Source organism: Momordica charantia, assembly GCF_013281855.1.
Source record: "Momordica charantia cultivar OHB3-1 chromosome 9 unlocalized genomic scaffold, Mcharantia_2.0 BLBB01000009.1, whole genome shotgun sequence".
NCBI lineage: Eukaryota > Viridiplantae > Streptophyta > Magnoliopsida > Cucurbitales > Cucurbitaceae > Momordica > Momordica charantia.
In genome coordinates, this window is record NW_028275167.1 from 22,891,023 (window position 1) to 22,963,111 (window position 72,089).

General features: G+C 36.6%; 2 protein-coding genes, 1 non-coding gene and 1 pseudogene across 6 annotated transcripts; 1 reads left to right on the top strand and 3 right to left on the bottom strand.

The window, feature by feature from the left end:
- Positions 1-22,308: 22,308 nt before the first annotated feature.
- Positions 22,309-29,074, bottom strand: LOC111022497 (phosphoglucomutase, putative / glucose phosphomutase). Of its 4 annotated transcripts, XM_022299662.2 has the most exons (6): positions 28,443-29,066; positions 27,107-27,370; positions 25,616-26,332; positions 24,634-24,746; positions 23,325-23,465; positions 22,309-22,524 (listed from the first exon to the last, which is right to left on the bottom strand). In XM_022299662.2, exons 1-6 carry the CDS (start codon positions 28,977-28,979, stop codon positions 22,443-22,445), a joined length of 1,854 nt encoding a protein of 617 aa, XP_022155354.1. In that variant the 5' UTR covers positions 28,980-29,066; the 3' UTR covers positions 22,309-22,442. The 4 variants fall into 4 exon arrangements, with proteins under 4 accessions (XP_022155354.1, XP_087974090.1, XP_087974092.1 ...); XM_088117964.1 differs by lacking the exon at positions 22,309-22,524 and having other exon boundaries at positions 23,331-23,478; positions 28,443-29,071; XM_088117966.1 differs by lacking the exons at positions 22,309-22,524; positions 24,634-24,746 and having other exon boundaries at positions 23,331-23,465; positions 28,443-29,073.
- Positions 29,075-44,702: 15,628 nt separating this feature from the next.
- On the top strand, positions 44,703-44,809 carry LOC148209222 (small nucleolar RNA R71). The gene has a single exon (XR_015787489.1). It is a non-coding gene; the product is annotated as a small nucleolar RNA R71 (small nucleolar RNA).
- Positions 44,810-46,535: 1,726 nt separating this feature from the next.
- Positions 46,536-47,450, bottom strand: LOC148209223 (uncharacterized; annotated as a pseudogene).
- Positions 47,451-66,851: 19,401 nt separating this feature from the next.
- LOC111022498 (protein C2-DOMAIN ABA-RELATED 10) lies at positions 66,852-68,665 on the bottom strand. The gene is made up of 3 exons (XM_022299663.2): positions 68,408-68,665; positions 67,624-67,719; positions 66,852-67,489 (listed from the first exon to the last, which is right to left on the bottom strand). Exons 1-3 carry the CDS (start codon positions 68,522-68,524, stop codon positions 67,181-67,183), a joined length of 522 nt encoding a protein of 173 aa, XP_022155355.1. The 5' UTR covers positions 68,525-68,665; the 3' UTR covers positions 66,852-67,180.
- Between the last annotated feature and the right edge of the window lie 3,424 nt (positions 68,666-72,089).

The following is a 72,089-nucleotide window of genomic DNA, read 5'->3' on the forward strand; positions in this document are numbered from 1 at the left end:
GCTATCTGTTTGGAAAAAAGGGATGGAGTCTATTCGGTCTTGAGAAAATGGAGTTCTTTGTATCACGAGATGTTAAGTTCTATGAGAATATATTTTCTTTCTTGACTACTCAGAATTCTAGTCTTGAGCCTACTATGGAAAGTGTCGATTTCTCTTCACAAGTATTTCTTAAGGATGTGAGATTTGATGAGATAATGTGTGAAGAGGGCATTGATCATTTACCAGCCTTGTCCCTGTCTCCATCTCTTGAGCCGCCGCTCTCATCATATTAGGCTCAGTTACCTGCCATAGACACTTCTTCACGACTTGATGATGGGATTTGTGAGGAACATGTTGACGAAAGGGTTGGAAAGGAGCAACTGGGGCGTAGATGTCGAACGAAGGTACCATCTGTTAAGTTACATGATTATGTGATACATACGGTTACTACGAAAAGTCCATCTCTTTCCTCATATGATCAACGCCGTCGTCCTTCCTCAGGTACTCCTTTTCCTATACCACATTATTTTAGTTGTGATAAATTTACTGCACCACACCGAAATTTTCTTGCAGCTATAACTACAGGCGTTGAACTATAATACTTTTAGTTGTGAGGAACAGGCGTTACAAAATTAAATACAATTTTGATGGCAACATTGAGCACTTGAAAGCCCGACTCGTTGTTCTTGGCAATCATTAAGTTGACGGAATTGACTACAATGAAACTTTTGCTTCATTAGCAAAAATGGAGACAGTTCGAACTTTTCTTGCGGTTACAACATCGAAAAATTGGGAGTTGCATCAGATGGATGTACATAATGCCTTTCTTCATGGTGATTTGGATGAGGAGGTCTATATGAAACTTCCTCCAGGCTTTACATCCAGTAACTCCTTTATGGTTTGTCGACTACGAATGTTGCTATATGGTTTACGTTAGGCTCCTCGATGTTGGTTTACCAAGCTTGCGATAGCTTTAAAGGGGTATGGTTTTCTTCAGTCTTATTCTAATTATTCTTTATTCACTTACACTAAAGGGTTAGTTCAACTCAATGTTTTAGTGTATGTCGATGATTAGATAACTCTAGCAATGATTTTGTTGCGATAACGCGGTTTAAGGCATATTTGTGCCAATGTTTCATATGAAGGATCTGGTGTACTTAAATATTTCCTTGGTTTTGAGGTGGCTAGAAATAATTCAGGTCTATATTTGTGCCAACGAAAGTATGCTCTTGATATCATCTCAGAGATTGGTTTATTGGGCTCCAAACCAGTTTCATTTCCTCTCGAACATAATCATCAGTTGGCACGTGCCATGAGTTCTTCTCTTTTAGATCTGAAGTCCTACCAACGCTTAGTTGGGCGGTTTATCTATTTGGCTGTCACTCGTCCTGATTTAGTTTACTCAGTTCATATTTTATCTCAGTTTATGCAGGAATTGAGACGGGAACATTGGGATGCAGTGTTACGTTATTTAAAGAAATCTCTTGGCTAAGGAATTTTGTTGCGTTCCGACAGTGATCTATTTTTGACAGGCTAGTGTGATTCGATTGGATAGCTTGTCCTCTTACCCGACGATCTCTCACTGGATGGTTTGTTTTTTCGTGAAACTCGCCCATTTCATGGAAGACTAAGAAACAACATACAGTCGGTCGCTCTTCCGTTGAGGCAGAATATCGTTTCATAGCTTCTATTACATGTGAACTTGGTTGAAGGGTCTACTTCTGAGTTTGAATGTTCATCATCCAAAAGAAATATCTATTTTCTACAATATGTCTACATTACACATAGCACAGAATCCAGTTTTCCATGAACGCACCAAACATATTGAAGTTGACTGTCACTTTGTTCAAGTGCTATCAAGGAAGGCCTAATTGCACTATCTTATGTTCCCACATCGGTACAATTGCAGATATTTTACTAAGGTGCTGGGAAAGAAACAATTTGATCTTCTTCTTGGCAAGTTGGGCATGTACGACTTGCATGCTCCAACTTGAGGGGGGCTGATACGATTTTATATTGCACATTATTGTGCTTTATTGTTTTTCCTTCTTTAGTTTTGTTTCCTTGTTTAGTTTAGTCAATACATGTATCATTTTTGCTTCAATGAAAAACCTAGGGAAAATTATTCCCAAATTGTCAAACCCACAAACTTTTGAATGATGATGACATATGCTTTGAGATAAGCTTAGGTTGATACTGATATTTATTAGATATTTATTAGACAACTGTTTAAACTTCAAGTACCTATCTAATACCACATGAAAGGTTTTGAGACTTTTTAAACATTTTCTTCAAAGTTTTGAGACTTATTAAACAATCCAAAAAGTGAAAGGACTAATAACTTGTAATGTAATTTACAAAACTTTAATTAATAATTAAAAAAAATTGGTTTGATTTGGGTTGAACCAACTCCTTGTTTTCTTCAACCCGCATATCAAAAAAAATTTGTTTCGGCAAAAAATGACCAAATTGAATAAAAATTCAATTAATTTCTATGAACATTTCCACGTATCTTAAGATTGGATATAGGCATGAGAATTATATTATATAGTAAAAATAAATATAGATGAAATATAGCTTACTTTGAATATAACCTAACTGGTTAAGACACGTATTTTTGATCAAAAAGTCGTGTGTTCAAAATGGTGATCAAGCACATTGAAACTAGAATGATAAACAACTTCAACTCAAAGCACACTTCCATCAAAACAAATAGCACGTTTACAGCCCAGAAAACAAGTCTTAACATCTCCCTCTTACACAAGTCGGTAGCTATGCAAAGCCATAAGGAGAGTTAAGTAAAATGTAAGAATGAAAATAATACAAAGATGAGAAAATGAAGAAAAAGGAGCTGAAGATCAGTTCCAAACTACCACTGAAGAGTCTTCTTCTACTCTTTGCTTGCTTTGCAGTTTTACGAGAGAGTTCTTTAGAGTAAAAGTGGACTTCTTCCAAGAATGAGTGGAGGGGAATGTTTCTTGAGGTGTGTGTCCTTGGAGGCTTCTCCTCTTGGTTGTATTTATACCCCCTTCAGATACTAGGGCAACAACGCGGACCTTGAGGAACTCAGCTCTCACTTTTGGGTAAAACCTTCAATTACTTTGGTAAATCCCGTTGTGCAGTCCATTTATTGTCAGCTTGTCGTTTTCTGCTGCTCTCTGAATCTGGATTTTATGCTGCAGCATCATCAAAGCTGCAGCAAAATGCACCAAAATTAGTTCCATTGTAATTGACAATACTACTATGTAGAGAGCTGGTGCTTATGATCTTTTTAACACAAAAACAGTGAATAGGGATGCAAGTGATGCTATCTTTAGCTAATTTATACCAACATTATACCCAAATAAGTCTCTATTTGGAGAGTTATCAGAGATACTTTTATTCTTTCATACAAAAAGTGCTTGAGATGTATTCCTTTTCACCTTGGAATGCTCCAGTTCCATCGATGTTTCAAATGCAACATAACCAAGCAATGAGAAGTAACTTTCCCATAGCTCACAAATATCAATTTTCTTGTATATATTATGGTGATAACCATCCATTTGATTATTGTCCATCTAATCCTAATTCTAGTTATTTTGTAGGTCGACAACAGAATCATTGAAATTCAAGCCCTTATCCGAACACTTTCAACCAAGGTTGGAGAGATCATTCAAATTTCTCGTGGGGAGGATAATATAATGAAAGTTATTCTAACCCTGCCCAGCAATACAAGTAAACATTTCCACCAGAGTTCCCAACACAACCCCAGCAAGACTACGATCAACAATGGATACTAGAACAAGTGCAAACGTTGCAAAGTTGCAACTTTGAAGAGATGATGGAATTTATGGCAAGAAATGATGCAACAATATGCAACCTGCAGATCCGTTTGGGGCAATTGGCTGATTAGTGGAGGAACATTACATCAGAACCAGTGCCTACCAACGCGGAACCCCCAATGCGAGAAGAAGAGTAAAGTGAGACAGCAAACCTATGGGGCGAGCTAGTTTTTGAAGAACCTGAGCTCCAAGTGGGAAATGATGATCCAAAAATCTTTGATATGACCAACGAGATAGAGAAAGAGAAAGAAGTTGAACCAGAGCAGCCGGTTGAGATAATTGAACAAAAAGGTGAATATGAGGTAGCAATAGGCCCAAACTCAATGCTCGTAACTTTTGAAGCACTCTCTCCATTCCCTCAACAAAATTTGAAGAATAAGCACGACCATACATAAGGGGGAGTTGAACATTCATCTTCAGGATGAAGAAAAGGGATTAGAAAACAAAGAGAATAAGATAAGTTCAAATGATGAGATTGTAGTAGGGTAACCATACCACTTGCAGCTATGGGATCACTCTCTCACTTCCCTCAAAATTCTTTTCACGACAACTCACTTATAGATATGGGACCACTTTATCCTTTCCCTCGTTGATTTCTCAAAACATACAAAATGGGGAATTCACCATACATCTTAAGGATGAAGAAAATAAAGAAATACAAGAGGATGAGACATAGGCAAATGAAGGATTTTATGTTGAAACCAAAGTCTCAATTCCCACAAGCAATTGTAGAAGAATATCAAACCTACCCCTCGAGCTGAACCACGAAGCATATTGGGCTTTAAAGAGGAGAAACTATGACATGGTTGTAGCCGAAGGAAGATTTAATGAGCTCGAAAAAATGAATTGAAAGTCTGAAGCCTCCAAAAGTTCTTCAAAGTTAAATCTATAGGAAGGAAGTTTTAGTTTACTGCTTATTTCAATTTCAGTCTTTTATTTTTCTGAAGTTTTTAGTACGTGTATTTTCATAATGCAGGATGAATTTTTCAAGAAAACCATAAAGAAAGGCACAAGTGCAAGGAGAGCTGCCTAACACCTTGGCTGGATTCTCTGGCAAAATGTTCAATTATAGATCTATTATAGGTGATAAATCAATTTGATCCACCAAGAGAGTTTAAGAGTACTGAAAACCAAGCATTTTACCATGGTTTAGTGGGAAGAAATCATTTGAGTAGCGGTCTTAAAAGCATATAAGATTGTCAGGAGAATACCAAGACCAAATACCACCTTATAGCCGGAATTTGAGCCTGCACCATAAGGGAGTTTTCTTATCCTTATTTCTACTTTTCTGTTGTTTGAGTGTGTAGACACCGTATTTGGTCCGGTTTATTTTATTTTTATTTTTATTTTTGTTATTATTTAATTAAGTTTGATTTAATTGTTTGGTTAAAAATAAGATAAGATTTTTAATGTAATTTGTTTTGGTTAAAAAAATAATATTAGTTTTAAGGTAAAGTTTTAATTAAATTAATTTTTTTTTTAAAAAGTAGAACAAATTTTTGTTTTAAAGAATTTGATTTATAATTGAAATAAAATAAAAAATTTAATTAAGTTAAATTTTAAAAACGATTTTAAATAAAATTTATTATTATTATTTTAATTAAGATTTTATTTTAGTTTTAAGGAAAAGTTTTTTTTTTTTTTTTGTTTCTTCTTGGTCAAAGACCTCTGTGGTGTCACACTCTCCCTCTTCTCCTCCCTCCTTTTTCTCTACTCTCTTATGACCGTCCCTCCTACCATTACTTGGAGTGATTATTTAAGAGAGGGCAAGCACATCAAGGAAGGGGGGACAGAGAAGAAAAGAATCTCATTCACTTTTTTCTTCTTCTTCACCACTTCATTCTCTCATTCTTCATCACCATCACCTCCTTTATTTTTATTTTGTTTTTCTTTTACCACCACCATCTTCTCTTCTTCTTCACTCACACTAGCGACCCTCAGCATTCTCTACGACTCCAGATCCGACGATCCACAACTCCGGTGACGAATACTACACGACCCCCGGTGTTAAAAGGATTCCGGTGGGTTTTATTTTGAAACGAAAAGGAAGAAAGTTCGTTGGCAAAGTTATGAGAGAGATGGATCTGGAGTCGTAGAGAATGCTGGGGGTCGCTAGTGTGAGTGAAGAAGAAGAGAAGATGGGAAATCATTGGACAATCATTAGTTATGATTTGAAAATCGATTTGAGTTTTGAATGTTTTCTTTATTGTGTAAAAAGAAACCAATGTTTTTTTTTTTTGAAAAATCAATATTAACGTTTTTATTTGAGATAAATAAAAAATGTTTTAAAAGTAAAGTTTTATTTTTAAGTTCTAAACATTTTAAAATAATTAAAATAAACCTAAGTTTTTTTTTTTAAAAAAAAGAGAATCTTTTCAATCAAATGTTAAATAAATTTTAAGAAAAGTAGATAAAAGATTTAAAAATGGATCTCGAATATTTATTTTTAGTGTGATAGATTTGACAAACAAGTTTTTGAAAAAAAAAATGAATAAGATCTCATTTTTAAATAGTTTGTTTTAAATAAGGTTTGTTTTACACAAATTTCAAATCTAAAACAAAATAAAAGTTTTTTTTTTAAACAAAGTTTCAAAATAAAATATTCTAATTTTAAAATGGAAACTTAGTTTACATCTAAGATGGTTGGCATAGTGGTAAGATGTTTGGTTTTTAATGTACATGACCCAAGTTTGAGTGTTTGAATGTCTCATTTAATCATTGTTTTTACTAAATAATTATTTTAAATAAAAGATTTCGTTTAGAGTTTCTTTTTAAAAAAAAATTCAAAAAATACAAAATTTGTATTTTAAAAAGGAACATAACTTATATCTCAAAGTGGTGGCATATTGGTGAAACGTTTGAGTGTTAATATTCATATCGCAAGTTCAAGTTTCAATGTTCCTTAAAATTAAAATTACTTTTTATTTATTATTTTTTTGCTAAATAATTATTTCAAAAACTCTAATGACGGGAATTGGAACCTTCCAGTATTCTCGAGGTGCTTAATTTTTCTAATGGCCTTCGTGCCACTCATGCCTATTAATTCATATATTATTACAAAGTGTGAATTAATATAACGTGAGACATTTCAATCAAAATAAAAAAATATTTTCTTTTGAACCAAATGATATAATAGGATAATTCTTGACAAAATATGATACCGTTTTGGAACAGGTGTCGTAGGGTGCTAACACTTTCCTTACGCATAGTCGTCTCTCGAACCAAAAAATCTATTTTCACAGACCAAGTTTTAAAATAGGTGACTAATAACACCTCGTAGATGATTGGTGGCGACTCCAAACCTTAATCTCGAAAGAGATCCTTTAGGAGATGACATCGGCCGCTCTGTGTCGCGATGACGTTGCGACAGCTTGACAACTCCATTGGGGACCTTTAGAGAGTCAAGCCATTATTTTTGTCATTTATTATCCTATTATATTTCTTTTTTTTCTTTCTTGTTCGCTTTGTTTTTTTTTTATGTTGTATTATTAATTAATTTGATTTGGCATCACATGTATCTCGCACAAATACACAAGTCTCCTACCCGGGCTTTCCCTTTAAGATTAGATCGGAGACTGAGTAGTGTGACCTTCGTGGAATTTCGGTTCCCATGCAGGCGCATGAAATTCTCCACTCAAGTTTACCTTACTACGTAGGCGTATGAAAGATTTTGGGGCCGTTTTCCTCTAAGTTGCGTAGGCATTAACTTTACACTCATTTTAGCATCAGATTTCTGCTATTTATTTATTTGTTTGTTTAGTTTGTTTCCGTTGGTGTTAATAAAGTGATTTGTTTAAAAGAGTCTCATGCATTTACATAAGTTACTCATTTCTCACTTAATAATCGTTATTTTTTTACAGCAATGAAAAAAAGAGTTTCGCAACTTTCCCTTTTCCTTTAAATTTATTTTCTGCCAATTTTACCAAAATTGACCTAAGTCTTAAATCATTAACATTGATAGTAAATTAAAACATGAGTTCCAGTAAGGCTCCTACCCAAGAGTGGAGAGAGCAAGACCAAGAAATTGTTCGTCAATGGTCAGAGAACATGCAACATACTCATGGTAACGCATTATCACAGAATATCACCATGTCATTTCAAAATGTAACGTTTCCAGAAAATCAGTTGGATATCTTGAAATGTTTATGAGAAGGTTTAAGTCTAAATAGAAAGACCCAGTTCATAAAAAAATATGGCCACATAGCGCAGCTCCTGTACGTGCCAGTCAACTTCTCAGTGTTGAGAGCACTAGTTTGACATTGGGATCCGACCTAAAGATGCTTTACTTTTATCTCAATGGATATAACCCCAACTATCGTGGAATACCACACTCTCTTACAAATACCACTGCAAGAGAAAATTGAGGTTTATTCCTATGATGGTGGGTTTACGTTGAAAAGGGCAGTATCGTTGCTTGTAGGGAATATATCTGCTGGTGAGATTGAAAAACATGTGAAAATGAAGGGAGAAAACACATGCTTGCCGATAGAATATATCTTGAGTCTTCAGCAGAGATTCGTTAATGAAGAAAGGGAGCTATCGCTATTAGCTCTGTGCTTATTCAACTTGGTTTTATTGCCTAAAGTTAGTGGGTACATTGAAGAGTGGGTGGTCAAGCTATTTGTCAAGGTAGAGATGGGGGTTAATCTCGTAATATCCATCCTTGCAGAAACCTTCCGAGCACTAAATTTTTGCAGATCGAGAGGAGTAGGGAAACTTATAGGTTGTGCTCAGTTGCTATACATTTGGATCCTGAGCCATATAAATTATCCACCAGAGTTCAAGTGTCCTCATATCAAATTTTCAAGATCGTGGAGTAGATTACAAAATCCCATCCTTGAATTCAACCAAGGGGATTGGGGTCAAATCCACCCAGGGAAGGAAGAGTGGGGAATTTTCTTTGCAGGACTAAGACCAGAAGATGTGGAGTGGTAAATTTCACAGTCTACCGTTATTGGGTCCATAGGTATGTGTATCTTATGCCCCATTAATGGTACTGCGCCAAATATGGGTACGTCAGTTTATCCCAGCCACACATGACTTAAGAAACTCTGAATTTGCCTATGATGTTAGGTTTTGCAAAAACAAAATTTAGGAGGTCGTAAAGGCGTGGAAGACGATTGTCAGAATCCAAAGTGGTAATTACCACGATAATATATTTGAAGGATACAAACCATGGCATTCGAATAGAGGAAAAACTATGGTTCTCCTACCAACCGACAAGGGCAAAGGGAAGCTAGAGGTTTCCACTAGGAGAATTCTTTCTGAAATGAGCCCAAATCAATCCACTCAGCGGAAGGTTCGCAGGATAAAATACGAGCTACGAGAAGGGAACCCCACATTAGCTTAATAAAGACTACAATTAGGTTCAGTCAAAATCTACCTCGAAGCATTAAGCTGGAATTACAACAAGAAAGAAGGGAGGTCGGTTACCAAGGGAAAGAAAACAGATCACTAGAAGTAGGGTTTGGGATCCTAACAGAATAATGTACGAGGAGAGCTCACAGGCAGCCTTGAAGGCGCGAGACAATCAAATATCACAACAAATGTCTTCTCTACGAACATAAATCATGTCCCTTCGTGAAAAAGTCATTGTGTTGGAGGAGAAAGAAGTATAGTTAGCTCAGTATGCTCAAGAAAATCAAAGATTAAAGGAGACTGTTGAGGCGCTTTCACACCGTCTCGACAAAACCCAGAATGCTGCTGATGGATTAATGCATGATTATCCCCATATCAAGGAATAATACAACCAAGTGGGGTATGAATTAGATGATGTGAGATGCGATAACACATTGTTGCGTCATAATTCAGAACATGTGCTCACCCAAGTCAGACAGACGACCCGTAGGGCAAATGGTCTGCCATTGCCCCTACACAGCCGAATGGCAAAAGCACACTCAAGTTCTTGGGCAAACTTCGGCGAGATCTAGAGCATTGGGGACAGTTTTATTGACACTCTGCTTTAATGTACTTTCAATTTTATGATTTAAGCATTAGGGTTCAAATTTGGCATAATTGTTGTTTTCTTGTAATCTTCATTTATTTATTTACCCAATTTATAATAAAGCCACAAACTTATTTATTTATGGTTTTCTTTTTGTTTCTTTTTGTCTTCTATTTTTCTAAAAACAAAGGGATTGTTCAAGATAGCTCGCTCACCGGCACCACATCGCACTTACCGTACCAGACACAGGGCAAGATTAATGATGGAAGATCAAAAAGCTGAGCAGGAGAAAACAAGGAAAGATATTGAGGAGTTGCGCAAAAAGTTAGATGCTATCGTCCTTGCGTTGGAAAAAGGAAAAGCGACTGCAGATCCTGCTACATCTAGCAACCTTGTCCATGAGCTGTAAGAAACTCCGCCTTATCCATTTGGGTACGATCCACCTCTTAGGCCAATGGCAGAGGGTTTCATGCCACAATATACAACGTACAACCCTCTATATGACGTCTCGGTTGGTTAGTATCTGCATCCCTTTGTTAAGGGAGCTTAGCAAATCCCAACCAACATCATTTTTCGAGAGCCCGAGCAAATGATGTCACCCCCTACAGTCCTTAATCTAGGTGGTCTCCCAGCCAAGACAGATCCAGTCGGGCAAAGTGCCCCCAGTAACGAGAAGTTCAAAGTTCTGGAGGAAAGATTAAGAGTAGTAGAGGAGACAGACGTTTTTCGCAACATCGATGCCTCACAATTTTGCTTGGTGTCTGGATTAGTCATCCCTCCAAAATTCAAAGTGCTAGAGTTTGAGAAGTACGATGATCCAAAATGACAAATTGTTGATACACTGCTTTCAAGATAGTTTATCTTGTCCGGCCTTTCAAGATAGCTCTCATGTTGGCTCGTGGAAGAATCTGGTCGACTCCTTCCTAAAACAATATAAGCATAACATAGACATGACTCAAGATCGCTTAGATTTACAGAGGATGGAGAAGAAGAGTACAAAGAGCTTTAAAGAGTATGCTCAAAAGTGGAGGGACACAACAGCTCAAGTCCAACCACTTTTAACGGATAAGGAGCTATCTGCCATGTTCATCAATAGCTTAAAACATCCTTTCTATGATCGGATGATAGGAAACGCTTCCACAAATTTCTCTGATATTATGACCATCGGAGAAAGGATCAAATACGAGGTTAAACATGGGCGCATAACCAGTACTGTCGAGGAGTCATTAGCCGCAAAGAAGGCAAGTCATTTCAAGAAGAAGGAATGTGAGGTGCAAATGGTGGGAGCAAACCGACACTCTTGGAAACAACAACCGTACGGTCGGACACCCGATACACTCCGTATTATTACCCAACGCCATACGAGTATAATCAACCATTTGTGAATAATGCAACTTCACATTACTCCCCTATGCATCTCAAAATTTTCGACCCTCGGCCAGTCAAAATTTCCAACGTAGGGATCAGCATCAGAATACATTCTATACTCAAGGGCAACAAACTAATATAGGGGCACGTAAACAGACCTAGTTTGACCCAATCCCCATGACATATACTGAGCGTCTGCCTCAGTTATTTCAGAATAATCAGCTGGCACTTGTACCTGTAGATCCGATCTAGCCTCCATATCCAAGATGATATGATGCAAATGCTCGTTGTGACTATCACGCAGGAGCCATAGGGCATTCAACATAGAACTGCACTGCATTGAAATACAGAGTTCAAGCTTTGATCAAGGCAAGTTGGTTGACCTTTAAAAAGGAAAATTGGCCTGATGTAAGTAAGAATCCGCTGCTGAATCATCAGAATGTTCAAATAAATGCAATCGAATGCCAAGGGATTGAGTCGATGAGTAAGGTTGCCGATATTACAACCCCTATAGAGGAGCTATTTGAAATTCTCTTGGGCGGTGGATATGTATCAGTGGAGTACCTATGCCAAAACCTCGAGTATAAAGGTTATGATGAAAGTCTTACTTGACCGTTCCACGCTGGGGCGACATGATACCCTCTATAGCAATGCAACCATTTTCAAAAGAGAGTTCAAGAGTTGTTAGACTCAAAAGTCCTTACTGTTACAAAATCTCGCATTTAAAAAGGGATAAATGTCGTGGAGGATATCTTGGTTGCTGAGTGCTCAACTGATTCTCTTAAGCCAAAACCTCTCACCATCTTTTACAGTGAAAAGTCAAATGCACCCAGCTGTAGTTGGAAACCAATCACTATCACGGTCCCAACTCCTTTTGAGTATAAAAGTTCCAAAACAGTGCCTTGGAGACATGAGTGCAAGGTAACTGTAGGGCAAGAGGTATTTGTCTCCTTCACTCCCAGTTGACAATATCACTGGAGTAGGAGGTTAAACACGAACTGGGAGATGTTATACACCGGATAGCTTGCTAAAGCACGTGAATGAGCCCGCTAGTGAAAAGAACAAAGAGAAAGCAAGTGAGAAGAAGAAGGAGAAGAAGGTAGAGGAAGATAAGAAAGGGAAGGCCAAACTCAACGAGGATATTTATGATGAACTGGTGGAGGCAATTGTTGTAAAGGATGCAAGTCCTAAACAACCTGTGTCCAAGGAAGAGACTCAAGAGTTTCTAAAGCTAGTAAAGCAAAGTGAATACAAAGTTATTGGACAATTAGGTCGCACACCCGCAAAGATCTCTATATTATCTTTACTATTATCCTCATAAGCGCATCAGAATACACTGTTGGAGGACTTGAAGCAGGCTTTCGTTACACAAGACATCACAGTGGATAATTTGAGCAACGTTGTGGGGAATATAACGACATCTAGCTCCATCACTTTTAGAGATGAGGAGATACCACCAGAGGGTAGAGGACATACCAAAGCTCTCCACATCTCAGTTAAGTGTAAAAACTTCCTAATAGCAAAAGTCCTTGTGGACAATGGATCTTCTTTAAACATAATGCCAAGATCCATGCTGGAAAAGTTACCGGTTGATATGTCTCATATGAGACCTAGTACTATGATAGTAAGAGCTTTCGATGGAGCTCGCAGCGTTGTTGTTGGGGATATTGAGATCCTGTCAAGATAGGTCCTGACACCTTTGATATAACATTTCAGGTTATGGACATTGCATCAGCCTATAGTTTTTTGTTGGGGCGACCTTGGATACATTCGGTAGGGGCAATTCCGTCTACTCTACATTAGAAAATTAAATTTGCGGTTGACCAAAAGTTGGTAATCATATTGGGACAAAGAGACATTCTAGTCTCAAGGCTTGCTTCGATGTCATACATTGAAGCAGCAGAATAAGCTTTTGAGTCTTCATTCCAATCATTCGAGATTGCAAATGCTACAACTTTACATGGGAAGTTTGGAAGACCTAAGACACGACTTTTAGGGGCCGCCTTTAAAGGAGATAATGAGAGTTTAGACAAGCTGCTGAGGATGGCTAAGAATACAAAGAAGTTCGGGTTGGGGTATAAACCAAGTAGAGGCGACATCATTAGAGTGTGGAGTCTTGAGAAAACAAAACGGCTCTCAAGATTTGAGAATAGGGAGCATGATTACCCAATGAGGACTGTTCCACCTCTCAGCCAATCTTTCAGAAGTGCCGGCATAATCCATCAAGAGTACGATGAGAGTTCTGCAGTGGCAGCAGTGACAGAAGAAAGAGAGCAAGTCGGACCTTTTATCTTCCCATGCCTAGACGGTTTTGAGCTGAGCAATTGGAGAATGTTAGAGCTACCGTATTTTATAAATAATAAGTCAAAGTAACTTTTTCCCTCTCATTTTCTTAATTAATAAATTAATTTTCTGTTCCCCTATGTATTCTATCCAGACGTATCATTTGTCTATAATTCTGCCACATCAATAAAGTTTAAATTCATTCACTTTGTTTCTTTCATTTGTTATTTCTCTGGGCCAATTTATTCATTTGTTTTCTTTTCCTTTATTTTCTCCCATATTATATCTGAAGCAGTAATATTGAGATTGAATGTGATAATGATTCGAAATACAAGCTTGATACACCTATATACAACGTCGAGTCTAGTGAGGAAATGGACGATGAGCACTCTGCTGAGTTATTAAAAATGTTAGAAAAAGAAGAAAAGATGTTGGGACCCCATGAGGAATTAACCGAGACAGTTAACTTGGGATCACAAGCCGAGGCCAAAGAGGTTAAAATAGACATTAGTATGTCTTCAGAGAGTCGCAGAAAGTTGACAGAGTTACTTTATGAATATGCTGATGTTTTTGCTTGGTCCTATCAAGATATGCCTGGTTTAGATACAGACATTGTAGTGCACAAATTGCCAATCAACCTAGAGTTCAAGCCGATAAGGCAGAAGTTACGAAAAATGAGGCCAGATATGTTAATCAAGATAAAGGATGAAGTAAGGAAGCAAATTGATGCAGAGTTCCTTACGGTATATAATTACCCTGAGTGGGTGGCAAACATTGTCCCTGTACCAAAGAAAAATGGACAAGTAAGAATGGTGTGGATTATAGAGACTTGAATCGTTCAAGTCCAAAAGACAACTTCCGGCTTCTTCATATCAATGTGTTGGTTGATAATACTGCTGGGTTCTCAACCTTATCTTTTATGGATGAGTTCTCAGGCTACAATCAGATCAAGATGGCACCTGAAGATCGCGAAAAAATCACATTCATTACGTTATGGGGAACTTTTTGCTGCAAAGTTATGCCATTTGGGCTAAAAAATGTTGGGTCAACCTACCAGCGTGCCATGGTTACTCTTTTTCATAACTTGATGCACAAAGAAATTGAAGTTTACGTGGATGATATGATTGTCAAGTCAAAACAGGGCGAGGAGCACACAACTATTTTAAGGAAGCTGTTTGATCGATTGAGGAAGTTCAAATTGAAACTCAATCCCAACAAATGCATATTTGGGGCAACCACTGGAAAACTCTTCGGTGTTGTAGTAAGCCAAGAAGGCATTAAAGTTGGTCCGGATAAAGTCAAAGCAATCTTAGATATGCCACCTCTACGGACGCAGAAAGAAGTCAGAGGATTTATAGGACGACTCAATTACATCGCAAGGTTCATATCTCACTTAACAGCAACTTGCGAACCCATCTTCAAATTGCTCTGCAAGAACAACGATGGGATATGGAGTGAAGATTGTCAAGTAGCATTTGATAAGATTAAACAGTATTTGCAAGACCCTCCAGTTATTGTGCCACCAACTCCAGGACGGCCCCTTATTTTATATCTCACAGTGACTTAAAACTCAATGGGATGTATACTGGGGTAGCATGATGATTCAGGCAGGAAAGAATAGACCATATATTATTTAAGTAAGAAGTTCACCGATTGCGAGACTAAATAATCTCAAGTAGAAAAAAACTTATTGTGCTCTAGCTTGGGCTGCCCGACGTCTAAGACAATACATGTTTTATTATACCACATGACTCATTTCAAAGATGGACCCTATAAAGTACATTTTTGAAAAGTCGTCTCTCTCGGGTCGAATTGCAAGGTGGCAGGTTCTCTTGTCCGAATATGATATTGTCTATGTGACTCAAAAAACCATTAAGGGGGTGCTTTGGCCGACTACCTAGCTCAACAACCTATAAATGACTACGTATCGGTGAAGTTCGACTTTCCAAATGAGTATATCTCCACCATAACCGCAAGTGAGGAAAGTTTAGTCCCACAAACTTGGACCATGATGTTTGATGGTGCCTCTAACGAGTTAGGTCATGGGATATGGGCTATTTTGATATCACCCAAAGGGGAGCTATACGCTCTTATCGCCAGATTATGTTTTGACTGCACACATAATATGGCCGAGTACGAAGCATGCTCGATGGGCGTCCAAGCTGCTATTGATATGAAGGTTAAGAAACTTAAAGTTTTTGGGGATTCTATGCTAGTAATTCATCAACTAAGAGGAGAATGGGAAACAAGAAACGCTAAGTTGTTGCCTTACAAACAACTCATAACACAATTGTCAAAAGAATTTGATGAAATCTCATTTGATTATTTGCCAAGAGAAAATAATCAAGTAGTAGATGCATTGGCCACATTAGCAGTGATGTTCAATTTAGAACTCAATGAGGATGTCCGTCCAATTAAAGTTGGGAGGAGAAATGTCCCAGCTTCTTGTATGAGCATTGAGGAAGAACCCGACGGTAACCCCTGGTTTCATGACATCAAGCAGTATATCAAGAGTAAAGAATATCCACCAAATGCTTCAGAAAATGATAAGCGTACCCTCCACAAGTTGGCAACAAAGTTTTTCTTAAACGGAGAGATACTGTACAAGAGAAACCATGACATGGTTCTCCTAAGCTGCGTCGAAGAAAGAGAGGCCAATAGGATTATGGAGGAAATTCATGAAGGAATTTGTGGCACTCATGCAAATAGGCACATGATTGCTAGAAAAATTTTAAAAGCTGGCTATTACTGGCTGACTATAGAGGCATATTGTATTAAATATGCAAGAAAATGTCACAAATGTCAAAATTTACTCGAACAAGACTCATGCTTCTGCTTCTCATTTGCATACTTTGACAGCCCCTTAGCCTTTCTCTATATGGGGCATGGATGTGATAGGACCTATCGAATCTAAAGCATCAAATTGGCACCGATTCATTTTGGTAGCCATAGATTATTTTACAAAGTGGGTAAAAGCAACTTCTTACCGAAATGTGACAAAAAGAGTTGTATTCAAATTCATCAAGAAAGAAATTATTTTTCATTATGGTCTTCCTGAAAGCATAATTTCCGATAATGCAAGGAATTTGAACAACAAATTGATGAGTGAGCTCTGTGAGCAGTTTAAGATCAAGCATCTCAACTCAACCCCTTATCGACCTAAGATGAATGGTGTAGTAGAAGCCGCTAACAAAAACATAAAAAGAATAATTGAAAAGATGACTGTAACTTACAGAGACTGGCATGAAATGCTTCCGTTTGCCTTACATGGTTACCATACGTCAGTCCGTACTTCAACTGGGGCAACGCCATTTTCATTAGTTTATGGTATGGAAGCTGTTCTCCCTGTTGAAGTAGAAATTCATCATTGACAGTTATCATGGAAGCTAAGTTACAAGAGGCTGAGTGGGTCCAAAGGCGTTATGAGCAGCTAAATTTTGTAGAAGAAAAGAGGTTGACGGTATTATGCAGAGGACGACTTTATCAAAGAAGAATGATGAAAGCCTATGACAAGAAGGTGCGGCCAATAAGGTTTAGAGAGGGAGATTTAGTTCTAAAAATAATTCTCCAATTACAGAAAGATCATCGAGGCAAGGACCATTTGTGGTGAAAAAGGCTTTCTCTAGAGGAGCACTAGTTCTGGCTAACATGGATGACAGTGAGTTTTTAAATCCAGTCAAATCAGATCATGTTCGAAAGTATTATGCATAATTTCTCGTGTATCTCAAAAATATCACATTGATCTCAGTATTTCACTTGAAAGGCATTTTGTGTATTCACTTTCTATTATAGCCTGCAAATTTGAACAACATTTCTGAGATATGTGTCCTTTGTCATAATTGAAAATCTCATTTATAAATTCTGTTCTCTATTCGTCTCTTTATTTATGAATGACGGTAGTGGCTTACATTCATGTTCTCCAAGGTCACTTGTTGCTTGAAATCAAATGTAAGGGCACCAAAAGCCTAAAAATAGGGACATTTGTTATGTGGAATATTGGGGCAAATATGTCATTACAAAGTTATCAAGGGCAAAGTCGTCATCCCATTTGTTCTGGCTATTCTCGATCCAGTTAAAAGGATTTTTAAAGGAAAACGAAATGCGACGATCGGGCTATCTGAATAATCCCAAGTTTTCTAAAAGCAAGTGATTTCACTCTATTTTGGCATCCAAGAAAAATTTTCCGGTTATCATCATGCGTCAAACACACATTTCATGCATCGTTTCATGCATCATTTCATGCATTTTCCTTGAAGAAGTCTCCAAAAAGCCCTACGGTAGAGAATTTCATGACGGTTCGTTCTTGCTCAAGCAGACTTGTTTAGTTTTGTTGGTTAAATCGAACCCAATCAAAAATCGTAGTCAAAGCCTGTGTCAAGCCAGGTCTGTTGCCTTTTAATTTTCCGTTGGTTAAATCAAACCCGATCAAAGATCGTGGTCGAAAACTGTGTCAAGCCAGATCCGTTGCCTTTTAGTTTTCTGTTGGTTAAATCAAACCCGATCAAAGATCGTGGTCGAAGCCTGTGTCAAGCCAGGTTCATTGCTTTTTAGTTTTTCGTTGGTTAAATCGAACCCAATCAAAGATCATGGTCAAAGCCTGTGTCAAGCCAGGTCCGTCACATTTTTGTTTTCCGTTGGTTAGATCGAACCCGATAAAAGATCGTGGTCGAAGCTTGTGTCAAGCCAGGTCCGTTGCCTTTCAGTTTTCTGTTGGTTAAATCGAACCTGATAGATCGTGGTCGAAGCCTGTGTCAAGCCAAGTTCGTTGCCTTTTAGTTTTCTATTGGTTAAATCAAACCTGAAAGATCATGGTCGAAGCCTGTGTAAAGCCAGGTCCGTTGCCTTTTAGTTTTTTCCGTTGGTTAAATCGAACCCGATCAAAGATCGTGGTCGAAGCCTGTGTCAAGCCAGGTCCGTTACCATTTAGTTTTCTGTTGGTTAAATCGAACCCGAAAGATCGTGGTCGAAGCCTATGTCAAGCTAGGTCTGTTACCTTTTTAAATTTCCCGATAGTTAAATCGAACTCGATCAAAGATCGTGGTCGAAGCTTATGTCCAGCCAGGTCCGTCGCATTTTAGTTTTCCGTTGGTTAAATCAAACCCGATCAAAGATCGTGGTCCAAGCCTGTGTCAAGCCAGGTCCGTTACCATTTAGTTTTCTGTTGGTTAAATCGAACCCGAAAGATCGTGGTCGAAGCCTATGTCAAGCCAGGTCTGTTACCTTTTTAAATTTCCCGTCGGTTAAATCGAACCCGATCTAAGATCGTGGTTGAAGCCTGTGTCAAGCCAGGTGTTGCCTTTTATTTTCCTGTTGGTTAAATCAAACCCGATCAAAGATCGTGGTCGAGCCTGTGTCAAGCCAAGCCCGTTACCTTTTTAATTTCCCGTCGGTTAAATCGAACCCAATCTAAGATCGTTGTTGAAACCTGTGTTAAGCCAGGTCTGTTGCTTTTTATTTTCGCATTGTTTAAATGGAACGCAATCAAAGATCGTGGTCGGAGCCTCTCAAGCAAGGTTCGTCATTCTAGCTCTCTTTAAATAAAAAACTCACCTTCCAAATACTTTCTCTTTTGCCTTTGTCTACCCTTTTAGTTTTGCAAGGATTCACAAAGGGAGCAAACTGTAGACACCGTATTTAGTCCGGCTCGCTTTTGTTAAAAAAAATTATTAGTATTATTGATTTATTGATTATTTTATTATGTTTATTGATTTAGTTTAAAATAACATAATTTACTTTATCATAAGTGTTAATGTAAAGTTTTAATTAAAAGTAGATTATGTTTTGAAAGGGATTTGATTATTATTATTTATTATTATTAAGTTTTTTTAAAGATTTTGTTCATTCCCTCTCCTTTCTTCTCCCTTCCCTATTTTTCTGGTCAAAACCCACTATAACGTGTCATTTCTTCACGCTCTTCCTCCCTTTTTCTCTAATATTAGCATTAGTGACCGTTGTTCCTTTTAGTATTTAAGAGGGGAGGTAGCACACCAAATGGGGGATAAAAAAAAAAAAAGGGAGAGTGAGGTAGCAAGAGGAAACCCATACATACAGAGACAAAAATCAAGTCATTCACTTCCCTTTTTTTTTTTTTAACCATCATATTCTCTTCTTCTTCATCCACACCGGCGACCTCCGGCCACGATCAACTCCGGTAGCGGCACAAATTAATTCCGACGAACCCGCTCGGATATACACCTCCTCGACCTGCAACATTCTGGGAACCTCTATTTAAAACTACCTAGGTGAGAAGGTGAGTTCGGAAATAGAAAAAAATGAAATTTTTGGCTTTAAACAGAATATTTCTTTAAGAGTAGAAGAGAAAACGTTTTTTCAAAACTATATTATGAGAAATGCAAGTGTTTTTTATTAAATAATAATAAGAAAAAAACGTTATTTTAGAAATAGAGTTCTTTTTTTTTAATTAAAAAGAACAAAGGTTTTTTAAAAGGAAAGAAAATAAAGATTTTGAAAAATTAAATTTTTATTTAGAACAGTAAGATTTGTTTTCTTCTTTCCTTTCAAGTAAGATTTTCTTTTTTAAGATTAAAAAGTAATTAAAGATTTGTTTTGGAAAAAGTGAATAAAATTGGTTTATTCGGCAGCAGCAAATGCTAGTCACAATATGGGTTTCAACGAAAGAAATTTAGTCATTAGTAAAGCGCAAGTCAACAAAAGTACTACTGTGAAAAAATTAAAACCTCGAGCTCGAGGCCGAAGTTATCCCATAAAACGAACGACTTGTTCTATAACTATTGTATTGAAAAATATATCTTTCAATGAAGAAGAGTTTAAAAGATACCAATACAACATATTAGGCTTAAACAAACCTGGATGTATAACTAAAGAAAAGTACACAGATATTACGTGTTATGACATGTATAATAATGGGGGATTATGGTTATAGTTTTTTTTCACTTTTTTCTTTTTTTTTTATCAAATTTCAAAAATGAAAACTTTGTCTCTTTAAAAGGAAACTCAGTATACATGTTTAGGTATTGGCATAGTGGTAAGATGTTTGGCAATAAAATTGCATGACACAGATTTAAAAAATAAAAAGTTTGTATTATAAAAAAGAATTTTAAGTGGCAATCTTAAGGTGTTGCCTCAAATTAAATTTTATTTCATTTTTTTAATCATTTTTTTAAATAATTATTTCAGAAGCTCCAATGACGGAAATTGGGACTTTCCAATATTCTCAAGGTGATAATTTGTTTTTCTAATGGTCTTTGCGCCACTCATGCTTATTGATTCATATTTTACGATAAAATATGAACCAATAAATTTTGGACATTTAAAATCAAACACATCAACAAATATGGTACCGTTTTCGAACAGGTGTCGTAGGGCGCTAACACCTTTCCTACGCTCAATCGACTCCCGAACCAAAATATGGTAACATCTTTCAATCATACTATCTACTTCCACCAACATTGAATTCTGTTTTTCCTTTATTGTCATCAGCTAAATTTATTTTTCCCAAGCCCAGTTATGGATAGTATGCTAAAATTTTTAAAATCCAAGAAGGCAAAATGTGTTTTTCTCTTCTTTTATCACATAAAGTTGTTTTAGAAAACTTAAAACTTGATTTTGCCATTTAATATTTTAACCAAGCATTAATACTAAAAGGGGTTAATACATTTTCATAACTTTGATGATTTAACTTTAGAGAGAAATACTTTAGACATAAAAATTTCGCTCGGGTAGCCTAGACATAGGATCTCGACCTAAGGTTGTTACAGTTGGTTTTTATTAAATTAAGTTCAATTTTCTAATAGATATATTAGGGGTGAACTTATACCTTCAAAATCACTTAGACATAAGAAGATGTCAAAGCAAAACCGATGAAAAATAGTGAGAGGCGCCAGTTGGAAAAAAATTGTCGTATTTTTAGCTAATTCTGAGTAATTGGACTAGGTTTATTGCATTGAGTCTTAAAATACCAAAACCAACAATATCCTTGATATTTGTTACCCCTAAATCAATTGCAAAGCCACCGATCATTAACATTTTTTATTAAAAAAAAGACTTCATTTATCCACGGGGATCGATACCCGGAATACTCTTTCCATTTTACTACTTGTGACGGGTGTATATTTGCACTCTATCATTTATTTTTATTCCAAAAATCCCAAACAATCCGCACACAGAAAAATAAGGCTATTATCAACAAAGAAAAGATGAGAGATTTATGGGCACCTTTCTGCAATTGAAAACCACTGATCCACCCCCTTAGCCATCGCCCCTTACCCTTATCGCAAACATGACTAGAAAAAGATAAAGGAGAAAGCATATCACCTCGACGAAGGTCTCGACCAGGAATTATATTGACCCGACTCTCTCCATTAATAATGATAAAAACTTGACAGTCGATATACAATTAATGACCAAATCCGCTCACTCCTTCGCAAAACCTAGCTTACACATTAATTTTTCTAGGAAGCTCCATTCCACTAAATTGTAAGCCTTGCTCATGTCTAGTTTTAGGCTGCCACCCATTCTCTCTCTTTTGTAATAACCTTTAAAGCGTGTAAACTTTCATGACAAATAATGATATTATTGTTTATGACCTGACCCAGAATAAAAGTTGATTGAGACTCCGAAGATGACATCGTTCAAGACTCATTTTAGGCAATTAACAGTGATTTTGGAAACGTTTCTTAAAAGTGAGGGAAAAAAAAAAAAAACAAAAGTAGTTACCAAATCCCTGTATTTTTGGAAACCAAACTAAAATTCTAACAAAGGGACTTACTCAACTGAACCACAATCTAAAATTCCAATTTTCAATAATATTACACAGTAGGTGAGAAGACGTGTGATTGCATTGGATATTATACATTTTCCATCCCATCAAGAGCAAAATTGTATAATATAATTTTTTCTAATACGACAAATACGAAAAATTGAACCTCCGACTTTGAACAAAAGACTATGTATCAATTATTGTTGAGATATAATGCTCATGTTCGGGTGTATATAATATAGTTTATATCTGCCTACTGTACATTTTTCTAATTAAACTCCAAAATCAATTATTTTCAATTGTTCCCCTATCCTACAACTCCATTCTTTGCGAACTTCTCCACCTGACCCACATCAAGGAAACGATCCAATCCGCTCACCACTAGAAATCTGCCAAAACAATTAGCATATTATTTAACAGCCCAAACTTAAAATTTAATTATATTTATAGTATAATCATTTTCTTTAAATTGCAGTTTGATCCTTGTTGATTTAAAAATTTTATTTCTTCCTTCTTATTTGATTAAAACTTAACACAATGTTCTATTTTATTTAAGTTAGTTACTATTCCTTTATAAACTAGTTAAATAAATCCAACTTGACATTTTGTGAATGTGGTAGATGAGTTTTAAAATGTAGTGTTTTTATTTAAGACTAAACCCCTAACATTTAATTTTTTTAATTTAATTCTTTTCATTATAATATTTTTCAAATATAGTCTGTTTGTCGACTGATGATCTGCTCAGTGAGTACCAAAATTTTCGAGGAGAACGTGAGAAAAGAAAGTTTCTAATTACTCCTCCAAAATTTTAAGAAAGTTGATAAAGATTTTGACTTTTCTCTCTTAATTATTATGTCATATAAACTTACCAATTAATTATTTTAATTTTAAAACTTTTTTTAACCGAATTTCAATGCATTATTTGGGAGGAAAAGCAGTTGGGACTAATCCTATTATGAATGTAATTAAAATTTTATGATGGTTTTAGCAAAATCAATTGGTAATTAAAGAAGTAATCCAGGTCTATTATAAATTTTTATAAGGCTTATTTTCTAGAATCCTTAACCTGTCTTTTTTTAAGATCGTGACTCTTATTGGTCATCGATTTTGATCGGCTTTTATTTTTAGATTTGACTCATTTTCTTTTAATGGAGATCCTTATCGCAAAATTATGAAAGTAGGTGCATACTTATCTCTGAAGTCTGTGGTGATTTGGAGGCAGCCTCCAGGCAAAGATGATTGCATATTCAAAGCAAGGTTTGGATTGTGGATGCTCTGCCTTAAATGCACCCAACCAATTTCCCTATTTTCCTTATCAAATACTTTAACCCTGCAATATTAATCTTCCACCAAAACATTATAAAATAATAATAATAATAATAATAATAATAATGATAATAATAAGTTTATAAGTATATTTTAGTTTGATAATCTTCGTTTCAATTTGATCTATGTCATTTTTGTAAATCTTTTAGATTGTCATTGATGTTGCAAATAGTTTCTCTTTGTTTTTTTTCTCCTCAACAAAGGTAGGTTATTTTCAGCTTGGCATATATATACATGGCACATTTTCTTTGGATGTTTGACATATTTTCTTTAGACGTGATAAATAGAGAGAATGAGCTAGCATCTAAAGAAAACGGTCAACATTTAGTCAATTTAGTAATGTTTTAAAAGATTTAATCAAATAATAGGATGGAAACAAAAACTTTTAAAACGATGAGAACCAAATTGAAACCACACACAGACATATTAAAATAGTAATTTTTTTACTAAATTAAATAATTGAAACCACACACAAACCTATTAAAATAGTAATTTTTTTTACTAAATTAAATTAGGGATAGTTGCAAATATGTCAAAAATATTTAGTAAAATTAGCAAAATAATAACCACATTGAGTTTTGTCAAATATAGCACTTTAAGGAAAAAACAGAAGTCCAATTTTGAAGTGACAACTTTACCGAAATGATATACATCTGTAATACATATGACTACTGATATATATATTTGAAATACTACTGATATGAGTGTTTGATATACTATTGATATAAGTAAAATTTTTTGCTATATTTGAAAATTTAGAAAACATGTGACATGTTTTGAAATACAAAAAAGATTTTTGCTACCCACTACAATTTCTCATTAAAATAGTTATTTAACCTAAAAGAAATGTTCCAACCTCATTTGGGTCCTCAGAACTCTCGAGATCATTTCATTTTTGTTCTTGAACTTTCAAAATACTCCTTGTCGTCCTTAAACTTCTAAGTTTTTTCATTTTGATCCATAAATTAATTCTCAAAATGTCTATTTCAATCTTGAACTTTGAAAGAAAAATAAAATCTATGTTTTGAAAGTTTGGGACCAAAACAGTTATTTTCTCAAAACGTTCATTAGACTAGACAGACACCTAAAAATTTAGGGATCAAAATAAAATATATCTAGAAGTTTGGGACCAAAATGAAAATTAAACAAAGAAAAAAAGTGGAAATTCTGACCTGTACATCTGAGCATCAATTGGGTTGGGATAGTCATTCAAGTCTACCAGGCAGCCTTCGCTCACCCAGCAGTCTCCACATGAGTCCAGTTCCCATCCCTCAATCTTCCCTTCCTAAACATTGGTTTTTTCAATTAAGTCCATATTGTATAAAAAATTTCAATTAAGTCCTTCATATTTTAATATTTTTCAATTTAGTTCATCACCTTGGTGAATGTTAAAATATGATATAATATTTAGTTAATTGGAAAAAAAATAAAAAGAGAAGAAAAAACCATCAAAAGAGTAAAAGATGAGCCCAACGGATAGCACGGTTGGGAAGGACTTGGGTCTTTCGATCATACTGACTAAGTTTAATAAAAAAAATCTTTAGTGTCTCATGAATTTGGGCCTTGGAGTGGGTGGAGGAGTCCTTGGATATAGAGGAGCCTCGACTCCTCGTTATAAAAAAAAAAAAGAAAAAAAAAAGGAAAAAACTTGAAACATTTACTTATTTCTTGAAACTTAAAATACTCCTTTCTTGAAACTTAAAATTTTGTGTCTAATAATAAAACAAATGTTTAATAACTTAGACACACAAAAAAAATTTGAAATTCTCGACTAATCTCACGGGAAAATCATCTGACTCTACAACATTTGGTGTCGAGAAACACATATAAATTTCTAATTCTTATGGTAAGTAATCATCATGGGGTTTGAAAAAAAAATAAAAATTTTAAGAAACTACTCAAACACTTTTTAAAGTGAAAAAGATTTAGATGTTCACGTGTGGGTACCAATTTTTTCTCGCCACCAATAAAATTTTTTTATTGCTGATTGATATAAGATAGGTACTAACTAATTAAGTAGTTAAGTATTGTTCCTTTAAAGTTTTGAGATATATTAAGACACACTTGTCCCATTCTAGAATCAAGCTTATAATTAACGGATATATAATATTATTAGAAAAAAAAAGTGACCAAATAGTGGTAAATTAAAATTACCTGGACAAAGTTTCTGAAAGTCTCAATTGCCTCCACAGCCTTTGCTTTGGCAAATCTTGGCTCAGATATGACGTTCATTCTCAATTCCACAGCCTCTGATGGTTCTTCCAAATCCTTTATGAGACTCCCAATCCCTTCATCCGATCCCTCAAGCTTCATCCTCACCATTTCAATTATAACCTTCACCACCATATAAGCTCCATCATCCAAAAAATAATTCTCCTTAAGGGCACCATGCCCCGAGGTCTCCATCATCAAATGCGTCTCGACCCCATCGAGGTTGAGCTGAATTCCTTTGTCGATGACGTTGCGGTACCCGACGCGGTACAGGCAATGCCGCCCGCCTCGATCGATGATGAACTTGGTTAGGGCAACACTGGTGCGAGCATCCGTGACGATAGTTGTGCCAGGGTGCTCTCGGAGCACAATGGCTGACATGAGAGCGATGAGCTTGTCGCCATTGATCGGGTTGCCGTGGCGGTCGACGATGCCACTGCGGTCGACATCGGTGTCGAAGACGACACCAAGGTCGGCTTGGGCATCGAGGACAGCAGCGCGGGTGAGTGACATGGCGGTTTTGTCCTCAGGGTTGGGAATGTGGTTGGGGAACATGCCATCCGGGTTGAGGTGAAGAGAACCAAACGTGTCGGCGCCGAGCTTGCCCAAGACATCCCAGGTGAAGAATCCTCCCGATCCATTACCAGCATTCACTATTATCTGCAGTTTTACACAAAGGTAAAATTTTAGAATGAGAAATACTTAGGTACTGCTTTCCCGTCAACACCCATCTTTATGCTAACAATTAATAAAAGTTTGATAGCCTTTTAATTTTTTGAAAAACAGGAATAATATCTATTTTTCTTTCTTTTTTTTTTCATTTATATCTAGTCAAAAATTTAGTGGTGGTTGGTAGAATATAGTAGAATATGAATATTTTTCTTTTAAAATATGTATTTTAAAAAAACTTCATTTCTATAGTATTAAAAATATATAATATTAATCACTTTTTACTTGTTTAATATGAAAAATCGATAAAAGTAAAAAAATATCAACAAAAAATCATTGGTACAGTGATCATTTCATTTTAAACTTATTTAGGAGTGAAATTAAGTACTCATTACGAATTTTTTATTTTTATAATATTTCCAGAAATATCCAACAACACCTACATTGACATGAAATTTAGACCTATTTTCAATGATATATATTGACATTTAAAACCTTGGTCAAAACCTAATTGAGACCGTATGAATTACTAGAGAATCTCTCAAGTTTCATCTTATCAACCCGAGGAATACCAACCTCAAGTCCAACAATTTCGTAACCGCATCAACCTTCTGTCAGAACGGCCAGCTCGACAGAATTCAGCATCACCCAAAACGTTTAGAATAGAGCAATTTAACACCACAAACATAACACACAATTCACGAGAGCACAGGCAAAAAAGGAATCATTGGAGAGAAATTAATAGAGAGAGAGAGAGAAGAGAACCTGAAATCCTTGGAGAGGAGTATCGTAATGCAAAGGATGGTTGATTCTTTGTTTAATGATTTGGCGGAGGTGGTGGGCGTACGCCGCCATGAAGTCCACCCTGGACGTCGACGTTGGGAGAACGGTGGAGACTTTCACCGCTCTGTTGGCGTACTTCACGGCGGCTCTCTCGCATATCTGCTCCACCTCCGGCGACCTCAGCCCTCCTCTCTTCGTGAAAAACTTCAGCCCGTTTCGAGTATACGGTAAATGAGATGCTGTCATCTGCAACAAACACACACAAATATAATTATAATTTTTCTATACCACACAACGACTAAAGGGTCATTGGGCAAGAAGAAGAGGATCAGACCTAAAATATTTTAGGGTTGGTTTGGTAGTATTCACGTTTTTTCTTCTTGGTTCTTCATTTTTAATAAAGGAAAATGAATTGCATAACTTTACATCAATGAATTTAAGTATGATAAAACAATTTTGTTATTTACGTTTTGGGACAAATTGGAAATGGAAACAAGGAAGAGGAAAATTGTTTTCGTTGTTTCTAAAATTTCTATACAATTTTGACAACGTTCCAAAAAAATGAGAAACAAGAACCATAATTAGCTTCAAAATGCTCATATTTCTTAAAAAAATGGAAATTGAAAACAAGAAATAAAAACGTTACAAAACCCTTAATAACCTTCTGTATAAAAAGAAATCAAAGGTTATTTAAAATGATAATATACTTATTTCCTACTAACTATCACTACAAGTTAACTAACAGCTCTTTATTTTTCTTGAAAATCACGAAAATATCTCTTTCTTCAAAAATATCTCCGGTAGAAAATTTAATGGCGGTAAAGACTCAGTATTAAAATGCTCGCTTCACCAAAGAAAAATAAAATACTCAAGTAGTTACCTGTCACCCCTCATTATATTGTTGACCATCAACAAAAATTTGATAGTTTTTTTAGTTGGAGCATTTTCTCACTCTTACTCATCTAACATTTAATAGTAGTTGGTAAAAAATGGTGTTGAGGAGTAAGTTAAGCAAAAAAAATTTCCTTTTAAGGATAAAAAAATATGGCTCGTTAAAGTTAAAAAGAAACTTACTCGTTAACACTATTAAATATTTGACAATTTATTATTTTTTTAATTATTATTATTATTATTTTGCATTAATAGTTGTTAAATATTTAGCGGAAACGTTTGTTTCTTTTAAAGATAAAAGAGCCGGTGCGACGTGGCGGAATGTTGATTGGTTGCAAGAGGAAAGAAAAAAAGCAAAATTAAATTTTGCTATAACAAATAATAAATATATTCCTCCGAAAAAAAAAATAATAAATATTGTACGAACCATAATGGAAGCATCGTAAGAGAATGGAGGCAAAACGGTGCTCATGAAGCACGCCGGCGTGGTGGCCAGTCCCATATCGAACACCAAACACCCCGCCCTCGAAAGTCCGGCGAACACCGCCGAGCTCAGGCAACCCCCCGATATTCTCGGGTCCCTCCCCAGCGACACCCTCACGCGCTCCACGCGCCGCCCACTCTCCCCCTCCACCACCCACTCTCCGAAGCTCTCCACGATCGCCTCCACCGCCGCCGGTGTCAGGTCCACTTCCCTCCCCTTCTCCCCCTCCACCGCCACCCCCCGCACGTCCGACCCGTTCTGCAGCCGCCGGATCCTCCCCATCTCCTCCTCCTCCTCCGCTACCGCCGCGCCGTACTCTGCCGTCCTCGACCTCACCACCACTGCCGCACCCCTCTTCAACGGCGAAAACGAAAAGCTAATCAGATTTACGGGGTTGGATTTCGATAATTCTCGGGCGCCGGGGGGTCGTCGTTGTCGGAGACGCGTCGGCGAGGAAGAAGTTAAAGTGGCGGACGCCATTGTTGGGAAGGTTTGAGGTTCGTGAAAGTTGAGAGATGTGATTTTTGAGGGGAGGTGGGAAGATAAGAAGAGGGGGTGGGATTGAATTAGAACCCTACAATTCAAATTTTTGGGAGACAAATATCTACGAATGAACAAACTTCCAAAATATGATATATATTGGATATGATTTTTGTTTTGTTTTTGCTTTGTCTTATTTGTCGTCGGAATTTGTGAGATTCATATGTGCATGTGGGTTATTGGGTAGATGATATTTTTGTTCATCTGGTTCTCTATATTATAGATTTCCACCGGGAAATCTAAACGTACCGCTGTGTTTGGAAAGCTCTCCTTTTTGTTTGGAGGATGCGTCAAGAAAAAATCATAGGTTCAAATACGATTATGTGCGTCAAAAAAATGTTTATTTTGTTTCCTTTACTTTTTAACTTCATTTTGATATCTATTTGTGAAATTTTAACATAAATTAATTTATATAAAATAAAAATAAAAATTTATGGTTATATTTTGAGTTATAAAGTATTTTTGAAATCATTTGATAGTTTTTTGTTCGCTAGTTTAATTGTTTATGATATTTATTATTATTATTATTATTATTATTATTATTATTTTGTCGGAGTTGAATTGGAAAACAAGAGAAAAAAAGCAAACAAAGAAGAAAAATGAGTCAAAATTCCCGCACGCGTTGGTGCTTAGGCTCTACGAAGTTGAAGCGAATTTTGGCATCTGGTCGTTTAGGCGCAAACATAATTTGTCTAAATGCATCATTTTAGCTCTAGTTGCAAAGGGAGCGAGGCTGGAAGAAAGGGGATTGCCTTTTTTAGAGATAAAGTTAAACCACTTATGATCTTTTTCACTAGTTCAAGATCAAACTACTCTCATAATCCCAAAGTGCACACATCTTAATATACCAAATCCTGAATGAAATAAAATAAACAATACAAAGAAATATCTCACTAAGGTGTATTTACAAATTCACTCAAATACATAACTCCCACTCTGATGTGTCTCTCACAATAACAAAAATCAGAAAATTTTGATGTATGAGAGAATGAGAATTTAGAGATTTTGAGAGCAAAATTGAGAAGGAGAAAGCTGGTTTTGCTTCATGAATTGGTGTAGAGAAGGATGAAGTTGGTGGTTTTAAATAGAGTTTTAAAAATGAATCTTGGCCATTGGATTTAGGACAAAATTGAATAGACGGTTGAGATGAAGAAAGATAAGGAGTAAAGGAATAAAGAAAATTTATGGAGATTTGAAGAAATTGTGGAATTGAAATGGAGATTGGTGTGATTATAAGATCAAGAGATTTGTCGAAATTTGATTTCTTGATATTTGAAACCGGCACATGCCATCTTCTCATTTGTTCAATTCTTGAATGCCACATCAGTAAAGATACGTAGGTCGATGCCACATGTCAACTTCTAAGGGTTCCATTTGTCCATGCTCACTTGCTACTTAGGATTTATTCTACCAACTTGTTTTGATCATAATTTGTTTGTTTGAATTCCGATTTGAGTAATTCGAAAAGTATTGGTTTTGTCTTTTTGAACTACACTTTGAAGCACTAAAGTCATCAGTAAATAGAGTTTGTCATCATCAAAATATTTGATATAATTGAAACTCGTATAGTTAACATAAAGAACAATAACATCAAAAGCACCTAAGAAGCCAAAACAAAATTATGAAGGTTTATCTAAATGCAATTCAAACTAGCTAAAAGAGTACCTAAATTAGTGGCCAGAACACGTCAATTTGGACGATCAAGCAACTTAGTATGTGTCGAACTTGAACCTAAGGCATGTCCACCCCCTAAATTAAATTTCTAAAAGATTTGAGAAGAATCTTAAACAATTTAGACTTCTAAATTTAGGAAAAATTTAATAAAAAAAAATTAAATTCTTATAACATCGTATTTAAGATTTAATTAAAAATCTATTAACAAAATTTAAAAATTTAATTTATAAAAATACACTACCAATTGAACAATTTAAACATTAAATTAGTGAAGTCGTGGCTGCTGTGGGTTACGGAGATGGAAAAGAGATGGTGAGCCAACAAAATAAGCTTTTCAAAAGAGAGAGTTTGTTTTCCTCCTTTTACCTTTTTTTTTAATTTTATAAACTCCAACAAAATTAGGATTTGGGAGAAGACTTGATTTTAAAAACTAATGATATAATCTAAAAGGAAAAATTTTTAATTTCCAAATTTTGAATTCAAGATTTAATCAAAATTCTTTTCAAAACAAGATTAGGTAGATTGAAGCTTAATTAAGTATAAAAATCTCAAAACAACCACAGAAAAAACAAAAGAAAGAAAAAACTGTTGTAAAATTGAGGAACGAAACGAGGCAACGTCAGAGAAATAAAATAAACAAAACAATTCAAATAATAAAGAAATTTCAAAATTCAAAATGACATTTCCCACCAATTTTCAAACTTGATTTCCCACCAAATTTCTCATTAATTTCTCACAAATTCTCACTACTAATTGAGCACCGCATTGACCTTATTTATAGGCCATGGATAAGCATGTGGTGTGATTTACATGACACTAATAATGTCTAAAATTGAGACACATAGGGCATTATAATTTCAACACATGGTGCATGGATAATGAAACATATGAGGTTTATGAATAAAAGACACATAGAGGACATATGGAGCATGGATTTTGAGACACCTCAAAATTGGACACTAAGCAAGAGTTAGTGGGCATCTATTTAATTAAAAATTCATAATACTCCCCTTTAGATGCCCATTGTATATATGAAATATACCTCGTTAAAACCCAGTGGGAAAAAACCCAGTGGGAAAAAATCCTAGTGAAGGAAAAATAGTACATATTTCATATAATCTAATAAACCCAAAAATAATACAATATATTTAACTCCCCCTCATGAAACATCACTTGAGATCTTTGAGTCGTCGTATTCCAATGTCGCGCACCAATGTTTCAAAGGGTTTTGTAGGTAATGCCTTTGTGAATATATCTGCCAAGTTATCTTTCGAACAAATTTGTTGAACAGTGATAGTACCATTCTTTTCAAGATCATGAGTATAGAAAAGTTTTGGTGAAATATGTTTTGTTCTATCTCCTTTAATATATCCTCCTTTGATTTGAGCTATACATGCTCTGTTATCTTCGTAAAGTATCGTTGGAAGATTTTTACTAGATGATAGATCACATGTTTCACGAATGTGTTGAGTCATTGATCTTAACCATACACATTCTCGACTAGCTTCATGAATTGCAAGAATTTCAGCATGATTTAAGGAGGTAGCTGTTATGGTTTGTTTTACCGATCGCCATGATATAACAGTTCCTCCACATGTGGATCAGATAAATATCCAGAATCTGCGTATCCAACTAGCTTTATGTGGATCAGATAAATATCCAGAATCTGCGTATCCAACTAGATCAAAATTTGATTTGTTTGAATAAAACAAACTCATATCAGTCGTTCCTCGAAGATAGCGAAATATATGCTTAATCCCATTCCAATGTCTTTTTGTAGGATAAGCATTATATCTAGCTAATAAATTAACTGAAAATGCTATATCTGGTCTTGTGTTATTAGCCAGATACATAAGCGTACCAATTGCACTAAGATATGGTACTTCAGGACCAAGAAGCTCTTCATTATCTTCTCGAGGTCTAAATATATCTTTTTTCACATCAAGTGAGCGAACTTCCATTGGAATATTTAATGGGTGCGCTTTATCCATATAAAATCTTTTCAAAATTTTCTCTGTATAAGTTGACTGATGTACAAATATTTCATCTGCTAAATGCTCAATTTGTAGGCCAAGACAAAATTTTGTTTTCCCGAGATCTTTCATCTCAAATTCTTTCTTAAGATACTCTGTTGCCTTTGAAAGTTCTTCAGGAGTTCCAATTAGATTCAAATCATCAACATATACAGTTATAATGGCAAATCCCGACTGTGATTTCTTTATAAAAACACAAGGACATATTGGATTATTCTTATATTCTTCTTCCAACAAATATCCACTTAGACGATCGTACCACATCCGTCCTGATTGTTTTAATTCATATAATGATCTTTGTAACTTTATGGAATACAATTCCCGAGCATTAGAATTGGGTACTTTAAATCCTTCAGGAATTTTCATATAAATATCATTATCAAGAGATCCATATAAATATGCAGTGACTACATCCATAAGATGCATGTCAGGACTTTCAAACACAGTCATGCCAATTAAATATCTCAGTGTAATCGCATCCACCACAGGAGAATATGTCTCCTCATAATCAATACCGGGTCTTTGTGAAAAACCTTGTGCAACCAATCTTGCTTTATATCTTGTGATTTCATTGTTTTCATTTCTTTTCCTTACGAATACCCATTTGTATCCCACAGGCTTAACATTTTCCGGTGTCCGGACTACTGGTCCAAAAACTTGACTTTTTGAAAGTGAGTTAAGTTCTGCCTGGATTGCTTCTTTCCATTTAAGCCAATCTTTTCTCTGTTGACATTCTTTCATAGATTTTGGTTCACAATCGTCACTTTCAGATAAAATGTCAATAGCAACATTATAAGTAAAAATATCATTAATAACTACATTAGTTCGGTTCCATCTTTTTCCAGTCATAACGTAATTCATTGAAATCTCATTATTATCTTCAGATACTTGACTTTCCTCAATATCTTTATGAGTAGTCATGTTTAGGATTTCTTCTAGAATATCCTCATTCTCAATTGTGTCATTTTGATTATTGACTATTTTTCTTTTCCGAGGATTTTTATCTTTGGAATCCATTGGTCTACCACGCTTATGGCGTGTTGCAGATTCATTAATGACAACTTTCTGCATTGGGATGTCAATTTTTTATGGAACATTCGCAGCTGGTATATGTGACTTAGTTATTTTCTTGACATTAATAAATGCATCTGGTAATTGATTTGCTATATTTTGCAAATGAATTATTTTCTGAACTTCAAGTTCACATTGTTCTGTACGGGGATCGAAATGAGACAATAATGATTCATTCCATGTAATTTCTTTTTCCAACTTCATTATTCCTCCCCCTAATGTTGGAAAATTTGTCTCATTAAAATGACAATCAACAAATCGTGCAGTAAATACATCACCCGTCAAGGGTTCAAGATATTTAATAATTGATGGGAAATCAAATCCAACATATATTCCTAGCCTCCTTTGAGGACCCATCTTAGTACGTTGTGGTGGAGCAATTGGAACATATACTACACATCCAAAAATTCTCAGATGGAAAATATTTGGCTCTTGGCCATAAGCTAATTGTAATGGGGAATATTTATGATAAGATGTTGGTCTAATGCGTACGAGCGACGCTGCATGTAAAATAGCATGTCCCCATACAGATGTAGGGAGCTTAGCTCTCATAAGTAATGGTCTAGCAATTAACTGCAATCGTTTTATGAATGATTTTGCTAAACCATTTTGTGTATGAACATGAGCTACAGGATGTTCAACATTTATCCCAATTGCCAGACAGTAATTATTAAATGATTGAGATGTAAATTCACCAGCATTATCAAGACGAATACTTTTAATTGTATAATCAGGAAATTGTGCTCGTAACTTTATTATTTTAGCAAGTAGTCTTGCAAATGCAAGGTTTCGACTTGATAATAAGCATACATGTGACTGACTGGCGTTATGCTGAACGCACGCACTAAGCGTGGTAACAATTCTATAGATGCAAGCGCACACCTGTCAGAGTAATATAAAATGGATGGAGTATCCAAGTATCGATCCTCAAGGACTTCTAAATAATTTCCAAACTCTAAAGTTTTAATGAATAGTGAACGTTGAAATGAGTGATTTTTGTAAAATGGGAAGTGGTCACAAATAATGGTTTTGGATTTGGGATTTGGTTTTATAATGGTAAAACCTAGCCCGAATTACTTCAAGTTAGCCAACAAAGAATCAAGGATACGCTAAGGACGATATGCAGTTTACTTTAGGAACCAACGACTACGCTTTTCACTTGACTTATATCTAAGCAAGTTCAAAGTCCTAAGACATTCCCTAATATGTCTATTATGAGAGATATCTTAGTTTTAGGATGGAAATAGTCGCAACCTCGGGTTAAGGTCCTATGTCTAGGCTACTTAACCGGAACCCTTATGTCTAAGGCGCTCCTCTCCTCGGTTTAACCACTCAACAATGCAAATAAGCAACCTTTTCAGTATTGACTTGTTAAGACTTACAGTGGCCTTCTCTAAATCCTAACTTTTTGGGAAAACATGTTGAGTAATGAATGGAAAGCAAAAACACTACTTCTTAGCAACCCTTTTTAGAAATAAAAGGCTAACTATCCATAACCGGGCTAGAGACAGGAATTTAGAAAGACATATTGAAGAAAATACAACAAGTAAAATGGTTGAAATTGGAATGCATGTGTGAAAAACAAAAGTTAACTAACGGAGAGTTTTTATCGGGATTGAGAGCTTCGCCCTTCTCTTTCAAGCAAGGGGGACTGTCACGTGCTCGTTCCTCCAAAAACACAACTCTCTTAACTAAAAATAAAGTAAAGGCAAAGGGAAGATAAGCAAAGTGCTGGATTTTTATATATTTGAATAAGTAGAAAATAACTAAGTACAAATGGAAACAAAACAAAGCTCAATAAAGGAATGTAAAGTGCTCGGGATTTAAAAACCAAAAGCAACTAATGAAAGCAACTCAAAAGTACTTAGAAAGCAACAAAGAAACACTAAAAATGATCAAGAGAAGGAAGCAAGGCTTGATGACTTTGGTGGAGAAGCTGCTGGAATTTATAGCTGTGCAGAATTGGTTAGGTAGGTCCTAAAACGATGGTGAATCACCCATTTCCAACATCTTTGACTGACTAAATCGTGCTCAAACTGATAGTGGAACAGTTCTTCTACACGTATGCATCAGTTGGAACCACCAAAACGCATTGGAAGACGCGTTTCATTAAGGGCAAAGTTGGAAGAAAACCAGTTTTCTGCAGGCACGCAGGCGCCTGGCGCCTCCTGAGGTACTTTTCCGTCTTTTTGCTTCTTTTGATTAAATTTCACTCCCAAATGGTCCTAAAATGTCATAAATATAATATAAGCCAACCACAAACCATCATATATGAATTTTGCATGAATTGGAACTCAAACGACCGAGAAAAAGTCAGAAACAAAGTTAAAACATAGTAAAAACAGCATCTAAAACCTTCTTTTTACGCATGTAAACAAGCGTAATCACACCCCCAAACTTAACTTTCTGCTTGTCCTCAAGCAAAACTTAGCAACTTTAATCAGCTTTCTAACACATGAACAAGGTAAAGCAAAAGCAACCGAGATGTTCCATCATAAATTGTCTCACGGAAAAGATGTCAAAGCCTACCATTCTATTGCCTTTGTAAGCTTAGTCACTATGAACCAAGTTTGAAATGATAAAAACTTTCTCTTTCAAAATCCTTTTTCCTTTCAAAAACAGAAAACGTTTTCAAATACCCCTAAGGAATCTGCACACTCCCTTTTTACATTGAGACTTTTACATCTGAAAGACCGGCTACTAGCCCTTGAGGTTTCCACACACTAACATCGGTTTCAACCACAGCTACTCGTAGAAAGACTTTGAAACTAACAGCTAGGTCATAAGACGACGACAATGAGAAACACGAAGCCACTTATCACCATCCTTACTGCTATTTTCAAAGTCAACACCCAACCTAAAACTAAATGGGTGTCTACAGTAGGACTCGGAAATCATAAATACATTTTCTTTAACTCTCATTGTTTTTACCACTCTTTTCTTTCTAACACAAGTCTTTTCCCCACTCTTATTTTCTCTCAACAAGACTCTTTTTACTCTTTTGCAACTTTTTTTTTTAAGCTAAGTGCTTTTCAACACTTTCTTTCTGTAATAGCATTTGTTTTTCCAACTGACTCTTTTTCAAAAGAAAATAGCATGAGTTTTCAAATATAAATAACACTTTATCTTTCTGAAACAACGACTATCCCCCCCAAACTTAAGAGAGGCAGTGTCCTCACTGGGAAAAGACTTTTGCATCGGATGAAAAAGGCTTAACAGTAAAAACGACAAGGACTTCCTATATAGGGGCAAAGAAAAAGCTTAAAGTTTGTAAAGATCAAAAAGACATAAAAGAAAATGAGTTTATCACATAAACGAAGGAAATAGCTCAAAGCTTAGTCAGGCATAGAACAGAAAACTCAACAATCTCTTAGAATCATCATTGACATGAAATCACATGCACAGCACAGATGCTTCAAAGTAGGCATGTGAAAAGCTAAACTAAGGTTAAGTGAAGGCATACTTTAAGTGATCAGAAGATAAACGATACTAATTTATACATGCTTCAACTGAGCTCGAAACATAATCAATACAAAAAAAACATGCGTAATAATGCTAGAATATGCAAACTACGTCATTAACCAAAAGAGTAATACACAAAAAAAATAGCAAAGAAAGAACCTCCCCGTCAAGAAGTTGGAGGTTGTGGACTAGGATCAGTGTCGGTACTGGAAGATGGATGACCAAGGATAGCAGCTAGCGCTGGAGGCCATGAAGGTAAAACCGCAAAATCCAATGAAGTCCTCAAGTTGTAGATATGTTGCACGACTTCTCGAACTTGATCTCGCAGTTGTTGGTTCTCCTCTCGAAGACGACGGATCTCCGATGTAGAAGACATCCCAGTACCTTCCCTTCTTTGTAACGCATGTGCGATAATACGCCGAATATTCTTCTCTTCCACAATTGGGGCATCTCTCTTAATTTGATCCTCAGGGAGCTGCACACCTTGTCGCAAGCATAAAGAAGTGACCAAGCGTGGGTGATAAAGCTTACCACGTGTCCGGTGGGCACACTCATGGATACTGGTATTGATCAATTCTCCATAATTCACATCTATGCCCTTTAGCATGGCATAAACCAGCAGTGCCCTATCCTGAGTGACATGCTCATCATGCTCCGTTGGCAGAATTCTGTTTTTTACTATGTATAACCATCCTGCAGCAGCTAGGGAAACATCCTCGGGTTTTAGTCGTACCTTGCCATGAGTAGTCAAATCCCAAGTGGCAGAGGGCTTCCCAACACATTCTAGAGCCTCATCAAGGTGTTCTAGAGTCGGAGTCACTAACATCTTATTGCCCACAGCAACTCTGATATTCTTAATGTTGAAGGTGTAGTTGATCTGAGTGGCATCAAACCTTATTTCCTTCTCGCGAACTATGGCTATATGTGATTGGGGATGGACAGCAGCGTAGAACTCTCTGACTAACTCCAAAGCCTCACATTGTATGGGCTGAATGAGTGGTCTCCATTCTTTATCTCTTGCGGTCTCCCTCCAATCATCAGGCACATCTCCTAGAGTAAGGTCGAATCCCAATTCTGTCATAATCTTACGATATTTCATTAAGGAAGTTCGAGTGGCTAAATTTGCCGCGTTCCATTTCGTCTCGACCTCCTCTCCCTCAGACAAGTCCAGTTCGATTGTATCAACTGGCCCAGGTGCCACTACCTTCTTCTTAGCTTCAGCTGCTTTAGCTTTCGCAGCTCTCGTTTTAGGTTCATTCATGGGCACTGTCGGCTTCTTAGCCTGAACTGCACGACGTTTTGAACTCTTTTTCTCCCGCCTCTTGTATTGGAACATTTCCCTTATCGTCTGCATGTCCTCAGGATCTTCTTCGCTGGTAGGTTCTTGAGTACTATTCTCCCCAACCTTGGATCTACCTGTATCACACCCAAGCGGGTTAACTGCATTAGAAAGAATAGTGTGAGCATCCCTTACCCCTGGTAGAGTGGCCATCGGCGTGACATACTCATCTGTTGCCAACGGAGTAGATCCAGGTGCCCCAGTAGGCAACTCTTGGTGACTACAAAATGCTCTTTCTGTAGGTGTATCCAATGGGGAAGGTTCCTGAGTATCTGTTCTCACCACTTCGTTGTCGGTATCCTCTGTTTCCAGCATATTTGAACAATTACCTCGGGAAACCAGTAGAAAATCATCATTACCATCTCCCGGTGTAATAATCAATGGAGATGAATAAAACTTCTCCTCATCCCTGTTCTCCATAGATGAATCATTAGGCGTCAGACGCCTACTACTCCCATCTTCCTCAATTTCTGGGTCCGTCATCACCTCCTTGCCCTTCCTCTTTTGCCGTATCGAAACCCCGGGCTCTAGCCTCTGGCTATGGCTCTTCTCTTGCTCTCCTCCATGCTCAACTTCTGCATCTATTGGCAAATTGGTTGGGATTGGCATCCTAGGAGGCTCTAAGGGTTTTAGTTGTCCCATGTTGAAGGTACTCAATATGTTAGGGTTCAATTGGGGTGCTTGAGGTCCTCTTTCTAGAAATGGAAGTTGAGGTGGTGGGGGAACCCTAGGTGAAATCATCTCATAATTATGTGGAGATACCCAATGACCCATTCCATAATAAGGTGGAAAGCTAGGAAATAGAGTAGATGGGTTGGGTATTCCATAAGGATGAACACTAGCTGGAATTTGCATTTGAGACACGGGAAAATGATATGAAGGAACCGGGTTAAACATAAACGGTTGGTACATACCCGGATTGATCATTGGAGAAAGTTGTTGAGGATTTTCAGCCCTAAACTCACTGTTTTGAGGTATATTAAGGGTGGGTAGTTGCTGAAAATTAACATAACCATGTGGAGCCATCATAGAAGGTTGTGTAGGAGCTTGGGATGGAGGACATTCAAATGTTTGAAGCGGGTTTCCTCCCCTAACAGCAGCTAGCCTAGAATCTGGAACCATGTAGTGTTGGAAGTTCTCCAATGGTGGAAAGGGAATGCTTATGGCATTTGGAACTTGAGTAGAAGAGGTAGGAAGTGAAGTATGTTGAGAAGAAGAAGCCATAGAAATAAGCAAATGTTGGAAATTTCTTCTTCTTTTTGGCGGTGGCTGAAATCGAGAACAATGGTGGGGAGGGAGTGGTTTTTTTTTTTCGAAAAACAAAGGGGAGGAAGAGAGTTGTGTGGGTTTTGGTGGAGGTGCAAGACTTAGGCAATGGGTCTATTTAAAGCTTTCCCCAAACTAAATCCTAAATGGAAAGGGATTGAGATTTAAGTTCAACTAGGTTTCCTAAACTTAAAAGGAAAAAAATAAGTTTGAATTCCAAATAAGATTAGGGAAACAAGAATTGAAGTATTTTTGAGTTTAAGGAAAGATTTGAAACTTAAATCACAAAGGATTAATGTTTGACCCAAAATAAAACCCATAAAGGTCGAAAAATGAAACCCAAATCACGAAGGAAAAAGAAATTCGAAATACTGAAAAAAAAAACAGAGCAGGCGCCAAGCGCCTGCGTGATTTTTATTTTTCGCAAAGGGCAGGCGCCAGGCGCCTGCGTAATTCTTTTTTTTTTTCAACGTTTTCTTTTTTTCTTTTTTTTTTTACGTTTTCAAAAACATTCTCTTAATAAGAAAAACTTTTTATAATTAAAAAAAAAAGAAAATACAAGATACAAAAACTTCCTTCCTTTACTTTTGTTCTTTCAAAAATGGATAAGAAGGAAAAACATTTTTCTCAAAAATTTATTGTCCTGAAAGTTGAATAGAGGTTTTTCCTCTATCCACTGGTTCTCCAAAATAAGGCTTAAGTCTCTGCCCATTTACTTTAAAAATACTTCCCTTAGAGTCAACTAGATCCACTGCCCCATATGGGTAGACTTTAAAAATTTTAAAGGGACCAGACCATCTAGACTTAAGTTTCCCAGGAAAAAGTTTCAACCTAGAAATGAATAACAAAACCAGATCACCTTCTTGAAGATTGTTCAGTCGAAGACGCCTATCATGCCACTGTTTAGTTTTTTCCTTAAACAGCTTAGCATTCTCATAAGAAAATTGTCTGTGTTCTTCTAATTCCAACAATTGTAACGTCCTCGCTTTACCTGTCCGTTGGCATTTGTCACAAACTTGGGCAAACTTATGTGCATCTTTGAACAGAGTGGGCCAAAAGAACCCACTTTGCAAAACTTTGGCTGCGGTTTTGTGTCCTGCAAAATGTCCTCCATATGGAGACATATGACAAGCGTCTAATATCGCCTCGTGCTCTTCTTCTGCTACACACCTGCGTAAGATATTGTCAGGTCCTAGTTTATATAAAAAAGGTTCATCCCAACGATAAAATCGAACTTCATTTAGAAATTTCTTTACTTGTTGCTTGTTGAACTCATAAGGAACTATTTGACTTACCAAATAATTTGCTATATCGGCATACCACGGAACTGAATCAACTCGCAAGAGTTGCTCGTCAATAAACTGTTCACGTATAACAGTTCCATCACACAGAGTGGGGATTCCAATCTAGACAGGTGATCAGCAACTTGGTTTTCAGTACCCTTCCTGTCCCTAACTTCAATATCAAACTCTTGAAGTAACAAAATCCACCGTATCAAACGTGGTTTCGCATCTTTTTTAGCAAATAAATATTTTAAAGCAGAATGGTCAGTAAAAACAATGACTTTTGTGCCTATCAAGTAAGACCTAAACTTATCAAAGGCGAACACAACTGCTAACAGTTCCTTTTCAGTAGTAGTGTAATTGAGTTGTGCACCGGTCAGAGTCTTACTAGCATAATAAACAGGATGCAAGATCTTGTTTTTACGTTGTCCTAACATAGCTCCTATTGCATAATCACTAGCATCACACATGAGCTCGGAAGGTAAATCCCAATTAGGTTCGATAATTATAGGGGCTGAACTTAAAGTAACTTTCAACATTTCAAATGATTTTAAACAGTCATCATAAAAAAAAAATGGTCTATCATGTTCTAACAATTGACACAGGGGTTTAGAAATTTTAGCAAAGTCTTTTATAAAGCGGCGGTAAAATCCCCCAGGCCCTAAAAAACTTCTAATCCCTTTAACATTTGTGGGAGGAGGTAGCTTTGAAATGATGTCTATCTTAGCGTGGTCTACCTCTATTCCTTGATTGGAAATTTTGTGACCCAAAACAATACCCTCTTGTACCATGAAATGACACTTCTCCCAATTTAGGACTAGGTTTGTTTGTTCACATCTCTCCAATACTCTCTCCAAATTAACTAAACATGCGTCAAAAGAATTTCCAAAAATAGAAAAGTCATCCATAAAAACTTCTAGAATATTTTCTACCATGTCAGAGAAGATGGCCATCATACACCTCTGAAAAGTCGCGGGTGCATTGCATAGTCCAAAGGGCATTTGCCTGAAAGCGAACGTACCATACGGATACGTAAATGTTGTCTTCTCCTGGTCTTCTGGAGCAATAGTAATTTGATTATAACCCGAATATCCATCTAAGAAACAATAGAAATTCTTACCTGCCAGACGGTCGAGCATCTGGTCAATAAACGGTAGAGGAAAATGGTCTTTCTTCGTTACCTTGTTGAGTTTGCGATAGTCAATGCAAACTCTCCACCCACTCACAGTTCGGGTTGAGATGAGCTCATTCTCCTCGTTGGCCACCACGGTTATACCCCCTTTCTTTGGTACACACTGTACTGGACTTACCCAGCTGCTGTCGGATATTGGGTATATAACACCTGCGTCAAGCCATTTAAGAATTTCTTTCCTTACAACCTCTTTCATCTTCGGGTTCAACCGCCTTTGACTCTCAATAGAGTTCTTAGCATCTTCTTCCAATAGAATTTTGTGCATGCAAAAGGCCGTTCTTATCCCTCGGATATCTGCTATCGTCCATCCAATGGCCTTTTTGTGCTTCTCCAAAATCTGCAATAAAGAATATTCATTAGTAGGTGATAAATTGGAAGCTATAATAACTGGTAAAGTGTCGTTATCCCCTAGATACGCATATTTCAAATGCGACGGCAATGGCTTCTGCTCCAAAGTGGGTGGTTCCACTATGGACGGAAGTAACGACTTGCATTCTTCTTTTTGTATTTTTTCAACAGGATTAGTCACATTCTGGTCCTTCTGCTATCTTATCAAGCTCTTCTTCAATCTCTGTAACTAACAAGTCATAAAACTCATCAAACATAACAGGATTCAAGTTAGTTATAGCAGAGCACTCTTCAAAGTCTCCTGGTAATTTCATGGCGTCTAGAACGTTAAATTTAACTTCTTCATTATTTACCCTCATTGTAATTTCTCCCTTCCTCACATTAAAAACTGTATCCCCAGTGGCTAGAAATGGTCTTCCCAAAATAATGGGAACGTCTAAGTCCGCCTCGCAATCTAGGATGATAAAGTCCGCAGGGAAAATGAATTTGTCCACATGGACTAAAACATCTTCTATCTTTCCCTCAGGTCTTATGATAGATCTATTTGCTAGTTGGAGGGTAACCGTAGTAGGTCTAGCTTCTCCTATGCCTAAAGATTTGAAAACTGATAATGACATAAGATTAATGCTAGCGCCTAGATCACATAATGCCCTACCTAAGTTTTTTCCTCCTATGGAACATGGAATGGTAAAACTGCCAGGATCGTTACACTTCATGGGTAGCAGGCTGCCTACAGCTTCACTACTACATTTTGTCATGGCTACCAGTTCATGCTCTCCTATCTTTTTCTTCCTAGAAACTATATATTTCAAAACCTTGGCATAATTTGGCATCTGTTCTAGAACATCTACTAATAGTATATTTATATGCAATTGTTTTAAAATATCTAAAAATTTTCTAAACTGGGAATCATTATTTTTCTTAACTAATCTTTATGGAAACGGGGGAGTAGGGGTAAAAGAAGGTTGTACCTGTGGAGGAACACTCGGGGTGTCCTCATTACCTTTTCTAATATTTTCTTTTTCTGGTGTTGTTGGATTCTCTGGTATCTGTACAGTTGGTTCAGTGGACGGAATCTGTACATCTGTTGTTGGCATTGTTGGTCCATCATATGCCAGTCCACTCCTAAGGGTGACAGCTTTGCACTGTTCTTTCCCTTCTCGTTTTGGTAATTCAGTATGGCCTTAAAAAGAACCTTGTGGTCTATTCTTCAATTCATTGGCGAGCTGTCCCAATTGGGTCTCGAAATTCCTCATTGATGCCGCTTGGGATTGTATCACTGCGTCGGTTCGGGCCATGTACTCCTTCATCATATTCTCAAGATTTGAGTTGTTATTTTGAACTGGTGGAGTCTGTGTTCTCTAATTGTACTGCTGTTGCGGTGGCGGGATGTATTGCTGTGTAGGTGGAACATAGGGCTGTTTGTTTTGCTGGCTCTGCCCTTGATTAAAACCACTCGAACCTCCTTGACCTCCCCATGAGAAATTAGGGTGGTGCCTCCAACCTGGGTTGTAGGTGTTCGAATATGGGTTAAAGTTCCTATTGTTCCCATGTCCTACATAAAAAACGGAAGCAAGGTTATGTGGACAATTATCATAAATATGGTTTTCACTGCAAAATGAACAAATGAGATCGTTGACTTGGCAAACAGGGGCAGGAGTGCAATAATCCGACTGCACAGGTTGTATCGGCGTGGCTAATGGATTTTTTATTCCCAACGCCATCTCTTTCAGCCTCTGGTTCATTGTAACCATCTCTTTTTGCATGGAGGTCACAATGTCCAGAGCCAAAACTCCAGCTGGATCTTGCTTCTTTGGTGCTGCCCTAGATCTTTGCGAACACCATAGTTCGTTGTGTGAAGCTAAGTCATTTAGGATGTCGACTATCTCGTTGAATGTCTTCTTTGTAAAGGCTCCGTTGGCAGCATTGTTTAGCATCATCTTAGTAGGATGATCTAAACCTCTAAAGAAATGTTCTATCTGGATGCATGCCGGCAAGCCATGGTTCGGACATTTCCTGATTAGTTCTTTAAATCTTTCCCACACCTCGTGAACAGGTTCACGATCATACTGTCTAAAGGAGATGATCTCCTCTCTGATATCAGCGTGGCGAGTAGGTGGGAAGAATTTTGTTAAGAACTTCTCCACTAACGACCCCCATGTGGTGATGGATCCCGGTGGAAATGCATTGAGCCATGCTCTAGCTCGGTCCTTCAAAGAAAATGGAAAAAGTGTTAGTCTAAGAGCATCGTCTGTTATACCAGGTAATTGAAATGCATTTGCAATTTGAATGAATGATTTCAGATGATCATGTGGATCCTCATGTTCCTGCCCTCCAAAATGTCCAATTGTCTGCAACATTTGGAACATCATTGGTTTAAGCTCAAAGTTTGCGTGGGCTGGAATAGGGTTGACTATCCTTGAATCAAAGTTCTGAAAAGCCGTGGCGGCATATTCTCACATTGCCACGTCTCTATTGTCCGCCATCTGGATATGGTTGAATTCATCATTTCTTGCATGATCCCTCATATTACCGTTAACAGCAGGTGGATCAACCGGATCACGAGGTGGAATATCTGCCATTGATGTGCTCGTATTCTCTACCTCACTTTCAGGACTGATTTCACCTTCTCTCTCTTTTTGCTTTTCTAGTTGTTTTCGAAGTCTTTGCTCTTTTTTAGTTTTTTGAAGGGTCCGCTCAATCTCAGGGTCAAGGGGTAGAAGAAAAGATCTTGTGCTCATGCACTTTAACTTATCCGAAACAAAGTTAAAACATAGTAAAAACAGCATCTAAAACCTTCTTTTTACGCATGTAAACAAGCGTAATCAGTGACCATCTACTTGATGCGTCTATTAACACAATAAAATATCTGAAGGGATAGCTTGGTGGATTAATAGGTCCACATATATCACCATGAATTCGTTCTAAAAATGTAGGTGATTCAGTCCCTACTTTAAATGGTGATGGTCTAATGATCAATTTGCCTTGAGAGCAAGCATCATACAATAATTCATTAGATTGAAGAATCTTTTGGTTCTTTAATGGATGTCCATGTGACTTTTCAATGATTCTTCTTATCATTATGGACCCAGGATGACCTAATCGGTCATGCCAAATGGTAAATATATCTGGATTTATGAAATTCAAGTTCGTAGTTGCATATGTTTCCATTACTCGTATATGAGTATAATATAATCCAGAAGATAAAGTAGGCAACTTTTCAAGTATACGTTTGTTATGTGAGACAATAGATATAATATAGAGATATTCTATATTATTCTTGTTATCAATCTCAATATGATAACCATTGCAATGTATATCTTTAAAACTCAGTAGATTTCTCTTTGATTGACTAGAGAACAATGCATTGTCAATTGTAAATTTTGTTCTTCTAGACAAAATTATGTATGCTTTTCCAAAACCTTCAATCAAGTTTGCAGAACCTGATATAGTATTGACTTTTGCTTTCAGCATTGTCAATTTAGAAAAATATTGTCTATTTTTCAATATTGTGTGCGTAGTCGCACTGTCTGCCAGACATAGATCACCATTGCTCATTTTCGAATCATCCAATATATGAAAACTGTTCATGCTTCTTCATTAAACAAAATAATTACAATAAGAAGAAGAAAGAAGAAAAAAAACTTGAAATACAAAACATACATAAAAGATATAAAAAAAACATTAGTTCTGAATATTCTCAAAATCAAAAGAAGCACTTGCTATTCCATCCATTGTGCTCACTGTGCCAATTTGTTCTCGAGGAGATTCAAGAAAGTCAGCCACATCCAAACTTGTAATATTGGCAGTGTCAAAGATATCACCATCCTAGTAGGCAAGATTTGCTCCCACATTTTTTCCTTTTTCTTTCAAGGAAGCTTGATAAAGATTCACTAAGTGTTTCGATGTACGACAAATATGTGCCCAATGCCCAGTCATACCGCATCGGAACCACTTATTTTCAACACTTCTGGAATTCTGATCTTGTGGAGCTTTTTCTTTATGATCAACATTTCGTGTGGTTCTTTTAAAATTTGGACGATTATAACGCCCACCACGAAATGAAAAATTATTTCTTCCTCTGCCACGGTCACGCCCTCGACCACGACCTCGACCTCGACCACGATTATTGAAATTTACAGCATTCGCCTCTGGGAATGGCGTTGCTCCCGTTGGTCGAGATTCATGATTTTTCATCAATAGCTCATTATTTTGCTCAGCAACTAGAAGGCATGATATGAGCTCAGAATATTTCTTAAAACTTTTCTCTCGATATTGTTGTTGCAAGAGTATATTCGAGACATGGAAGGTTGAGTATGTCTTTTCTAGCATATCACTATCAGTAATTTTTTCTCCACATAACTTCAATTTCGAACTGATTTTGAATAGTGCAGAATTATAATCACTTACTGATTTGAAGTCTTGGAGCCTCAAATGCATTCATTCATAACGAGCTTTAGGAAGAATAACTGTTTTTTGATGATCATATATTTCTTTCAAATTTTGCTACAAGGCAAGGGGGTCTTTTATTGTCAGATACTCCATTTTCAACCCCTCGTGAAGATGGTGACGAAGGAGAATCATGGCTTTTGTCTTTTCCTGACTTGTGGTTGTATTTTCTTCTTTGATGGTTTCTCCCAGGTTCATGGCATCAAGATGGATTTCAGCATCTAGTACCCATGACAAATAATTATTGCCATTGATATCAAGAGCGGCAAATTCTAATTTGGTCAAATTTGTCATGGTGACACTATCACAAAAAAAAACTCAAATTAGGGATTTAACATATGAAAACAACATATTACTTGAAAAATAAAAATTAAATTACCTACCTTCGGAACCTACCTTCAACAGGGGAAATGACATAGGCTCGTGCTGATAACGTGTTGTAAAATTGAGAAACGAAACGAGGCAACGTCGGGGAAATAAAATAAACAAAACAATTCAAATAATAAAGAAAACTCAAAATTCAAAATGACATTTCCCACCAATTTTCAAACTTGATTTCCCACCAAATTTCTCATTAATTTCTCACAAATTCTCACTACTAATTTCTCACAAATTCTCACCACTAATTTCTCACAAATTCTCACAACTAATTGAGCACCACATTGACCTTATTTATAGGCCATGGATAAGCATGTGGTGTGATTTACATGACACTAATAATGTCTAAAATTGAGACATATAAAGCATTATGATTTCAACACATGGTGCATGGATAATGGAACATATGGGGTTTATAAATAAAAGACACATAGAGGACATATGGAGCATGAATTTTGAGACACCTCAAAATTGGACACTAAGCAAGGGTTAGTAGGCATCTATTTAATTAAAAATTCATAATAAAAACTACAATATATAACTAAATAAATGATGAGAGAATTTTGGAAAATGTAAAAGAAAAAAAAAAGTGATGACAAATGCGATATATATTTTGTTGCATAGGCACAGTAAATGAGTTATTAACTTATTTACTTGGCCATGTTTACTCGAACGGGATGAGAATGAAGTAATTAGAATCAATTTTTTTCATTCTCTTGGATGTTGTTTACTAAATTCGAGGAATGAGAATCAAATGGTGGACCCACCCACTTTTTTCAATCTCGTCCCCTAGGCAATCTCATTCTTCACCTACACCCTCGTCAATCTCATTCTCATTCTTTATTCCGTGGACCCTACGTAATTATTGCAATCATTTTTTTACTTTTACCGTTTCTCTCTCATGATTAATGAAACACATACCTTTATATTTAATTGTTTTATACTTTTTTATTTTTTTCATTCATGTATACTACTAATAATTTTTCTTTTAATAAAAATTTATATGGATCACTTTTAGTAGTTGATGTAATTTTATTATAAAATATTATAAATTTATATTTAAGATTTAAGATTTTATTTTTATTTTGTTATTATCAATTAACATCATATTTTTTAAAATATAATTCATTATTATTAATTATTATAATAATAAAATTTAATAACATTATTATTAAATATTATTATAATAAAATTTAATAATATTTTATTTTTAATGATGATGGTTGTAATAAAATAGTATTTTAGTGGATGTTATTTTATTTTAATTATTTATTAATATTAATATTAAATAGATTGTTATGGTAAAAAAAACATTTAATAATAAAATAAATTAAAATATATTATTATTGTAATTAAAAAAATTAGCACGACAATGTATTTGTAATTAATTAGAAACAAGAAAGGGGTATACTAGTAATTTTCATATATCTGATTCTGATCTCAATTCCAGACAGTTCCCATTCCGATTGATTTTCATTCCGATTCATTCTCCGGTTCCTGGTAGGTATACCAACCTTAATGTATTCCATACTAAGTAAATAAATTATAATTGATATACCATAATTTAGTGCGGTCAAGATATATTAGTTAACTTCTACTATACTCATTATTAAGTTAAAACAAACCAACAAAATGATCACTAACCCTAGAATAGAAGAAAAACTCACAAAATCCATAAATAAAAATATCTAAATTAAAAAAATAGAGTATTTCGAAAATGAAAAACACTCTGAAACATTTCGTGACATTTGACATTTTATAAATTTCATGAAGCCTCAAAATTTTAGGACTGTTCGTGACATTTAAAAATCATCACAAAGTACTAAAAAACTCACATCTATAAATATTCATTGTTTCACTAAAAAAATACGCTCAACATTTTACAACATTTTTAAATATAATGAAATTTATAAAAGAAACATTAATTTTTTGTTAAAAAATGTCCTAAATTGTGACTTTTTTAAATGTCTCGAAAAACGTATTTTTCCAACTTCTTGGATTTCTTTTTAATACGTGAGCCAGAAATTCGAAAAACTTTGTCTTTTCCCGCAAAAAATGTGGCTTACTCTTTTGTGACGTTTTCAAAATGTAACGATTTTATGTTGCTTAAAAAACGTCATGAAAAGCTTGAAATTCAGAAAACTTCGTCTTTCCCACCAAAACGCATCTCATCCTCTATGATGTTTTTTAAATGGCACGAAAAATATGTTTTCTTCCAACTTTTTCTAAAAAAAAGTTACGAAAAGTCAAAAGTCCGAAAAACTCTTTTCTTTTTCTCGCCAAAAACCCACCTCACCTTTCGTGACGTTTTTTAACCATCACGAATAATGTGTTTTTTTTTCCAACTTTTCGTGATGGTTAAAAAAGTGACAAAAAGGCAAAATTTTTTTGGAAAACTTGGTTTTTCCCCCCGCAAAAAACACGATTTTTACATTTTGTGACTTTTTTTTTTATACTAGCGTCACAAAAGCCCCAAATGATAGTAGTGTGTGTTTTTAATGTAAGGAATTATTTTGTTTTCCTAGTAAATTTCAACAAATTTTGGGTATTAATCACGGTTTAGATTAGTAATTGAACATAATTGTTTTGGCCAAATTTGCCATATTTTCTTCGATGTTAAAGATTAGAGCTTTTAATAGATAACCTGCTATTAAATATATTAACAATTGTGAATGACATCTCTTAATTCTAAACGATTAAAAAAAATGCCCAAAGAGTGAACAATTCAATTTGGGACATGAAGGATGTTATCTAAAATTTATAATTTTGAGTAAAACTAAACATTCAAACCAGAATTTCAAATGACAATTTTTGTTGAAGTAAAAAAATTTTTTTTTTTTAAACATTGTTGAAGTAAAACACACCCTATCAATATTTAATTATATCATTGGTATATAGACATTCATATCAATTATATCAATATTCAAATCAAGTATATCAATGGTATATAATATCAAAAAAGGTATATCAACGGTATACATATATATATACACACATATATATATACATGTATATATATATATATACATACATAGGAAGAAACCACAGTGCCATATGAGGATAGTGGTTCGCTAAAAGAAATATCCCCATTTGAATTTTCAGGCAGGTCCATCTCGGCACCTTCCGAGGTGGAAGACTTGGTCATTATTTTTCTTATCAAAACCGCCAATGTTAAGGATAAACTGCCCGGGTTCGATCTACTCAACCCGACAGGTTCGACCTCAACTCCGATCAGGGTAACAACCTATCACAACCCCCTGTCGGAGCCTAAACTTATAAATAGAGGGCCTCATTTCACCACCAGGTATCGAATTTCTCCTCGAACTTAATATTGAGTCAGAGCTGCTTACTAACTTGAACGACGGAGATTTTGCCTCTTATGCTGGTCTTCCCGTTGTGTTCCAAGTCGGAGCTAGGACCGAGTTCGAGCTTGACCAAGGTTTGACGTTGTGCAATTCTTTGCATAAACATTTGGCGTCGTCTGTGGGGAAGCCAACTTAGAATCTAGAGCCCAGGGTGGCATAGATGACTTGTAATATGACAGAGGTGATCAAGATCCTCCCCTTCATCCTGATGATGATAACGTGAATGTCGGGGATAACGGAAGGGTCGACTATAGCCGTCAAGAGGACGACCTGAGGAAAGTCCTCATCGAGAAAACAAAGAACTCCGCCTCAAAGGGCGCGGATGTTTCACCTTCGTGCTCCGAGAAAAACTCAGACTTGAAAACCCAATCTCGATATAACCCATTAACACCCGAAGGGGTGATCACAAGGGAAGAATTCGACCTGATGAAGAACAAGTTCGATGCACAGGTCGAGGCATTTACGGCGAAGTGCGAGAAGAAAGAGAACCCGTTTGATGATGGCGATATAGACGAGTCGCCATTCACTTTGGAAATTTTGGAGGCGCTCATTCCTCCTAAGTTCAAGACGCGCACTGTGAAGCCCTATGATGAGTCTAAAGACCTAAAAGACTATGTTGAGGTCTTCGAGGGCCTCATGGATTTTCAGGCGGCATATGACGCCATTAAATGCCGAGCATTCCAGATCGTTTGCTAGAGAGTGCTCAACTTTGGTACATGAGGCTGCCGGCTAGGTCGATCTTGACCTACAGTTAATTAAGGAAAGAATTCATAAGCCAATTCTCTTCCCGACACTATGACAGGAAGACAACCACTCATCTCGCCACCATTCGACAGAACGAAAGCGAGACACTTAGAGAGTACATGACCCGGTTTCAAGAGGAGCAACTCAAAGTCGTGCACTGCTCGGATGATTCAGCCATGTGTTACTTCCTCACCGGTCTAGCCAATGAGACTCTAATGGTCAAGTTAGGAGAGGAAGCACCGTCTACTTTCGCTGAGATCTTGCAAAAGGCCAAAAAGGTTGTAGACGAGCAAGAGCTGCTTAGAACAAAAATGGGTCGGACAAAAAAAAGGTCCGACCAGAAGAAGTCCTGTAATCAGGACAAAAGGGAAGTCCGATTCCAAGTCTAAGGATAAGGGATCGTCATCTCAGCCCTCTCAGGACCGATCTGATTAGCGAAGGTCAGATTTGGGTTCTAGCCGAAGAGGACCTTACAAATAGTACACTCCTACAACCATCCCCATCTCTGAGATCCTCGCCGATATCGAAGAGATAGGGATGGAGAAGCTCCTTTAGCGCCTTGAGAAACTTAGAGGAGATCCTGAAAAACGTAACAAGGACAGCTATTGTCGTTTTCACCGTGATCACGACCGTGATACCTCGAGTTGCTGAGAATTGAAATGTCAGATTGAAGACGTAATTCAAGATGGCTATTTCAAAAAGTAAGTTGGCAAGTCGAGATCGAGCTCGATGGAGAAGAAAGATGAGAGGAAGCATTCAAGGACGCCAGCTCGGAGAGATGACCGACCTGTGGTCATTAACACCATTTTCGGAGGCCCAAGTGGGGGCCAATTCAGAAACAAAAGGAATGAGCTTGCATGAGAAGCTAGGCGCGAAGTTTGCGCCATTCAAGAGCAGAAGTTGACCTGTCTCATATCCTTCTCTGACTCCGACCTGGAAGGAGTCCATCTGCCCCACAATGACGTCCTGATGATCTCTCCTCTGATCGACCATGTGCAGGTCAGAAGAGTGCTGGTGGATGGTGGCGCCTCAGCCAATATTCTGTCCCTCACTACTTACATGGCTTTGGGATAGACCAAGGCACAATTTAAAAATAGTCCAACACAAATAGTTGGATTTGTAGGGGAATTTGTAACCCTGAAGGATGCATCAATCTTCCCATCACAATTGGCCAGGGTGACACCCAAGTCACCCAGATGGCCGAGTTCGTGGTGAGAAACGGCAGATCAGCTTACAATGCCATCTTTAGACGATCAATCATCCACTCGCTTCAGGCCATTCCATCGACCCTTCACCAAGTTATGAAGTATTCAACTATCAATGGAGTTGGAATGGTCCGAGGTGAGCAGAAAACATCAAGGGAGTGCTATGCTTCAGTACTCAAAGGATCGGTAGTTTGTGCCTTAGAAGAAGATGCAACTCTGTCTAATCGGATTGTCCTGCTTTCCGAGGACAAACAGCCCATAAGCAACCAGCGTGAAGTTGATGCACCTACTGAGGAGCTGGAACTTGTTCCCTTGCTCAACCTAGAGAAGCAAGTGAGCATAGGCACCAAGCTGGGGGCCGCTGATAGGGAAGAACTCATTTCCTTCATCAGGTCTAATTCGGACGTGTTCGCATGGTGTCACGAAGACATGCCCGACATCGATCCAGAGATAATGGTGCACCACCTCAACATTGATCCATCATTCCGACCTGTTAAGCAAAAAATAAGACCTGTAAATAAAGAGAGGAGTGATGTAATAGTTGAGGAAGTCAATAAGTTGCTAAAAGCTGAATACATAAAAGAAATTTTGTCTCCCAAGTGGCACTCTAACATTGTTTTACTTAAAAAAATCTAATGGGAAGTGGAGAATATGTATGGATTTCACCAATTTAAACAAGGCGTGCCCTAAAGACTGCTTCCCACTACCGATGATCGACCAGCTCGTAGATGCCACGAGCCCGATCGGGTTCACACCTCCTTTATAACCAATCAAGGCTTGTATTGTTATAAGGTTATGTCATTTGGCCTAAAGAATGTGGGCGCAACTTATCAGAGGATGGTGAATAAAATGTTCGTCATCCAGATCGGGCGCAATATGGAGGTATACATGGACGACATGCTTGTCCATAGCAAGCAGTCTAGGTCGCACCTTGCCGACCTGATAGAAACATTTGAGGTCCTTCGTAAGTATCAAATGAAGCTCACTTCGGCCAAATTGGCCTTTGGAGTTTCATTTGGGAAGTTCCTTGGTTTTATGGTGAACAACCGAGGAATAGAAGCCAACCCAGAAAAGATAGAAGTCGTGCTCGAGGTGTAAGCACCAAAATCTTTCGAACAGCTACAATGCCTGTATGGGAGAATTGCTACTCTAAATAGATTTGTCTCCAGATCTACCGACAAATGCCTCCCATTTTTCAAAATATTATGAAAGAAGTGGTCGTTCTAGTGGACGTCCAAGTGCGATGAGGCCTTTGAACAGCTCAAAAACTACCTCTACTCGGCCCCGCTATTGGTGAAACCTTTGCCAGAAGACAAGTTACACTTATACTTGGCCGTGTTCGACAATGCCATCAGCTCGGCCTTTAATTAAACAAGAGGGACTGTGTTAGAGTCCGGTTTACTATACAAGTAAGGCGATGACCGAGGTCGAGACCAGATACCCATAAATGGAGAAGCTGGCCCTCGCCCTGGTCACTTCGACACGAAGACTCAGGCCCTACTTCCAAGCTCATGCTGTGATCATGCTCACGAACTTGCCTTTGAGGTAAGTCTTCCACAGGCCCGAAACATCTGGTAGATTAATGAAATGGGCAATAGAGTTAAGTGAGTACGACATCTAGTTCGAGCCACAAACAACTATGAAGGGACAAGTCGTTGCTGTTTTCATAGCTGAACTCACACCACCACCTGCCCAAGCTTCCAAATCCGACCTGCCCTAGACTATGTACGTGGACAGGTCCTCTAATGAAAGAGGTTGTGGGACATGTGTACTCCTACTTGTACCTGATGACATGCGCTTTGAGTATGCCATTCGCTTCAACTTCCGAACCTCGAACAACGAGACCAAGTACGAAGCCCTTTTGGCAAGATTGTGCATGGTAAAAGCACAATCCGGAATTTCAGTGACTCACAACTGATCGTAAACCAAATCAAGGAGGAGTACCAGACAAAAGGACTCTCAGATGGAGAAGTACCTGGGCAAGGTTAGTTCGCACCTTGCCCAGTTTCAGACTTATGAGATTGATCAAGTTCTGAGGTCAGAAAATTTAAACACAAATGCCTTAGCCAAATTAGCGTTCGCCTATGAGACCGACCTCGCGAGATTGGTCCCCGTGGAGATATTAGACGCAAAGGTGTTCCGAGATTAATCAAAGAGGAGTACCAGACAAAGGACTGTCAGATAGATCTAATCAAATAATTTCTGGCGGGCAATGTTCTGTCAGACCTAAAGGAAGCCAAGAAAATGTCAAGAAAGGCAGCTCGGTATGTGTTCCGAGATGGAGTCATGTACCGACGCAAATTTTCCCTACCTCTCCTCAAATGCATCTTAGAAGAAGATGGGAACTATGTTCTAAGAGAAATACACGAAGGCATATATGACAACCACTTGGGAGCCAGATCGTTATCGGCCAAAGTAGTCCGTCAAGGCTACTATTGGCCTACGGTAGACCAAGATGCGAAGGAGTTCGTGAAGACGTGTGACAACTACCAGAGCTTCGCGAACATTATTCACCAGCCTCTCAAGTTGCTCACTCCGATCTCCGTCCATTGACCTTTTGCCCAATGGGGAGTTGACCTGATCGGACCTTTTCCATTAGGAAAAGGACAGAAAAAGTATGCAGTAGTTGCTGTGGACTACTTTACCAAGTGGGCCGAGGTCGAGGCGCTTGCTACCATCATGGAAGCCAGAGTCACGTCGTTCATTTGCAGTAACATTATCTGTCGCTTTGACATTCCGAATGCCATTGTTACGAACAATGGAAAGTAGTTTGATAACGCAAGGTTCAAATACTTTTTCAAAAAGCTCGGAATTAGTCACCTCAGCTTGTCCCTGGCTCATCCTAAGGCCAATGGACAGGTTGAGGCTATCAATAAGATCATCAAGCGCGATTGTAAACTTAGACTTGATGCCAAAAAGGGATGGTGGGCAGAGGAGCTTCCTGAAGTCCTCTGGTCCTATCGAACTACTCCACGTGAGTCTACGGGCTAAACACCATTCTCCATGGTTTTCGGGTCCGAGGCCTTGGTTCCAGTTGAGATTGGCATGTCCACAGAAAGAATTGAATATTACGAGCAAGCAAGGAATGAGAAAGAGCTACTCCTCAACCTCGATCTCCTTGACGAAAAAAGGGAATCAGCCCAACTACTCCTAGCGGAATACCAAAATCGGATGTTCAGATACTATAATACTAAAGTCCGACCTTGGAGTTTAAAGATCAGACATCTAGTCCTTTGGAAAGTACAGAAGCACATAGACACATTGAAACCAGGCTGGGAAGGACGATTCGAAGGTAAGGGCATATGTATATGTTGGCCGATCTCGAAGGGAAATTACTCTTACACCCATGGAATGCAGAACACCTAAAGCGCTATATCCTTGAAATGTCAAAATCGTCCAAAATTATTTGGACTTGTAAAATTTTTCAAGGATTAGCCATAATAAAGGCTTCTGTATAATTTAATTATCCTCACACGCTACAAGTTCGATGTGAAATTAAATGAGGGTCAGGCACTCTCGCACAAATATAAAATACTAAGACATTGACTAAAGCGCTTTAAAAATCAAAACCCTTGAACTTGCGAGTTTGAGGTGGATGTATTTAAAACTCAAAACAAAATTCAAACCTCCAAGTTTACGAATTTGGAGGTGTAAATTCAAACCTCCGAGTTTACGTATTTGGAGGTGTGATGTGGAAAAGATAAGACGGTTAAAGAAGTTGATCCCATTAGTCTTTAAAGTTGGAGCCGAGGTGTATAGGGCTCGAAACTCACAAAAAGTTACATTAAAAATTCTAATTGAAGAAAAAGTAGAGAAAACAAATGAGTAGGGGCCAACTAATTGCTTCTGAGGTGTGGCCTGAGCTCTCTCTGAAAAGCTAGTATGTCAAGCGCCTGAGAGTTCAGGGCCTCAACCTCTTGGGAAGAAGCTACGCCAACAGCAGGGATGTTTGCCCCATCGATCTCTTGGGATGAGATGCCTTTGTCGTCTTCTCCCTCCGCCACCTCGACCTTAGAGTCCAGGTCCTTCAAGTACTGGTCCACCAAGGCCTGGGGGTCAGGAGATTTGTTCAGACCTGACGCCCACTTCTCAACATAACGCAGCTTGATGGGTTCGTGTAATAAATCCAAAATAGAGACGATCGAACAACACAGAAAAGAAAAAGGAAAGAAAGAATGCAAAGAAGAACTATAGTGGTTCGACCTTAATTTGGTCTACCTCCACTTACAAGGGTTTTAGGGATTTTATTATGCTGGAGAACGAAACTGCTCTACCTCAAAAGATTACAAGAGCAGAGGTAGCTTTCTGTATTCAACACCCTCGGGAATTCTAAACTCTCTAATTTTCTGCATCCCCTATTCACTCATTACTGGTAAATATATATAGGAAATAGATAGGAACATGAGCTGAAGAATTAAAGGCTAACAACAGAAAAACAAACTTCAGACTAAACAGATGGATAAATTTAGGAGTTAAAAAATAACAAATCACCCTCTAACTCCTGAATGTACCATAGATGAAAACAAATCCCCAAAGCCTTGTTGGTAAAGTAATTGATTTGATGATTATTCGATGCCTACTTTCAGTAGGCTGCAAAAATATCTAATTCTCGTACATGTGAGTGTTTTTGTCAACATGTCTGCTGGATTTTTTGCTAATGCTATTTTTCTGATTTCAACTTTGTTGTTGAGTACTATATCCCTTAGATAATAGAATTTAACATCAATATGCTTGGTTCGGTCATGGTAAAGGGGATTTTTTGAAAGTGTCAGTCACTTTGATTATCACAGTGAACTATTGGAATTAGTATGCTCTTTAGCAACTCTATGACTAATACTTTTAGCCATACAGCTTCTGTTAAAGCTATATATTTAGATTCAATTGTTGATAGGGCTACTACTGACTGTAGGGATGATTTCCAACTTATAGTGTTTCCAAAGAGTGAAAATGTACCCAGTAGTAGACCTTCTTCTATCCAGATCTGCTGCAAAATCAGCATCTACAAAACCTTCCAAATATTTTGAATTATTCCCTTCATTTTTCTAGATCAGACCATGACTCAAACTTCCTTTAATATATGTGATTATCCATTTTGTGGCTTCCCAATGAGGTTTACCTGGGTTGCTCATAAATCTGTTGACACTGCTTATTGCATGAGCAATATCCGGCCTTTGTGCATGTCATACTATACATCAAGCTGCCCACTGCATTGGAGTATGGTATTTTTCTCATTTCTAATGTCTCTTCCTCAGAGTTTAAAATGGTGGGCTAGAGGAACTGTTACTGTTTTGGCCTTCTCCAAGTTATACTTGTTTACTAGTTTCTCAAGATAATCTGATTGTGTGATAGTTAATAAACCTACAGGTCTATCTCTATTTATATTCATTCCCAAAATCTTGCTAGCGGGCCCAATATCTTTCATCTCAAATTCTTTACATAGTTATGCTTTTAGTTTATCAATCTCACTTAGCTGTTGTGATGAGATGAGCATGTCATCCACATAGAGTAGTAGGAAAATAGATGTAGTTTGTTAGATGTGTTTGATATAGACACAATTGTTGTAATGGCTTCGATCAAATCCACACTTTAACATAAAGGAATCAAATCGTTTGTTCCATTACCTTGGAGACTGTTTTAGGCCGTGCAGGGATTTTTCCAACTTACATACCAGATGTTCTTCTTCTTGTTTAATAAAACCAGGAGACTGTTTCGTGTATATATCCTCATCTAATTCTCCATGTAGAAAAGCGGTGGTAACGTCCATTTGTTCTAGTTCCAAATCTAGGTGAGCAACAAGAGATAGTAAAACTCTTATGGAAGAATGTTTGACCACGAGTGAAAAATTTTCATTATAATCAATACCTTGTTCTTGGGTAAATCCGTTTGCAACAAGTCTTGCCTTGTATCTTGGTTTATTCCTTCCTTTGATGCATGGTTTTATTTTATATATCCATTTACAGTCAATCTAATTTCTGACCCTCTGGTTTTTCTTCCAAATGCCATGTTGCATTCTTACTCAATGAAGCCATCTCTTCTTTCATAGCATTCTCCCACTGATTTCTGTGTTCTGATCACATTGCTTCTTCATAAGATATGGGTTCAGACCCATCTAGCTCTTTGTTGCCACATAGAGCATAAGAAACTGAATTTGCTTGTTCAATATCACAGTTAGCATAGTCATATCTAGCTGGTGGTCTAATTGTGCATCTTTGCCTGTCTTTTGTTAGTTGATAATTCCAGAGTTCATTCTCTTCATTAATAATCTCATGTTCTGAATGAGAGGTGCTTCCATGATCTGATTGAGAAGTACTTGGTCTGGTTTAAGTCACTTCTGTATGTTCTATATCAGGGGGATTGGATCCGGTAGGATCTGTGTCGTGTTTCGTATCTGAAGGACTGTTTGGTTCATCTGATTTTAACACAATTTCATAGGAGTTCTGTTCTTCTTTATTTATGTTTATGTAGTTCGGACTCCCATTATTAGTCCATGGCATTTCATTTTCATCGAACCGAACATCTCTACTTATGATACACCTCTATTCTCCAACCTTAAGTAACCATAGCTTGTAGCCTTTGACTCTTTTTTGATATCCCAGAAAAATACATTTTTGAGATCTTGCATCCAATTTGTCTTGTTTTATAGGTGCATAGGCTGCACACCTGAAAACTCTGAGATGTTTTAGGCTTGGAGGTTTTCCTGTCCAAATTTCTTGTGGTGTTTTAAGATTTACTGCCAAAGAGGGACTTCAATTAATTAAGTAGGCTGTTGTGTTTACTGCCTCTCCCCAGAAAAATTTTGGTAATTCTGAATTTGCTAGCATGCAGCGTACTCTTTCAAGGATTGTTCTATTAAACCTTTCAGCTAGTCCATTTTGTTGAGAGGTGTACGGGACTGTTAAGTGCCTTTGAATTCTAGCTTGTTGGCACATCTTATTGAAATTCTCATTTAAGAATTCTAGACCATTATCTGTTCGGATGATCTTAATCTTTCTCCCTGTTTGATTTTCAACTAACATTTTCCATTGTTCGAAAGTTTTAAAGACCTCAGTTTTGTCTTTAAGAGTGAAGACCCATAATTTTCGTGAAAAATCATCAACAATGCTTAGAAAATATCTAGCTCCACCAAGGGTTCTTACTCTAGCTGGCCCCCAAAGATCTGAGTGTATGTAATCTAAGATGCCCTTGGTTGAATGAACTGATCTATTAAACTTAACTCTTGTGGCTTTCCCTTCTATACAGTGTTCACAAAAAAGGTAGGTTCTTTGGTTTAACTTTTCCTATTAATCCTTGTTTGAACAGTTCAAGCAGGCCTCTTTCACTAACATGTCTAATCTTTGGTGCCATAATTGTGCGTCTTTATTTTCATTAACACCAGCTATATTTGATGTGCAGTTGACAGTGTGACCATTTAGAATATAGAGGCCATATTTTAGGGTTCCAGACATTTTTAACAAAGATCTTTTAAAAATCTTCAAACTACCACCCTCTGATTTTATTTGTAGCCTGATTTATCTAAAGTGCCCAAAGAAATTAAATTTCGTTTCAGATCAGGAACATACCTTACTTCTGTCAGAATCTTTTCCAGTCCATCTGCTAATTTGAGTCTTACTGAACCTATTCCTTTGATTTGGCAATGTTGATTGTTTCCCATGAAGACTTCCCCCCTTCTATTTCATTGATTTCTTGAAAGTAGTTTCGATGAGAAGTCATGTGGTACGAACATCCAAAGTCCAAGATCCATTCCTCGGATGGATTTATCTCTGTGATCATTAGAACTTCAGCTCAGTCGTATGCTTCATGTACATTTGTTGCGGATGATGCTTGCTTGTTTTGAGTTTTATTTTTGTACTGAAGTTTCCGACAATCTTTTATCAAATGTCTCATCTTATGGCAATAGAAACACTATTTGTCTTTGTCCTTGTTCTCTCTCGATTTTGATCTGGATTTTTCGTATGACTTTTTATACGATTTCTGTTGGTTATATTGGGATTCAGTTCTCCATCTTGTAGTTAAAGCCTCTATTTCTTTTTTGTTAGTTTTGGATTCTAATTCTTTAGAACGTAACGCATCGATTACTAAGTTTGTTGTCAAGGAGTCTCTTCCATACTTAATGGCTGACTTGATTTCTCTGAAATTATCGGGTAGAGAATTTAACAAGATTATAGCCTTATTCTCATCTTCTATTTTCTCACAGTATTTGCTAGATCAAGGCATATCTTGGTGAATTCATCCAAGTTCTCTTCAAGATTCTTTGCTGGATTCATTCGAAAGCTGAAAAACCTTTCTTTGAGCAGTATTTTACTGGAAAGGGACTTGCTAAGATAGAGAGATTCAAGCTTCTCCCATAACTCTACCGTTGTTTCTATGTCATTTACTTGCTGGAGAACTGTATCAGACAGATATAAAATCATAGTACTGAATACGGTCTCTTCCATTTCTTGTTTCTTCTCATCTGAAACTGTATCAGGTATCTTCTTCTCGATTACTTTCGAAACTTTCTGTTGGACCAGCAGGGCCTTCAATTTCTTCCTCCAAAGGCTTAAATCGCCTTTCCCATCAAATTTTTCAATTTCAAACTTGGCCGACATTCTTGAATCTTAGAATTTTTCAGAGGTTAATTCAAGAAAGTAGAAGCTGCAAGATCAATTAGTGGCAGACTGAAATTAATCGTTCTTGATGCAGAAAGAAAAAAAACAAAGAATCTTACGAACTGAAGGTGGTGAGGAAGAAGAATCTCTCAGGATTACGAAAGCCCTGATACCACTTGTAATAAATCCAAAACAGAGATGATCGACCAACACAGAGAAGAAAAAGGAAAGAAAGAATGCAAAGAAGAATTATAGTGGTTTGACCTTAATTTGGTCTACCTCCACTTACAAGGGTTTTAGGGATTTTATTATGCTGAAGAACGAAACTGCTTTACCTCAAAAGATTACAAGAGCAGAGGTAACTTTATGTATTCAACACCCTCGGGAATTCTAAACTCTCTAATTTTCTACCTCCTAAACAGATACGAAATAGATAGGAACATGAGTTGAAGAATTAAAGGCTAACAACATAAAAACAAACTTCAGACTAAACAGATGGATAAATTTAGGAGTTAAAAAATAACAGGTCGAGGTAGACCTCAGGAGCCGTTTCCTGAACTCCCTTCATTAGAAACCTGAAGTCAGCGTCGCTAAAGTCTTTGGAACCTGTCGAAGTCTGGATGCTTGCGAAAAGTCTCCTCCAGGAGCACCCCGTTGCTGAGCTTGGACTTTTTGAACTCAAGCTCTGCCCTCAGCTTCTCCACCTTGGCTTGAAGGTCTCCAGTGTTGTGTTCGAGTTGGTCATTGTGCTTCATAAGGGCAAATTTCTCCTTCTCCAAGCCCTTAGCCACGGTGTGCGCACCCCTTAAAGCCTTCATATGGCGCTTGACCTCCTGCTGAGCGCTCTTAAGCTCGGCCTTGTCGGCTTTAGAAGTAGACTTCCAGGCTTGAATCTCGGCTCGGGCCTTCTTGAGCTCTCGTTCTAAGCTAGCAGCAGTCTCAAAAGCGGCCGAAGAGGCTTCCCGCTCTCTCATAGTGAGGAGGTCGCGACAGTCCAGTTTGGCTTTCACCATTACTACCGCGTGACAGGCAGCTGCGTGAGCTTGCGAACAAACGAGAAAAGAGTTAGACAAATACCAAAGGCCAATGATGAAAAGACAGGTCTTACCTCGGCAGTATAGTCCAACAGTCACTGGATAGCCGAGCCTGGAGCGCTGACAAATTTGGAAGCCCTCTTTCAGCGGCGATCAAAGTAGGAGCCGAACATCTCCATCACCTTCTCCCTCATCCCGGCACTGGAAGGTTTGACCTTGAACCTCATCTCAATGTCCGAGGTGGCGCCCGTTCTTGCCTCTAGATCGTGGGTGAGCCCGACGAAGCAACTCCCTCTTATGTCAGCTCGGACTTCTTCAACGACATCTTCAGAAGAGGTGGTCTTCCTCTTCTTATTTTTGGATCTCTTAAGGGAAGATGCCTCCGAACTCCTTGAGAGAGGAGACATCAAGGATCTCATGATCCTGTGGACCAACAGGCCCCTGGCGAACTTCCTCTAACTCGACCTCGGGAGGAAGGTGGACTATGACAGGGCTCTGTTCCGCCCTTGATTAGGATGGTTGCCCTTGACGAGGACACTTGCGTCTCACATCTTGAGCGAATGTAAAACAACGTAAGGAAATTGACAAGTACTTTAAGTAGTTAAATGAAGATCCAAGGATGACGTACCGAGCTCTGAGTTGGGTCTCTAGGCTTCAGGAGAAATGAGTAGAGGATTGTAGTGTAGCAGTCCGGAGGCTAAAAGCAGCTTGTCGGTCAAGAGAGTGCCGATCTTCTTTCCACTCTTGAACTTGTCCTTATAAAACTTCAGAATGTCGAACGTCGACTGAGAAAGTTGAGGAACAGGTCTGATGACAACTGTAAAAAAAAAAAGAAGCAAAGGGTTAGAGTACAAGAAGGAGCAACGTTCGGAAGAACAAAAGACTCAACCTCTTACCTAAGTTCCCTAACCTACAGGGAACGTTATAGAAGCGGACTCGACCTTGGCCAACCATTCTCCGGAGGCATAGAACCATTTTTCAACCCAAGTAATACCATCCAGGTTACTTTCCTAGCACACAAGTAATACCACCTAGGTTTCTTGGAGATGCGTTTTATCTCGAAACAAGTTAAGAGGTGGTCGGTCCTAAGGAGGTCTAACCCGTCTACCTCGTGACACCTTAGCCAAAATAAGACTGCTAAACCAAAAGCGACACCCCACCCATTGGGAGCTACTTGAGCAGGAGCCAACCCAATTCGAGCTAGAAGCTCTTGCACCAAAGGATTAACTGGTAGGTGACAGTCGTACTTGAACATCTTCAAGTACAGAGCAACATGCCTTTCGGATAGATTGTCAGCACGCTCCCTTTCCTTGGGAAACCGAAGGACAATACTATCTGGACTACCATACCTCTTACGAATAGGGCTGAGGTAGTTTTCCAGCATTTGAAAAGGGAACTCCAAACCCTGCCCCGAGATAGAAGTGTTGCTATCGTCCTCATCATCATCAGAAAACCTAAAGTTGTCTATCTCTTCCTCTAGCTCGGAGTCTAACCTATTTGCGAATTCCTCTATGTAGTCAGCCTTCTTAAGCGAACAAATTTGACTCTGACCTACTAGACGAACTAGAAAAACTCGACATGGTTTAAAACTAAAAGTGCGAAGCAAAAGCAGAAGAGAGAGACTAACCTAGGGTAAGCTCCGAGTTACTCAGGTCAGACTCCAAGATTTCAGAAAGCGTAAAAAATGGATCTAAACCCTGGGGCTATTTATAGTGCTCCGAAATTTAATCCCATCCTTACACGTATCCAAAAGCGAACGACCCAAATCGTGCGGAAGTTCGAACATTGGAGACGCTCGAGTACGTGACAGCTGTGGGTTCCGTTTTCGAGGTTCCCTAACGTTAACATTTTCACCACGAACTCGGAAGTCGCCACGGTGGTCAGTTTCCTAAAAATTAACTTCTCTGCCAGGTCGATCTCGAACCTGACAGAGAGGGGGCAAATGTTTGGGGAAGAAAACCAAAGTGTCACATGGAGGACGGTGGTTCGCCAAAAGGAATATCCCCGTTCGAATTTCCAGGCAGGTCCATCTCGGCACCTTCCGAGGTGGAAGACTTAGTCATTATTTTATCAAAACCGCCAATGTCAAGGATAAACTGCCCAGGTTCGATCTCAATCCGACAGGTTCGACCTTAACTCCGACCAAGGTAACCGCCTATCGCAAGCCCTGTCAAAGCCTAAACCTATAAATAGAGGGACTCATTTCACCACCAAGTATCAAATTTTTCCTCGAACTTGATATTGAGTCCGAGCTACTTACTGACTTGAGCGTCGAAGATTTTGTCCTCTTGCATATATATTCCCGTTGTGTTCCAAGTCAGAGCTAAGACCGAGTTCGAACTTGACCAAGGTTTGATGTTGTACAATTCTTTGCTTAAACAAAATATATATATATATATATATATATATATATATGTATATATATGTATATGTATGTATAATTAAATAAGGTATATTATGAATGAGTTGAGTTTCCAAATCTTGCTTCTTTTACACCATTGAAATATGGTTGCTAATTTTAAAAATAACTCTATAAGTTTTTATTTTATTTTATATTTTCACTAATTTGCAAGCGCCCATTCATTTCCTTTCTACTTTTAGTTTGTGTCCATTTTAATTTTTGTACTTTCAGAATCATTTTGATCCATCAATTTTTTTGCTTATCTCCCACACTTAATAAAATTGTTAAAATGTTGTCGTAACTTTTTATTAAATAATTTCTATGTATAAGATGTGTTAAAATTTTGTAGATAAGAGATAAAAAGATGGTCACTTTTGAAAGTACAATTAACCAAAACAAACATTTTAAATAGAAAAAACTTTGCTCGAGCATTGTGTTCTTGATCTTCACGTGGCTATAATAAGAAGACAAATGTTAGATATTCCTTTTTTAATTATTTTATTAAAACCTAAATTCTCGTCAAATCTTTTAGTTTTTAATTTTTATAGTTTTAAATCACTCTCTTACTAATTCATCAACAAAAAAGATAATTTGTTCATAAAAGGTGAGGAAAAAAGATAAAGGAAGAGAAGAAAAATTAGAAAAGGTTTTAACTTTATCATTTGTGTGTTATTAAAGCATATGCAAACATGTAAGTGACAGTTGAGTTGTTGTTTAGATCAGGTTATAAGTGACAGTTGAGTTGTTGTTTACATCAGGTTATCAGTTTTTTCATAATTTGAAGCATTATCTTGTATTAATTTTTCTCAATTTCCTCTTTTTTGGTTGCTGACTAATAAGAAAACTCACTCTTGATTTTTATTTGATGTAGGCAAATTTGGCTAAATCATTTTTATTTGTGTCTTCATATGTAATTTATTATCTGTTCATAAATTTTCTTCATATCTTACAATAATCGAGTGGTTATCATGCAATGGTGGTCATCTAAAGCTACAGGGAAACAAGAGAAAAAAATTTCACAATTTTAATCCAATGTCCAAAAGCTTCTTCGATTAATCTCTTTGCAAAAATGACTAAAAAAAAATGCAAAACCTCCATTTAAAATTAGAAGACAATAAGACGGCAGAACCAAATAATAGAAGAGAAAAAAAATGATATATGTTAAACCACGATAATCAGTATAAAAATTAAAAAGAAAAACATATATATATATATATATACCTTATAAACTGTAGAGATGTATTTTTAATACTAAACTTGAAGCTGTTGGTGGAATAAGAGAGAAAAAGGAGATGAGAAGAGGAGGGGGAGAGAATAAAACTAAAAGATATGACAGAGATTTCTATGAGATTATGAGTTTTAATAAAATAATTAAAAAAAGAATACTCAACACTTGTCTATTATAGAACCACACGAAGATAAGGAGCACTTGAGAAGGAAAGTCTTTTCCTTTTAAATATATATGGAATACAATAAACAAAAGTTGAAAGGACAACAAATAAAATGAATCAAAGTTGAAAATTTAACCACCACAATATTTAAATCAATAGTGTATCAATTTTTTTTTTTTACAAAATATTACAATTCAAAAAATGGACAATTAGGTTTGGAGGTTTGATTTCTGCCAAACCCATTACAAACAGTCTATTTGAACAAATAATTTAATTGTCAATGTCTGCTGGAAATATTAATATTGATAGATTTTCTATAAAACAAAAGTGTAAAAATAAAAAATATCCATAAAAAATATTGAAAATAACAAATAAATATTTTGAATTTTTTTTAAAAATAAAAATTATTAATATTGATAATATTATTGTCTATATTATGGATATTATGTGAAATGTTTTACATTTGGTTGAATTTTTTGCAATCCTATGAAAATGATGGTGGAAAAATGGATGAAAATGTCTGATGTGTTGACGGAAATTCAATACCCTAATTTGAACTATAATATTGTAAAAAAAAAAGAAAAGAAAAGAAAAAAGAAATACAAATATTCTCATTTCTATTTTACGATTATTTCTTCATAACAATCAAACTTACAAATCACTAGCTAGTACAGAGAATCCTCTCCAAACTTCAAATTAGTACAAAATTAACAAATCACAAACAATGTAATGGTTGATGACCACCTGAACAACCATTCAAACGAACCAAAAAAACTAGAGTAAAAATCTTCTAGCCAGCCATCAACAATTCATCAATCATAATACAACAAACACAAAAATATACATATATAACAAGGGTAAAAAGAAATTGGTATGATCACCGATCAATGAGAAAGCAGAGGCAGAGGCAGAGAAATTTCAGGCCAAAGAGTTGGTTCTAAGGCCTTTGATCCCAGCAGCATTGAACAGCTGAATCTGAATCATGACTTCTCCACATTCAGCATTCTCCAATCTGAGAGTCATGTCTTGGACGATCTTACCATCGTTCCAAACGCATGGGCTCTCATCTGCAAGGTTGTTTGATCTGCTTGGCTGAACCCTTTTCACCACGCATCCATTTGGCAGATTCTCCAGTCCCATGTTCAAACACTCTATGTATGGTTTTATGTCGATCTTTGCACTCCCCATTCCGTCGTCTTTTGTGAACCGATCCTTGTCGAACACTGCCTGAGAATCCATGAATCGGAAGGAATGTGTGATTAGTAATTTCTTGGATGTGTGTTTGAAAGATTGTTGTTTAATTTCTCACGTGTTGAGGACGTTCTTTTTTATTCAATGGAAGATTGGAAGATTTTACTTACTAGTTTAATTGGATTGTTGATATCCGTAATCGAAAGCGTGAATTCCTCGTTCCATTCTGGATTGCAGTTTTTTTTCACCACACGAGATTTAAATTTCTGCACAAAAGTTTCAATCGCATCAGAGCCAGACCGTAAGATTCAAATGGAAAAAAACCTAAAACGGAAAAGGAATTTGAGAAGTATTTCCAAGGAAGTTCTGGAAGATTTTCAATCCGAATTCGAACCGTTTGCATAGTTACGAAAGGGAAATACGAACAAAAAAGCCTAATAACGGAAAATTTTGACAAATACTTCCAAGGAAGTTCTCAAATAATCGCAATCCGAATTCGAACCGTTTGAGTAGTTTCGAAAGGGGAAATCGGAACAGAAAAACCTAGAAACCGAAAAAATTAACAAATATTTCAATCGCAATCTGAATACGCGCAGTTACTCTTTGCATAGCTTCGAAAGGGAAAATGCGAACAGAAAAACCTAAAAACTGAAAATATTGACTAATAATTCGAAAGGAAGTTATAAAAACATCACAAAAGATCCTAATTCGAACCGTTAGCATAGTTCCGAAAGGGAAAATCCGAACAGAGAAACCTAAAATCGGAAAAAAAAAAAAAAAGAAGAAGAAAAAAATTGACAAATATTTCCAGCGGAAGCTTGAAAAAAATTCAATCCGAATTCGAACCGCACATAGTTTCGAAGGAGAAAATCCAAACACATACATATATTTCTTGATCCGGAATCGAAGAATAGATCGATCGGGAACATGAATCAGAGAAGAGGAAGAAAGAACCTGATGAGCAGTGGAGATGACGACGTAAGGATCGCTGCTGCGGGTGGTAGCATCGCGAATGGCGAGATTAACGCCTCGCAGCAGGCGAATTCGAAGAAGTCCCGTCCGATTGTTCATTTCAAAATCGCATGTTCTTGATTTGATTTTTCTCGTGTTGAGTTCCCGAAATGAGAATGAACAGAATAGAGGATGAAGAAGATGGACAATAATATTATAAACAATCTTCGGATTCACAGAATGTTGACAGATTCAGATTTCTCGCTCATTTATTTGACAAATCAAAAGTGTATGTAGGATTTGATAGTTATTTTATTTTCGGGAAAATTCATTTCTTAACTTATTTTATTTTTTAATTAAATTACAAATTTAGTAATAAACTTTATTTTCGTGTCAAAGTAAGTTTTGGATGTGTTAGATTAAATAACAAAATTAAACGTTTAAAAACATATGGTTTTTTTAGTACAACAATTTGGCGACATGAGAATCCAATCCTCGACTTCGAAGGAAGGAATATATCCAAATAACCATGTTGACAATTTAAAGACCTATTCTCACATTTATTATATACTTTTTTAAATTTCAAAAACCTATTATTAAACACAATTCAAGAGTCAAATTTATAATTTTCTAAAAAAAAGAGTCAAATTTATAATTTAACGAAAATTTTAATTTGATTCAACTAAATCATAAATTTGAATAATTAGTGAGATTAGTACCTTTAATTTGTTATTTTTTTTTAATATTAATATGTTTTTATAATGTACATATATATCTTTAACTAAGATGTTTGACGTTCAATTTTTTTATTTTATTATTGATTTAATGTTTAAATAGTATATATTAATATTTAAACTCTCAAAATTTCTATGTTAGTTTTTGAATTTTATAAAATAATTATTTTAATTGTTTTTCACTTTTGATTTTATTGGATTAGGATTTGTATTTAAAAAACTAAAAAAGAAAAGAAACAAAAAGTCAACTACGCGCCTTGATATTTTTGTATTAGATTATTTATCATTAATTTATTTCTAGAAGGTGCGTTGTTTTTGGGGTGGCCTTTTGCAGGAATGATGGATTTTGATTTGGTCTTTGGTTTTTTTGTCCTTTTACTCTTTTCTCCTTAATCTAATAGCTCTAAAACTATTTATAATGAAAATGATAAATTTAAAACTATTAGTAAAATTGTGGTAGTTTTTGTCCACGTATAAATTTAAAACTATTTGTAAAATTTAAAACTTTCGCTATTTTCACTCTTTTGCTTTTAAGAGCAATCGACTAAAACAAGGTATTCTTTATTGTAGAGCTTTAATTAAGCTCAATGAATACATTCATGTTGGTTTGAACTACATAAATGAATCTTTTTATAGGGAACGAGATACTCGTGTCTCGACCTAATGGTTTATGTATTTGTTTCTCAATATTTATTCCAATTACCTATGTTATTTTGTAATTCTCCCGTCTCAGTTATAGCCGCATCTTACAAAAGGTAAAATTCACAATCATTTAACTAGGTGAAGCCAACTCGGACTAGCTTGCCCGTCAGGCTTCCTCGATCTCTTTGGGTTTCCATCGAGTCTTACTTCCTTTTTTATTGCTGATGCTACGGGGGCCGGTCTCCATGCCCCGCCTTGTTCCTCTTTAGGTTTCTTAAGCCTGTAGCCTCCTTTCTGTTCAAAAAAAAAAACTAGAATGACGCTTTATATACTATAATTAAACAATTAAAAATTTTACCTTTTTCTTGTTTTTCCGCTCAAATAAGAGATATGACGACTATCTACATCAATATTTATGTAAAGTATAGAGATAACATCTTAAACGGGTTGTTTTGGAAACTTATTTTCACAAATGTCTAATGTTTACAAATTTTACAGTTTTAGATTTATAGATTTAAAACTTTTCCAAAATATCAAATTTGTCTTTATTTATGGCATTTATGTTTATTATAATTATTTTTTATTTAATTGTAAAAGATTTAAGGTTGCAAATTTGATTTTGTAAACATGGATTGTGGGACCCAAATCAATTATTCTCATAATCCCCTAATTTACTCCTTAATATATTCTATAAAGAATTAAATTTATTACAAAATGTTTTTTTCATCTCATTCCAATTTTTGGCTCAATTTCAATACAACATTTTAGAAGAGTAAACTTGCTGGCATGATAAGGTAAGACGTCAATGGAGCACTGTGATTTCATCCTTTTCGTTTCTGTCCTATATATATACATACATATATATATAGGTTGTAAACTATAACTTATATATGAACTATAAAGTATATACGGTTATATCTCTCTTCAATTAACAAACAAAGCAAATAACCTATATAATAAAATATATACGACGTTAGCATCGAATACTTTTTAAATACCCAAAATCGAAAATAAAAAACAAATCTAGAAGTTTTAAAACGTAAACAGCATAAAATGGACTACCGAAAATAATGTTGAAAAGCGAGCGAATCAGGAACAGGTTGTCGGAAACGGTAACGACAAAAAATGGAGAACACTAAGAAGATGAGAAGACGACTTGCCGGAAACCATGGTGAAAAGCTAGAGAAAATAAGAGGAATGAAGATGAGGAATAGATAACTAAAAATTTGAGAAGCTTTTTTCACGAAAGTCAAAAGGTGTATAAATTTAAGGATTTAAAATATAAATAGTGAAAATCAATCATTTTTCCATTAATTTCCATATCTTAATAATAATTACATATATAAAAAATGGTATATTGGTAAAATATATATGAGTTCCATCTTAAACCATGTATTCTAAGACAAGAGTGTAAATTTTTGAAAATGAATCTCTTTGTAACGTATTAATCCTAAAGTATATTACGTGGGTTTATTTACTATTGGGTCAAATGCAACACTATACATATTGGGTGGGTTTATTTACTATTGGGCCAAATGCAACACTATACATATTGGGCTTCATAGAAAGGGAAGGAAATCCTTACGAATGGCTACACACACGTTATCGTTAAGAAAAATGGTCAAAGTTTTTCTAAATGCATGACCTGGCCAAAATTGGTTTCCTAAATTTGGGAGGTATATAATTCCTTATTTATCCCTCCACACATTTCATGCCCATATTGCCCTTGCAATCTTTCTCCATTTTACCCATCCATGTTTTAGGCCTCCCACATTCCCTTAAATCTGCCCCTAACTAGCAATGTTATAGACTTAATATTGAAACCACCTTAACTACAAAATCTACAAAATTCCAAAAATCTTTCCACAAAATTTAAACCACAAAATCTACCTATATCATACTTAATATTGAAACCACCTTTAGCTACAAAATCTATATAATTCCTAAAATCTTTTCACAAAATTTAAACCACCAAATCTACATATATGATTCAAACAAGTTTAAAATGTGTTTAATTTTTTTAAACAAACCTAACTAATTGGTTTGAACATTCCACTGTAATAAGAAACCTCAAATACAGTGTTTCTTTAATATTCTCACACAAGGTATCATTAATCCCCACCCATTTTATTTTTACATTTTTTCAAGAATTAAATCAATCAATGCGGGAACATTATGAGATCATTGTTAGCCACGATTTTAGTTGGGATGAGCACAACAATTATCAAGGGTTCATTACCGGGCACGTTTCAATTCCATTCGATTGCACCCTACAACAACTCTGTGAATGTATCTCTAGAGATCTTCAT

Bases quoted from the DNA above. Each gene is read 5' to 3' on its own strand.
- LOC111022498 (XM_022299663.2), bottom strand. From the start codon at position 68,524: ATGAACAATCGGACGGGACTTCTTCGAATTCGCCTGCTGCGAGGCGTT. The intron at 67,720-68,407 runs GTTCTTTCTTCC...ACTTTTGTGCAG, and splicing joins TCATCTCCACTGCTCATCAG to AAATTTAAATCTCGTGTGGT. The intron at 67,490-67,623 runs GTAAGTAAAATC...ATGGATTCTCAG, and splicing joins TCAACAATCCAATTAAACTA to GCAGTGTTCGACAAGGATCG.
- LOC111022497 (XM_022299662.2), bottom strand. From the start codon at position 28,979: ATGGCGTCCGCCACTTTAACTTCTTCCTCGCCGACGCGTCTCCGACAA. The intron at 27,371-28,442 runs GTTCGTACAATA...TGTTTGTTGCAG, and splicing joins CTTACGATGCTTCCATTATG to ATGACAGCATCTCATTTACC. The intron at 26,333-27,106 runs GTTCTCTTCTCT...GTAAAACTGCAG, and splicing joins CTCCTCTCCAAGGATTTCAG to ATAATAGTGAATGCTGGTAA.